Here is a 60,395-nt window from a genome sequence, read left to right as displayed (position 1 = left end):
TTACACTACTGTCTACCCATTTCTTCCATTAGTTTGTACAGGTGGAGCTTTGGGTCACTCTTCTTACAATTGGTGCAGGTGGGGCCTCTGACTCATGTGGTTGCTCTTCTTCCCAGTTGGTGCAGGATCAGGGCCTTACCTCTTCCCAGTCAATCCAGGGGGTGCCTATGGCTTTGGTGGTCACTGGTGCTGCATGAGATAGTTCACAAGAGGGCAGGAGAGGAGGCTGCTGCCTGGTCTCTGGGGCTACCACGCTCTTTCCAATTGGTGCAGGGGAGGTATGGCTCAGGTGGTCACTGGTGCAGTAGGTGATGGTTCATGGTTCGACATGGGGTGGAGAAGGGGACTGCTGCCTCCTCTCTAGAGCTGCAATGGCTGGGGGGAGGGGCATGGAATGTGCCCCTGGGACCTAGGGGCTAGAAAACTGGGCTGTCCAGTCAGAGATCAGGGCTTACCTATTCCCAATCAGTGAAGTCAGGTAGTCACAGGCGATGATTAGTGTGGCAGCAGGGGAGGATCCCCCTAAAAGTTTTGGATTAAGAGTTCATAGACTGAATAGCATCAGTCTCTCACTATCTCAAATATATTGATAAATCAGTGATAGGGGAGGGTGGGAGCTGGGTGTAGAAACATACTAACACACCAAAGAATTGGAAATAAGGGTTACTGAAAGCAACAGCAATGAGTCATCAGGTGACTTCTGTAATGCAGGAAAACACATTGGTTTCTTTCTCTATTTCCTACAGCTGTTTAAAGTAGGGCTCACACCTTCCTTATTTTAAGAGTCTTGGCTGGGGTGGCTACTAGTATAGATGGCGTGTACTCAACACATGACTCCAGTATTAAAGTCAGTTTTCCAACAGGATTCAGCTTTCTTATTAGATTATTTGGTTATTCTGAGGTTTAAGTATGTGTGAAGATTTGAGCACAGCACCTGGTATGCAGACAGCTCCAAATATCTGGCCTACAAGCATTCTTACAGAATTAGATTTCTGTTATTGTGATAAAACATTTATAAAAAGGGGCTCATGGTCTCAGAATTTCCAGTCCAGGGTCACTAGGCCTGTGTATGCACTGAACATTTTGGTAACAAAAAGCAGAGGAGGCCTATTTGACTCATGTCAGGAAGAAAGCAGAGGGAGACAAGAGGCAGTCAGGCCCCCAAAACCCCTTTCCAGGGCATGCCATCCACAAACTAACTTCCTTCCCTAGGTCCCATACTTTAATGTGTCCACAACCCCATAACGATGTAATGGGCAGGTCACCATGCCTTCAATTCAATTCAATGACCACCTGGGGGGCATTCAAGATTCAAATTACAGTACCCACCTCATCATGCTATTTCCAAACATTTAAATTAATGAAACTGTAGTGATGTGTACATTTATTTATTTATTATTTTATAAGCTGCACAGATTTGTTACTCCTCAGTCTTTTGCAAATACACAAATGCATATATACACATATGTACATGTTTGTGAAAAAGTGACTGACGACTTATTTTAAATTCAATAAACACCACTGAGTTAAAAAGCATACCATTCTATTGCAATGTAGGAACATTTTTACATAAGGCTATTGAAAGACATAATACAGCTGAAGCAGAAAAATCTTAAACCTCATCACCCCATTAACTGGTATGGGATGAAATAACTACTAATATTTACAGAGAGAAGTGGAAATCAAATACATCATCTGGTTCAAAGCGATAGACTCATCCTAAAATGGGCAACATAAGCACCAAATAAAACAATTCTGCCACTCCTCCTACAATATTCTCTTTAGTACACTGTAGCTCACTCTGACAAACCTTTGTTCAAGTCAAACTCAGTTAAGCAGATAACTGTGTGAAGGTACAGGAAGACTTCCTTCCCCAGGACTGGCTAAGCAATTCCTTTTGTACATAAAGTAAAACAGGATGAAAGACAAGTAGCCACACTGTTTTATCAACGAAAGCCAAAAGACTCAAGAACAGAATGTGTCCTTATCTACACCCACATTAACATCAACTGCTGTTGGTATAAAACTTAGGACAGGAAAAGAAAACTAATTAGGGGATGTTGGGTGGAGAGCATAGAATCAAGTTTCTCATGGTGGAAAATGTCCAGTAACAACACAACTCCCCCAAAGAACTGAAAGAAGAAATGAAGATTTGGTCCCTTCACACCAAGTGTGGCCTTATTTTGTAACTCTAGCAGTCACCCTAGGCATGGTGAGAAAAAAGGTATTTTAACATTCACAAGAAATGTCTTTCTGAACAAAAGAACTTAAACTATAGTGAAAATGGTAATTAATTTAACAACAGTAAAGTGAGTTCTGAGAATCACACAGTCATAACCTTTTCTAAGACTGTAAAATCCCCTACACACTGCACTGAACAGCAGCACTAGATGATGTCTTCTGCAACCATGGTGTCAAATATCTGGTAACATATTTGCTGTTCCGTTCCTCTTGTGACACTGTAGGACTTGATGAGGCACTCCAGCCACGGGTATGCATCTACAGACCAAGAAGGCATTTCATTCAGCCATTAAACGAAGTAATGCTGATTAATTAGATTTTTTCCCCAACCTCAGATGAAAGTGATTTAAAATTTCACAAACACTTGCCAGCAGAAGCAGTCTACTGTCTCACCCATCTTTTACTCCTCTTCTTGTACTGACAGCTTACGGGCCTCCCTTGGCTTTTCCTTGATTGACTAGAAAGAGGTGGAATCTGAACTTAGAGCGTTCATGTGACCTGCTAGGTTGGGAGCAGCTTTGGGCCTTGCCACCATGGCAGCAATGATGCCAACTCCAAGTCTGGTGGGGAACAGGGCAGGCTCATTTCTAACATCAGCAGAAAGCTCTGGTACATCTGCCAGGCATCTGGTAGGGTACTCAAGCTCACCCAGGGTAAAGGGAGAAGTTCTTGTGCATGGTTGATATAACTTACATGGTGTAATATATATATATATATATATATATTTGCCTGTATATGCCAAAAGTTACCACACCCAGAGACTTATTTCTGAAAATCTAAGCATGGTAAGTACAATAACTAACACAAATAAAAACTGAAAACAAATGTATCTGAATTAAACTTTGCTTCAAGTGAGAAAAATTTCCCATCTCTTGGAAACTGAGGTTAGAATGCAGAGACCAACTATGGAGGAAGAAATTCCGATGAGGAACAACATCTAACAGTCATATCAGCAATGGAGAAGCAGAGGGGAGACTTGTCACTGAGAACAATTACTAGAAAATCAAACATCTTAACATAATTTAGGTCTGCAGGTTCCAATAGAAAAGAATTACCAGCCATACAAGGACCTGGTGGCAGCAGCTACAATGGGCACAATTTCACATGTGCAGGAGCCAGCCAGACGAGCTGGTATCTGTACAGAACCAACTAAAGTTCACAGACTTTGCAAAATAAAAACGAAGCTCATTAATACCACAGAGGAAACTCACTGAGTCAAACAAGAGAAATACAGTTATCTGAGGACAGGTGTGTTGTGCAAACTGCATCCATTTGTTATAATTGCAGCCTCAATGTCTCTATGCTATATGTGCAAACTCATGAGTCAACTATGCTGTGAGCAAAACTGCTATGTTTTAAATATATTTCAAAACATTTTAAAACTCCTTTATTTATATTTATTTTACTTCTGCGGCTATCCCATCAAGACATGGATAAAGTTATTGCTCACACTTAGTAATTCCCCTGGACCCAGAGTTTGCCTCCTTTTACCCATAGTCTACAGATTAGATACACACTAGGTGCTTTTTCAAGAAAGTGAACAAAGCACCTTTGAAATACTGCATACCAATTTTTATTCCTGGAGGACAAATCACATTCATGATCTTTTCCAGATTCCTCTGAAGGTTGTTATCAGTGAGGACTTCTGATGCTGGGATCTGGAAAAATTTCTCCTAAAAATAATCATAAACAAAGGAAATATTCATCATCTGAAATGCTTTAATGCACAGAATTTCAGTAAGTAATTTGCTAAAATGACCTAATATATATATATATATATATATATATATATATATATATATATATATATATATATATATATAAAGGTTGTGGAATTCATAAACTAGAATTATCTAAGCTAAAACCCAATCCTCCACTTTAATTGTAAAACAGCTTTGAGATGCACATAGACACACAGGAAGATCATGTAGCAAGGCTGATGACACTTTGTGTACCCAGAAAATTAAAACCAGTGTTGAGTATGAGAGGATGCAACATTAAGAAAAATTTAGTTAATTTCTTCCCCTTCTACACTATGTTTTTAGAGAAGAGATTTTCTTGCCTTGCTAAATGTTCTATTTTGAACACATACATGGCATCTAGCAGTTGCTTAGTAAATATTCATTAAGTAAGTGATTGTATAAACTGTGCAGCCTGGAGAAAAAAATCACAACCTCAACTTGGACAACTTGGATTGTTTTCAATTTTATGTTAAATTAAAAAACCAAAGCAAACCAAACTAAAACCTTAACATCAAAACACAAACAAACAAAAAACAAAGAAAAAACTGCTTACCCTAACAAAATGTTAGTCCTCCTCTTAGCTTTTAGTATGCCATGCCTTGTGAGAGCCAGAGAACTGACTATTTACTGGAGCTTGGGTCACTACAGAAAGCCTAACAATGTCATCTGAAGTTGGGGAGTTAGCATTAGCCTGACCTCAGGAGGAGAGCAATCAGCCACATGGGCAGTCAGTTATGATAACATACCTGATGAAGTCACATCATGTTAGTGGCTCTCAACCTGTACGTCATGATTCTTGGGGGTGCTGGTGAAATGACCCTTTCACAGGAGTCACATATCAGATATTTACATTACAATTCATAACAGTAGGAAAATTACAGTTACAAAGTAGGAACAAAATAATTTTATGGTTGGAATCACCAAAAACCTCAGCATTAGGCAGTTTGAGAACCACTGGCCTAGGTCAAGCTTCCCTTGCTGCCAGAACTCCATGTATACTGTTACACACAGTGCAGAAAAATTAACAGTCTCAGCTTTACAGGGAGAGGGTGAACTTGGGAATATCAAAGCTAAGTGCAGTCTCAAGGACTTTTCAACTTACAACTACAAGTGTCAGAAATGACAGTGATCTTTGGGACTCCTGCACATCTTATGCGATAATACATATGTTTATCAAGTAACTTCATTTCCTTCTAGAACTATGGAGGCTTACAAAGTACAGTGAGGTGACGCCAGTGTGGCTCTATATCTGTTCTTTTGCCCAGCAGTGGAATTGCTGAATGATGAGGAGACTGGCTACTCAGATTTTGATTCCTCAACTTCCTAGTTTTAAAAATTTGATTTCTAATGGAAAATCCAAAGCTTTAAACCACACAGTTTTAGATTTATGCAGCTGTATTTCTTTTATATATTTTAAGTTATTTTAAATCCTTTTAAAAACAAAACACAAAGAAACTGAGTTTTAGGGTTCAAAAGGTCTCAAGTTACACTGAGGTAAAACTAAGTAGCATGAATATTAAAAAAATTTGAAATATAAATTTTAGTTAAGTATTTTTAGCAGGTCTGTTACTTACAGAATCCTTGAGGTAAGCATCCAATACTCCTGTCCCGTCATCAAAAGTGAAAGTCATAACAAACACATACTGCAGAGGAACAATGCCTAGAACTAGTGAGAGAAAAGAGCACATTATTCCACACTGCTAGACTTTCTATAAGGCAAACTCAGAAGTGTAGCTAGAGTTTTCCTGCCTGGCCCACAGTCAGGACAAATCTCTCTCACCTGCCAGTCCCACAGCAGCTCAGACCCAACCAAGTAAACACAGAGACTTATATTGCTTACAAACTGTATGACCATACCAGGCTTCTTGCTAACTGTTCTTATATCTTAAATTAATCCATTTCTATAAATCTATACCTTGCCACATGGCTTGTGGCTTACCAGCAACTTCACAAGCTGTTTGAAATGGCGGCAGCTGGCAGTGTCTCTGGCTCAGCCTTCCACTCCCCAGAATTCTTCTCCTCCTTGTCCCGCCTATACTTCCTCCTTCCTGACTACTGGTCAATCAGTGTTTTATTTACTAACCAATCAGAGCAACACATTTGCCATACAGAACATTCCACAGCACAGAAGTGCCTTATTCTAGTGTGCAAGTGCAGATAATGTTTACTGAGGGTATTGACACCGGAAAGAATGCTTTCTTCCTCAGGATTTTGTTAAACCCACACAACAGAATCCCTTTGGAACATTAGGCAGGGGTAGTTTCATGATATACGGATTTGTATCCTAATACTTGGTAGAACCATAACAAGTGATTAATAAAATGCCACTCATTATATGTTAATTATATAAAAAATGAAATTAAAAAATCACAGAATATTCTAGAAAGCAACACATAGTTCAATATTGTTAAAAGTCTGTCCCCATTTGCATTATGAGTAGAATATTCTTTATTATTAATTTTTTTCAGAGATGTCATCTAGTTGAAAGGACAAACATGCCAGTATCTGGGGTTCCATAAATGCTAGGATGAGGAAGCATGAATAAATTGGAGATACTAAACATGAGAATTTACAGTTAAGGCAAACATGCTTCATAGATGTATGGAATGTTCTATTACCTCCCATTCTCACAGACCATATTCTGGGAGGCAAGACAGAAGAAATAATTGGGACACAGACACAATATGTATATATGTGTAGTATGTAATAGCAGTAAAACAGGAACCACATTTCTGGCTTCAGAAGGGCTCAACAGTTATAATGAAGTAACCGTAAGAAGGATGAAATTAAAATCATGGAGGTTCTAAAACAGCATTGCCGAGTTTGACATGAAAAGCTCATGAGAAGTAATATGGGATCCAGAGTATGAGACAGCTGTACTACAAAACAAAGAAAAAATCACAAAAAGTACAAATACACATTTAAAAAAGGAAATTGCAGTCTAGGGGAAAGAAGCTGGGTATACATTTTCACAAAATAATTCTCACTATTTTGAGTTGCCCAAACTGAACTTACAGCTCTCAATGGCTATGAAGAGTAAACTGAGAAAACCATTGGCACAGTGGACCTTTATTGAGGAGACAAGACAGTGAGGAGAATGGAAAAGCAACAAAGGAGTGGAGACTGCCAGTTGGAAAATACAGAGTCAACAGAGGCACAACAGACATGGTGACACCCCAGAGCATTGTCCTTACAGAAGAGGAAATGGACACACACACGCAACAAACTAGTAGACACAACATGATCCCTGTTAGTAGGCAGACCAGACTTCACTATTAAGGACTTTCTAAAAGTTACATCTTACAATGTACCCTGTTCCTGGAAGCCAAAAACTGGGTGATCAGTCATATGTGCAATAAACAGACTCCTCCATGCTGATAAAAGACTCAGAGGAAGGTAACAGCTCTCTCAACACCTTGTCCAACACTAAGTATGAGTCAGAAAGATTTCCTCAGGATCTGTATTTGAGATTAATGATTAAACAAAAACAAGTGGTCAAATATTCAAATATGGTTATGATTACAATGCTTGTAAATGACTGCAAGTATTTTAAATATTTGTCCTTTTTATTACAATTTTTGTGAATAGGTTTCAGTAAAGAAAAGTTAAGCTAGTTTTACCATATATTGAAATATAAGTCAGTGAGATGACAGAATATTAAAATTTTAGGACATAAAAATCCAGCTCACCTTCTGCCACCGAGGAAGGAATCCATATTCTTTTATTAGAAATAGTACTTAGGTTTTGTATGGGTTTCAAGTTTGAACACTGTTTACAACTGAAATGAGCAAGAAAAAAATGAGAAGTATTTAAATATAATCAAAGTCATTTAATTATTATATCTTGTTTAAGTATGGACAGTTTTAGAAAGTCAGCTATTAAACAGAAGAGCACTTCACAGTCTATACTGTAATGTGCTTGTTTCAAAAGAGAATTATGATTAATTTACTACACAAAAGTAATAGAAGATACTATGTGTGTGGTGGCTTCAATGAGAATGGCCCTCAGAGGCTCATATATTTGAATGTCTGTTTCCCAGTTGGTGAAACTGTTTGGGAAGGATTCTGAGGTGTGTCACTGGGGGTGGGCTCTGAGGTTTCAAAAGGCCCAGTTAACTTTTTCTGCCTCCTACTTGTGGATCAAGAGGTGAGCTCTCAGATACCTCTCCAGCACCATGTCGGCTTGTATTGTGCCATGCTCCCTGCATTGGACTAACACTCTGAAACTGAAAGCAAGCCCTGAATTAAATGCTCACTTTCATAAGTTGCCTTGGTCACGGTGTCTCCTTAAAGTGATAGAACAGTGACTAAGACAATGGGCTTCAGAATAACTTGAAGTTGAGAACCAGGAACTGGACTTTAATTTGGCTGTTAATTTTCTTATCTGCTAAAACAAAAAGACACAAGAGAGAAGTTGCATGAGCTCATTGAATTTATGGCTCTATGAGCAATACCTAATGGTCACAGTCTTACAAAAATAGAGTAAGAATTTTTTTTTCTTAATGAACAGTGAAAACAAGTTAGATTTCAGGTAAATACTGGTGAACACATATTCAGAGGCACTGTGTATGATGCCTGAAAGTCAGTTACTGTCTGAAATATAAGAACACATGAAACAAGACAATGATTGAAAGTGGATGTCCTTTAGTACAACTCATCCAGCTATCAGTATGTTTAAGTATGAGTAATTTAATTTTATTAGGCATGATGAAATGGGCATGAGATATAGTAAGAAAATAGGCTTAGAAAATATATTTGAATAAAAATTAGAACTCAAGAGTACCTGTAATTTGTGAACTGGGAAACAGGGGTAACTGCTTTCAAGTTCACCAGTTAATCATCAAATATATAGATATTTCCTCACTAACAGTAATAATGAAAAAATAAAGTATGAAAATTATTCACTAATATTAGACAGTGATAGAGCAAGTTGGCATATAATTTTGGTCTCCTGACTTAGACTTAGGTACTCTGTACTAGGAAGGTGAGAAGAAACGAAAAGAGAGAAAAGAATGAGGGATGTTCGTGTCAGAAGCAAAGCCTAGTCTATGGACTTACTCAAAGGAGAACAACAGAACATGATGGGTTTTGATATTTCAATTAAGTGGTATATAAAACTTGCAGGACGTTTAAAGATATTAAGACACTGAGTACCTCAGAGTAATTAGCTACAAACATTCATTTTTACTTTAAGGCTTAAGTTTTTCACTCACTGTATATGAAACAAAAAAACAAAACAAAACAAAACAAAACAAAAAAAGCCATATCGTATAGCTCTGAAAATGGCAGGCCATAATTTTTAGTGAAAAAAATAAAAATTTGGGTTCATTATAAAAACAAAGAAATGCTATACACTTAGAAGGAAAGGGAGGGGTAGAGAAATGGGGCAACAAGATCTATCTAGGTTGCAGTGCAAAGCTTCTTGAAGCAAAGCATTTCCAGGGTGACTGTTTCATCAGAACTATAGGATGCTTTATTTTGCTCTCTTTCTAGGCCTGAGCCCGTAGACTCCGTGCTCTCTGACCATTTTCAGTGGCAGCAACTCTGTAAAATGTTGGATGCAGTTCTGGAACTCAGTCAGTTTGCAACTCTGACATGTCCCTTTAGCTAGCACCTAAATTCTTGTGGAAGAAATAAGTTTAGTTTGTGACTAAGAAACAAAATGTTGTAAGCCTTATATGTCACACACAGTGTACTTAAATCTCTAGAAATGTACAAGAAAAAGTGAGTATGGACACTCTAGAATTTACAACAGGGTTGCATTAATACTTTCTGAATATAACACTCAGCATACAGTTGCTTGCCCTGACAATCAGTCATCAACAGAGAGCTCTAGTTTGTTACTGTTCCCTCACATGTTGAGTGTTTCACTACACACCACCAGACTAGAAAAGATCAAAACTCAAAATGCAAAGGACCTGTACCAATCTGTATCACTGTCACACAATCACTACAGCTTGGAGACTATCTCTAAGTATCAACTGAACATAGAGTAGCTGGAAGATAAGCAATAGAGACACAGTTGTAATTCCCAGATGCCTGAGATGAACACACACCCATAGTGACACATCTTTCCTCGTATGAGGAATGGTGCTGCAAGGTCTAGGAGCTCCAGGTCCTCAGGGCCAGACCTCACAGGGATGACACTGTGAAACACGCTTGACAGTTTCGAGATTTCACAAAGCCGACCTCCTGTTAAAATAATAAAGAAACTCTTCAATAGAACACAGAGAATCAGAGCAAGATGCAGGATGTAAGTAACATGTGTGACATACCAAATGTTACAAAGAAATGTACAGAAAAGAGAGTTACAAATTTAGAAAAAAATGTAAACTTTGTATGACAAAAAAAAATATGAGCCATTACATAAGAATTAGATGGACAAATGAAATCTCTTAGAGTTGACGAATTATCATGGCTTTTCAAGGTTCCGTTCCCTGACTTAGGGATCTATGGTTGAAAGATTTTCATCCCAGTATTATGACCCAACAGTGACACCCAGAGGCCAACACAGCTTCACATAAGCAATTGGCCAATTTATTCGATCCACTCTGAGCTGATGAGATTATAGACAGGAATCCAATGTTGTAGGTAAATTCGAGTTTAATGCATAATATGAAAGTAAAATTCAGGTAGATATATGTGCTCATGTATATTTGAATCTGATATATTGTTTTGAGAAATTTAAGTTAACAGTACTTTTACTTGATAGGTACTAGGTGCCATAAGATGGGGGGAAATGTACAAAAGAATCGTTAAAAAACTCAAGTGTCTTACCTTCTATCAAAATCAGACATTCATTTGAGAGAGGGAGAATGCCATCATTTTTCACAAAATGGACAGTAACCTGCCGTCCTCCTTGACCTTCAGTGGTCCAGACTTCTGAGTCGTACAACGATGTACCTTGCAGCTTGCTCTCTGGGGCTTTAGTTGCAGCATCTTGCAAAATTTTATCCACATTTTCCTCATATGGAACTTCTTGCCTAAAATGATTGATGACAAATTATCAGCAAACAATCTAGGTATATTCTTAAAAGTTTCAAACTATTTTAGGTGAAGAGATGACTCAGAGGTTAAGAACACTTGCTACTCCTGCAAAGAACCAAAGTTCATTTCCCAGCACCCACATGGTGACTTGCAAACATTTCTAACTCCAGTTCTGAACTTTGTGGGTAATAGATAAACATATGGTGCATATGCACTCATGAACGCACCCATGTTCGTGCAGGCAAAACACTCACACAAAATAAAATAATCTAAAACAAACTTTAAATACTATTTTATATGGAGATTAAAGCAGCTACACTTGCTTAAACTAAGGATTTAAAATTTAATTAATTTCAGATTTAACAAATTTCACTCAATAGGTGTTTAATATTATATGAGTAGGTAAATCCATACCATAATCACAGACAGGTTGTATCTGTGTGGGTACACGCATGCCATGGTACATGTGCAGAGGTCAGAGGATAATCTCCTACCATGTTGGTCACAGGGACTTCACACAGATCATCAGGCTTGGCAGCAGGCATCTTCACCTGCTAACCCATTTCTTTGGTATATACCCAGTGTACAGTACAAGGTGACTTACAGTTATTCCCAGTCCCAATTTGTTGTCCTGTACAAGTAGCCATGTCTTCACCCCAGTTAATGTCATTGTCACAGGGCACCTACTTTAAAACATTACTAGCTTCATTTGTTTTTAATAATTGGTAATTCATACTTGTCTCATAAAGTACCACCTAGTAAAAATGGCATGGATTGGAATTAAAAGGCCGAAGTACTTATCCTGATTCTCTCACCAGCTGGGCATGTATCTTTGGGTGATTTTTTTTTACACTTTCTAAGATGCTTTGTCTAGAAGGACATCATAGCATAACTTTATTCTTGAAAAGCTGTATAACATTATGGTGTTAAATGAAATAAAATCTACTAATGTTTCACAAATTACCTAAAATCTTCATATATAGTTTAATCACAACTGCGAGTTTATGATCGACTTTCTTCTCAAATACTATAGTCTCAACTTTTGTAAGACAAAAAAGTATGTACACTATTCTAGAGAGATATTAACAAATAATATGCAAAAACAAATATGTGTACATCTCCAGATACATTTACATATAACAGGGCAACAGAGTGAAAGTTTGATGCATAGTGTGGTAGTTTGAAAGAAAATGGCCCCCAAAGGGAATGGCACTACTAGGAGGTGTGGCGTTATTGGAGGAAGTGTCACTGTGGGGGCCGGCTTTGAAGTCTCTTTTGCTCAAGCTTTCTTCAGTGTGACTTTCAGTTGACTTCCTGCTGCCCACAAAATGTGGCACTCTCAGCTCCAGCACTTCTGCCTGCCTGTCACCATGCTCCCTGTCATAATGATAATGAACTGAAACTCTGAAATTGTTAAGTGAGCTACCCCAATTCAGTGTTTTCCTTATAAAAGTTGCTCTGTTCATGGTGTCTCTTCACAGCAATAAAAACCCTAAGACACACACTATCCTAATGTGCATGTTTGTGCACTACCTGTATTTTCCAAAATGCCACCCTGTATTTTGAGGGACTATGGTATAGTGCATTGAAAAGATAAACAATATTTAAAACTATCTAAACATGTTTTGAGATGAATATACACTGATAAGAAAAAAAAATTCCTATATGCCTATATGTATACATTCACATAAAAACTGGTGTTTGGAATGAAGGTATAGCATTTACTTAGTTATCAAGCATGATAGGAAATCTTGACCTGTATCAAAGCTACCATACATTCAATTTCAAGCCTGAACACATCTGTTATTACTAAGAATGACTCAAAAGGATTTCCTTTGTAGCAATATAGGACTTTCCCTTTAAATCATTAGCATTCTTTTAAAATACTACAAATTAAATAATAGTTTACTCATTTCTTAGGACTTAAATCCACACACACACACGCACACACACACACACACACACACACACACACACACACACACATACACGGACATGGACATGGACATGCATATATACAAATAATAGGGCAGGAAAACTTTTTTAGTTGGAAAATACTTACAATGAATGGCATTTAGGACAAAGAAGTTTAACAGACTGGAGAAGTCTTTTGGGTTCATATGATCTCAGTTTTGCTAGGATTCGATATTGTCGAGGAACTCTTTGCTTCAAAATGGCACACAGTGATGTCTTCTCTAAACAATGGTGATCTGTAAGTGCTGTAAAGAATTTTTACATTAAATAAGAATAAATAAAGTATGGGTGTCTTAGGTATGTTCAGCATGAATTTCCCTGAAGCATAAATATACCACAAAAACAAGTTACCTCGGCTACAGCCACAGTGATTCTAGATGTGCACTTGGCCCATGGATGCAGAGCCAGGCACACACCAGGTGCTGAGTAACCGGGACAAGGGATATTTTAATTATATAGTAGCCATGTAAGGATTTCTATATGGGACTAATAGAAATTCCTACAAAATTTCTAATTTATGGGAAAAAGTAAGGTTTATTTTACCAATAAAATGAATGGTACCTGTGTAACATGTTAAATTGTTCATTTTCAATATCTTAGACAAACCTTTTCAGGCAACAGCTTATGTTCTAACTGGAATTTGATCAAGAGACATTAACAAAACATATTCACTAAATATTATCTGCCCCCCGAAGAAGTCACATGGCTCCCGGCATCTGATAAATATGTACTATCACTGTTTGGGGGCACAGGGTAAAGAGTTTCTTATATGTACAGTGTTAAACACTATATTATTTTATTAGAATTAATATAATTAATAATTATGATAGAATTTATATCATTAAGCTAAGAACATACTGAATGCTACAAACTTTATAACTTTAAACACATATTTAGCCAGGCGGTGGTGGCGCACGCCTTTAATCCCAGCACTTGGGAGGCAGAGGCAGGCGGATCTCTGTGAGTTCGAGGCCAGCCTGGTCTACCAAGTGAGTTCCAGGAAAGGCGCAAAGCTACACAGAGAAACCCTGTCTCGAAAAAACCAAAAAAAAAAAAAAAAAAAAAAAAAAAAAACCCACATATTTATACCTGTAGGATGAGGCAGGGGAATAAAAGCTAAATACAAGCACTGAGTGCTCCCATGAGGATCTACTGTCACTGTAGGTATGAAGGGATTGGTTGGGAAATGCAAAGAAGGTATCTATGTGTTGACTACTGTACCAGAAGCAGGTTTACAAAGCATGCATCTGTACTTTGGTTACTGTACTGAAAGTAGGCTTACTTGTAGCACAGAGTTGCTGACATCTTTCTAGCTCGTACAGTGAGACCAAGTCTGATTCAGAGCCTACAGGAAGAGAAAACGAAATCACATAATCTGTAGCTCTTTAAAATGTCTGTTAGAAGCTTCATGCAAGACTGAAACTATATAACACTATACAGAGAAACTGAAGAAAAATCTAAATAAATGTTGAAATGTATTTTTCCCCAATTTATTTGCAGAGTCAACATAATTCTAACAAAAATAACAGGGTTAGTTACAAAAATTGATAGGCAATGTCTCTCTTTTAGGGGAATTTAGATAATTGAGTAAGACCATGAAAGAGAAGAACATTAATGTATTTATACTACATGCCTTCAAGACATAGTAATCAAGAAACTAACAGATCAAAGAGAGCTCAGAAATCAACCCACACTTTGCTGACAAAGAAAGGAAGGCAGTTCATAAAGAATACAGTATTTTTACAAAAAATGACTTGCAACTACTAAAAATTGTTAGTAAGGGAGAGTGCACACTTCACAATACACTAATATGTGGCACATGGAAAGCCCCAAAATAAACTTCTATTTAGACCCATTTGATGTTTTGGTAGACACTTAAGCCATCTGAACATGAAAAAGAAAAATGGTGCTCTAACCATCACGCCTGATCATTCCACATCAAGTAATGAGCTACTGACACATGTTCCATCAAGATGAATCTCAGAACACAGTAAAGGAAAGAATCCCTTTGTGAGATCTGGACGTCAAAAGTCTACACATCAAAAACCAAGATGCCACCAGGTGGTGTTGGTGCACACCTATAATCCCAGCACTCGGAGGCAGAGCCAGGCAGATCTCTGTGAGTTCGAGGCCAGCCTGGTCTCCAAAGCGAGTTCCAGGAAAGACACAAAGCTACACAGAGAAACCCTGTCTCAAAAAAACCAAAAAAACCAAAACAAAACAAAAAAACCCCGAGATGCCTATGAGCAAAAACTGTATGGGTTAATTAAGATAAAACATTATATAACATCATAAAGTAAGTAATCATTATCACTCTAATTTGAAAATATAATTACATATTGAAAACTGAAATCAGCTTATTTTTGGATACAGCAAATATAAATGTTGAAGGTGTTATTTTAATGTGAATATACATGCACAACCTGTATAGACATATGAATTTTAAAAAGAGACATAGGAAAGAAAACATTCAAAAAGATAATTGTGTTTATGAAATTATGAGAAAGTAAACTGTCAGTGTTATAAACTGTCCTTACTTGAAGGTGTTAAACAGTTGTCCTCATTTTCTGATTGACAGGTATCATCTGAGGGCTGAATGGCTGCCAAATCTACAGATTCTAAAGCTCTGAAATGGAAAGATATGAAGCCAAATTGCATAAGAAAGTCAATATAACAATTTAGCTCTCTAAGTTATTCACTCAATCCAGGAGTTCATGAAATGATAAAATTTGGCAGATTCCAGTCAATGGTTTATATAGCTTTAACCAAATTGTCTGAGAACTCCAACACCCTCAAAATTAAGAGCAGAAGTCAAATACATATTGAGTAGAAGAGTCAGTCATTAGAATACTACAAAAATAATCAAACAAACTGCATAGGAATATAATGGCTAATATTCAAAGTTGAGATAATGTCGCTCAAGTTTAGATAAGTAAGCACCACCAACTAAAGACACTCCCTCTTGATGTGGACAAACTCCTCTTTTCCCCTCATAGCTCTACTTGGCAGCCCCTTTAGCCTTCCCTTCTAGCCCATCCATCTTCATTCCTTTCTGACTCCACTGACCAGCAGAAGCCCTCTCTACCAGGGATCCACAGCCATGTCACTAGGCTGACACCCAGGGAGTGGACGGACATTCTTCTTCCTGTCTTCCTCATTTTAGTCTCCCCACAATTAACTTTAGTTTCAATGCAGCCTGCCCACCACTGAAAACCCTCATCCTTGTTCACATCCCCTTGGGACTCAGGGTATTGGTGTAGACTCTGGACCCTACTAATTCTTGAGCATCACCCCTTTTAGCATTTCCTTCTAGTCCATCTCCATTCCTTTGTGACTCAATGTCAGCCAGCAGAACAGATCTCTCTCTACAAGGGATGCCACAACCTTCACATTTCACTGGGACTTAAGGATGCAACAGCTGCCATACTTGGCTAAGACACAGACTGGGCAAAAGAAATCAAAGAACAGAACATCTACCCAACATAGACAAGATCAGATATCTACACCAAGAAACACCTCAAACATCCTAACTCCAGACGCCTAGATCACAACTTAGAAACATAAACATGAACACCCAAGACCATATGCCCCCTTCAGAAGGCAGCGACTCTACTGCAATATACCCCGAGAAAAGCAATTCAGCCAAATTATAAAACCAGGACTTTAAAATAGCAATTATGAATGTTTTTAAGGATGTTAAACATGATAGGAATAAATGCCTTTAATGAAGAATTTGAAAAGGTGAACAGTTGAAATAATGAAAATAATTAAAGACACGAATCTAGAATTTAATAAAGAGAATTACTAAAGAAAAAAAACAAACTGAAATAAAACTGAAAATGAGAAACTGAGGATGTCAAAAAAAAAAGAAAAGAAAAGAAAAAAACCCTTTTAGGTAAGTTTTACCAACAGAGTACAAGACATGGGAAGAGAGAACTTCAGGTCTTGAAGACAAGGTAGAAGAAATTGACAGATAAATCAAAAAAAAAAAAAAAAAGAAAGAAAGAAAGAAAGAAAGAAAAAAATCCAAGCACAAAATATCCAGCAAACTGGCACACTATGAAAAGATCTTTTCCATGGATAATAAGAATAAATGAAGAAGAATAAAACTGGGTCAAATGCACAGAAAATATTTTCAACAAAATAATAAGAGAGATTTCCCAAATCCAAAGTGAGACATGTTTACCTAAGTACAAAAAGTATACAGAGCACCAAATACAAAGGACCATAAGAAAAACTCCCCATGATACAGAAAATCAAAACAGCAAGCCAACAGAATGAAGAAAGGATATTAAGGGATGGAAGGGAAAACGACCAAGTATCATGTAAAGATAGACCTATTAGCATAACAGTTGACTTTTCAGTGGAGACTAAAAGCCAGAAGGGCCTGGACTGAGACAATAGACGCCAGCCCAGACACCTGTACCAGCAAAACTATCAATCACAATATATGGTGAATGAAAAACATTTCAAAATAAAACACATTTAAGCAATTTCTGTGCACCAATCCAGCTCTATGGAAAGAACTAGAAGGAAAATTTCAGTCCAAAGAGAAGGTTAATTACACCCAAGAGGATAAAAGGAATAAATAACCCCAGAAGTTAGTCTAAATTGGGGAGGGGAAACTCCACACCACAATAATAAAACACCAAGTATTAATAAATACTATTTAATAACTTCCCATATTAGTGGCATCAATTCCTCAATAAGAAGACATACTAACCGACTGGATTAAAAAACAGGATCCATCTTTTTGATGCATCCAAGAAATATACCTTAACACCAAGGACAGACACCACCTCAGGCAAAAGAATGGAAAAAGGTATTCCAAGCAAATGGAATCAAGAAGTAAGCAATGGTAGTAATTTTAATACCTGACAAAATTGAATTTACACCAAAACTAAGCAGAAAAGATGGGAAGACACTACCATACTCAAAGGAAAACCTCAAGAGGATACTGTAGGCCGGGCAGTGGTGACACACCTTTAATCCCAGCACTCAGGAGGCAGAGGCAGGTGGATCTCTGTGAGTTCGAGGCCAGCCTGGTCTACAGAGTGAGTTCCAAGAAAGGCGCCAAAGCTACACAGAGAAACCCTGCCTCAACAAAACAAAACAAACAAACAAAAAGACACTGCAATTCTAAATATTTCTGCACCAAACACAAAGGTACCCATATTCATAAAAGAAACACTACTACAGCTAAAACAACATACCAACCCTCACACAGTAATAGTGCCTGACCTAAATCCCTCACTCCTCACTATTGGATGACAATAGACAGGTCATCCAGATAAAAACAGAGAAATGCTGGAGTTAAATAACATCATAAGCTCAATGGACCAAACTCAACCGACTGAACAGCATTTACAGAATGTTCCATCGCAATACTAAAGGGCATATTTTATCTTCGGCAGCCCATGGAAATTTCTCAAAAATAGACTATATATTAGGACAAAAAACAAGTCTCAACAGGTACAAGAAAACTGAAATAACACCTTGTATCCCATCTGACCACTATGGATTAAAGCTGAATATCAACATCAATAGAAAGTTTATGAATTCATGGAAACTGAACAAACTACTACTGAAAGAAAAGTGGGTCAAGGTAGAAATTAAGCGAATTAAAAACTCATACCTAAACTTATGGGACACAATGAAAGTAGTTCTAAGAGGCAAACTAAGAGCCTACATTAAAACACTGGAGAAATTTCATATTAATAATGTAAGGAAAAGCTCTAGAAAAACAAGAATACCTTTAAAAAAAGAAGAGATCAAGTTCAGAGCTAAAATCAATCTCATCCAGCTACAAACCATGCAAGCTACAATATACCAATGAAATATTGGCACAGATGTTACAGAACTAACTCACCATTTTTAAAAACTGGATTAAGAGCCACTCTATGAGATTGTACCCATACATGACACTGCTAAAGTAGACAAGAACCAAGGACTAAATAGGTCATGGGCCCTATGGGGAAAAAATATGATTATTCTGCTAAAGGAATGCAGCAATAAAATAACTACTAATGACACATCGGTATACCCATCAAGCAGATCATCACTCAATAACAACTGGACAATATGCATAGTTGAGAGGCTTTGAAGCACTGAGGCCTAAATCAAAGCCCTTCCATCAAAACTTAGAAATCTAGGCAGAAGAGGAGGCAGAAAACTCTTAAGAGCCAGAGGTGGTAGGTGACTCCAACTGAAATAGCACTTTCCAGAAACAACAGCACTGATGCACACACGACCTCGCAGAGACTATGACAGCATTCATAAGACCCACAGATGTTCAAATTACACAAAACCCCAGCACTGAGGGGGGAAACTGGACACAAAGACCCACCCCGAACCGAGAAGCTAATTATAAATGATACCTGCTGACAAAGGGAAAATCAGTTTCCCGCAATGGAGTGTCACTGAGTAGGTCAAACACTCTAGGGCAGGACGCATGCTCAGGAGGTATTTGGCCAATGCAAAAGGAACTCTATGTATTTTTGCTGATTTTGGTGCACTCTTTGCTTTGTTATTTTCTGTGTCTATTAATTTTCTTTTGGCACATGCATGTGTGTGTGTGTGTGTGTGTGTGTGTGTCTGTGTGTGTGTGTGTGTGTGTGTGTGTCTTTTGGTTTGTATTCCTGTTTGCTTTGTTGGATTTTTCTGAGAGAAAGAATATGTTGGGTGGGTAGGAAGGTGGGAAGGATCTTGGAAGAGATGGGGAAGGAGAAATGGTATAATTAAAATATATTTTATGAAAAATATCTTAATTAAGAAAAAACATTGGAAAAGTGAAATAATATGCTGATATACTGTGAGTTACAATAATATGGAACTAGCAAAATAGAAACTTAATGTTAAGAGCAATTGAAATAAGTTAAAACTAGTATGACAGTAATTTTACGCCAGTTTATGGAATGGTGTGCTTTCTCTTTGAAGATGCATGGATTCTCCCTCTACAATGTGAAAGTGTTTCTCTACATACGGTACCCACTGGAAACACACGGGAGAACTGAACTCAAAACAGTCTTTGCTATATCTCACTACCTGGACTAAGAGTCACTTTTCTTTTTCTTTTTCTTTTTTTACCGGAGCTGAGGAACGAACCCAGGGCCTTGTGCTTGCTAGGCAATACCCCTGAGCTAAATTCCCAACCCCAAGAGTCACTTTTCATTTGGCTTACATATTAAAAAATAAACAGTATGGAGATGGGTCTAAGGAGGTATATCAGTGGCTCAGTATGCCTAGACTGGTTTAGGGAGTAGATCAGTGGCCCAGTCTGCCTAGTCAGGACTAGAATCTGAGTTAAATTCTACTCAAGGCAAAGAGGAGAAACAGGAAAAAGACAAAGGCCTCACATAGCCCAGGAATTTACCTTGTAAATTAACCTAATGATGATTACATTTATATTTTCCAAACAGGGATATAAAATACTCACCTTTTCAGCTGATCTACATCAGGGTTACTTTCTGGTAAGACCCTGATCCCTCGACCATAGCTGGTCCCTCCATGAAGATGAAACTCCAGCCTTATCAGTGAAGTGATGGACTCTGAATTAACTGGTTGAAGTTTGGTATGGAGGCTATAGATTCTAAGGAAGCTTCCAATCTGAAAGATTATTTAAGAATATCATTTCAGAAAAGGGGCCTAATGAAAACAATTTCTGATATTTGAAATTTTCATAACCAACAGGAGGTAGTAACTTCAGCAACCAAGGATACCATCTAACCAGAGGTCAGTGGCTGCAGGGCAGCACTGAGCCCTAGCATCAGCTTCATGGATTCCATATCAGATTGTGTACGCAGGGGCATGCTTGTGCAGACACCAATGTGCTCCTTACACAACACAAGCAGGCCTATTCCAGAGGTCCATCAGAAAAATACACTGAAGGAATCCAAGATGTAAATAAAAATTTTTGATGGTTATTTCTGAAAAGAATTTGCTTGAATAAGTTTAAAATGAGATTAAACACGAGGAATAAAATTTTGTCACTATGAGATACTAGAAAACGTCGATCATGTAACTGCATAAAAATCACCTTTATATTTTCACAGGTCAATTGTTCTGATAGTCACAGCAATGCTTGTGCTGTAGCCTTCTGATTGTTGAGATTATATGTATGTGCCACCATTTGCTTTTCCCCATCCTACAAATTCTATGGAAATAAAAATTTTTAATAAAGCACTTGTACTTTTATCACAATCTTACAAAATATATTCTGTAAATTGAAATACAGGATTAAGCCAGAATTCTGAATTAATGATGCTAGAGTCAATATCAGCTATGTTGCTAAATTTAGTCTAAAAACAACTTTAACTAGAGAACTTAAGCTTTGTCAATGAAGATTTCAAGTGAGAAAATATAGTAGGCTATTCAAAGCTAATGACATTTAGAGCTAGTGCTGTAGTACAAGCCTCTACTACCACCTATGGGGGAAAACAGTTATTGTTTATGCCATGGGTTCAAACCCAGGCTGGGTAATCACGTTTTAACAAAAATACTGACATCTACCCAAAGGAACAAGTCACACATGTAAACTGCACTGACTTTTATGTAGACTTATAAACAAAAATGGCTGCAAACAAGGGCACTTCATTCACTTACATAAAAATAGCATTCCTGAATGCAGCAGATGAGTGAGAAGCCACCTTTCTCTTTTTTCCTACAAATCCTGCATCATTGTGGTGACATAATACAGTGGAAAAGAGGCATCGAATGGAAGGAGTGGGGAGAGGGTAGGAAGGAAGAGAGACAAGCAGCCCAAGCCAGCTTTAGCTCTGATGGGGCACAAACAGTGGAGATTAAGTCAGGGACAAAGACCCATTCTCCCAACATCACTCCTTCACTTCCAAGAGTCTTTCTTGCCAGTCCCTCTGTTTTCTGAGGACAGGAAGGCAGGAGGAGGTGTCTAATCTACTCTCCCCCAACTTCCTTTACCTGCTCTTATATCATCATTGCAGTGAGGAATATAGAGGTTTGGAAAACAGAAGGGAAATATATATTTTCTAAGAGAGATCCAAAGTGAGATACTAGAATAGTAAATAAAGCAATTTCTATTTTGCATAATTTTTGGAGTGTTTCTTACTTTTTTATTAGTAGAGCAGATTTTTGTAAGTTTGGAAGGACCAAAAAGAAGGCTGAAATTTGGGAAGAATTACATTAATAAACAGAGGCTTAACTATCAAAAACATAATTTCCTTCCTATTAACTTTTAAAGAAAATCATAGCCAGAAACTTCAGGGTTCTTCATGACATATGAAAAATTTCTCTAAAAATGAGTGTGAAAGACAAAGGCCAAGATCATTCTGCAGAGCAAAAGGTTGAGACAGCAGAGACACCAGAAGGTCCCACATGCAGTTTACTTCAGAGGAATCTGAAATAACTGCGGTAAAATCATCAGGAGGAAGTGTAAATAGTGAATGCACGGGTGTTTATTATCCTTCACCACAATGCATTATTAACAAGATTTATAAGCCAGCGAGAACTTGTCTTTTTCTGAACAGATCACAGAGAAAAGATGACAAGTTGCTATTATCAGAAATGCCTTCTGAAGACAATGTTGTATCTTGTTAAAGCTTGAGTAAATGTTATTATGAAATGTGCCTGATGCTTATTATTTGCTTAGTCTTGTCAGTAATACAGTAAGATTCTACAAGCAGAGGAATGACAAAAAAACAAAAAAAAAAGTATAGTTTAATCCCTGAAGACAAGCTTTCATGGTACCAGAAGGTGCCATGCAAGCTTCCAAAGGAGAGAAGCAACCAACAGTTCTACCCAGCTATGATGCCTCTGAACTACAACAATGACCAGCATGGCATAATAACCCTAAGTGTACAGCAGTAGCATGTATAGCTTAGTGGGAACCAACAGCTCTCTAAATGGACTTAATGCCACCTTAACAAGAGGGGAACCATGCCTGGTACTGGACATCTAGCCAACTACCCAGGGCTAGTGAAGTCATGGATCTTGGAGGAGTAGTTATCACCACTCATAAAGGAAATTTCTTTAAAATGGACAAGGATCATTTCAGAAAACAACAACCAAAATGTAGAATTGTAGAGTCTAGTCCCAATAAATACATGGACAGCACGTCTTGCAACTAAAGTTCAGGAATCATTTCAGAAGACAGGGAATAAATATTGTAAGAGCCAGAGGAACTGGAAATTTATGGTGACAATGTGTCTCCTATAAATATAAGAGAAACTAAACCCATGAAGTCTCATCACCATCACCAAGGCTGCCTAAACAACCTGAACAAAGATAATGCCAATAGATATGCTAATGTAGAAGAGAGAAAGCCCATGATGCTTCAACCCTAGACAAAAAAACTACAGGCAATGAAGGAGTGCCAAAAATGGGAGAAGTAGTCTCCAGGGACTAGCACACCAATTGGTTATCTAATATCAAATGGTCAGCAGTAAAACATACATGAAAACATGCATACAAATACATTATAATGGTCAAACAAACAGTATTTATATATTTATGAAACACACACAATCACATACACGTTAACAACAAAGAAAAAGAGGCCAAGAAGTTGAAGCACGCAAGGTATAATTACATTCTCTAATAAAAATTACAATGGAAAAAAATTATGAATGCATAAGATGGGTTCAGAGCTTTCTTTAACTTGGACACATACTTTTTATAAGCTTAAAAGCAGAAAACAAGTAAATATGAAATTAATTTCTACACTCTAAACAACAAATCGTCAACCAAAATTATATGAACAAAAATTACAAGTAAAAGGAACACAGAAACAAAACAGCATGCATCTTTCTAATCAACATCACCTTCAGGGATTTTGCCATTTGGACATGATTATCATAAACTACAACGTCTATCACCAGATTCTGTAGCCGCAGAATGTGACTTAAGTCACCTTCGAAAACAAGGTCTTGCATGCAGACTCTCCAAGAGGGAAACTTCGTCCTGGTGCCATCCCATACCTGCCATAGGGTGGTAAAGCAAAGCTTAAGAATCTTTATGCAAAAAGAGAGTCAAATTTAAAAATGAACAGATGTATGCTGGTATCTTTAATACTTTAAAACGAGATGTCCATCATTCTGTGACTGCGAAATGACTAAATATGAACTGTTGGTCATATACAAAATGTAGAAAGATATGAAGATGAAAAATCACCCTATGATCGCATACAAAACATTAACTTACTGTAGACTGACGTTTTTTTCTATTCTGTGCTCAATCATACCCTGCTCTCACCCCCACCCCCAGCTCTGGGTATGTATGACTTCTGCGTTATTACCAAAAGCAAAGATATGAGATGAAATAAAATTGTTAAAACCATGAGATTACACCTGTTTAAAACAGAAAATGCTTGGACAAATTATAACTGAAAAGCATTTGTTCAGTAACTACATAGTACAAATAAAAAACACAAAAAGTGTAATGATTTTTTAAAGATTTTTAAAAATTACTGAGTGCTGGAGAGCTGGCTCAGTAGTTGACAATGCATACTGCTCTTGCAGAAGCCATGAGTTTGGCTTCCACCACCCATGTCAAGCATCTTACAACTGCCTGTAACTCCAACCTGAGGGGATCAGACACACTCTCATGGCCTCTCCAGGCACCTGTATAAATGTGCACATTCCCATACATATACATATAATAAAAAAAATACATTCATAAACCTCTGGTAAAACATGGTGTTCTGGTTAACTTTAACTGTCAAATTGACACAGCCCCAATCATTTGAGAAGAGAGCCTCACTTAATGCCAAGATCAAACTGGCTTGTGTGCAGGGAACTATTTTGATTGTTGATGGATACAGGAGGACCCAGTCCACTGTGGGTAGCATAAGCTTGTCTACAAGTGGTATCATCCTCCATGATTTCTGCCATACTTACTGAATTTTGCATGAATTTAGAGGTAATTTGGTGTGGAATAGAAAGCTTCAAGTTCCTGACTGAGTATCTGCCCTGACTTCCTCTGGACTGTGATCTGGAAGTATAAACCAGATAAATCTTTCCCTTCCCTAGGTTACTTGTGGTCAGTGTTTTACCCCAACAACAGAAATAATACTAGAATGCATTGCTGCTGAGAAAAACTGATTATTAAAAAGGGGGGCACGGTTACTGTGGTATGATTGAAAAGGGAAATAATTATATTACTTTACATACTAACCAAGTTTAATTCAGACAGAATAATGTCTGCTTGCCTCTGTTTTTAATATTTAATTAAAAAATTATATCTGAGGCCATAAGTAATAGTGCACACCTTTAATTCCAGATACAGGCAGATCTCTGCAAGTTCGAGGCTAGCCTGGTCTATCTACACAGTTAGTTCCAGTACAGCCAGGGCTGTATAGAGAAACCATGTCTCCAAAAACAAAATTATTTCTGATACATGAGAAATTAAACACCAGAAAAAAAATTAAAACTCTATTCTCCAAAAGTAGTTAAGAGAATAATGTTGCCAAATATACTTCCAAAATCATTTTTGCTATTGTTCGAACATTTTCAGTATATAAATGAACGCATATTAATAAACAGACTATTATTAAAGTTTATTTTAACAAGTTCATGTCTGTAATTTTACTATATAGTCAGAGCCATTCTATCACACACAAATAGTTCACACAACAAGTTTTGCTGCAAGAGTACTTTTTCACACATTTAAAATTATTTCTATGAAGGAAATTTAAAAAATTAAAGTTGTTAGATGGTATGCAAAGACTTTGGACATATTTTAAAACTGTCATTAAAAAAGTTAACTTTCTTGCATTCCCCTGTCAACGCTGACTTTAAAATAATTCCTTGATCTTGTTCACACCCATCAATTCTGCAGCCTCAAGGTAGAGGAGCTGCCCAGGCTTCACCCCTAACTGAGGCGCAACTAGCAGCTGCTGGGGAGGAAGCTCAGCCACTGAGGTGAAGCATGCCCCAGAAAATGGCCCCCTCAAGCGCGTACGGGCAGTAAATGGACTTATGGGCTATTTAAATTTAAAAAAGCTAAGGACATGAAGTTGGGAGTGGGGTATTTTGTAGAGACAAGGGATAGAGGGAGATGTGGGAGGGAAATAATGACATTTTTTTGTATACAAGCATGAAATTCTCAAAGAATAAATTTAAAAAACATAATAAAGCCTTTCCCCAAGGTAAAAATTAGTTACTTGAGAGCTGGTTGGCTTATCTGAAAAAAGCTGTCTACTTACAGGGGTGCTTTAGAGAGAAAATGCACTTTTGCCTCTATCAGCTACAGGTGTCAGGCTTTAGCTCAAAATTTAAGTGTTTTTCTTAACATAATAGTCAAAAGGTGCTCTGTACACAGAGCCAGCATCTTCGTTCTTGGGCATGTTCAGAAGCTGATAAATGTCATGTGCTAATGTTACACTGGTCAGGGAACATGGGTGACTTATCTAACCGTAACTGATCATACATTGCTTTCAATTCAGTGTAGCCTTCCTTCATTCACTCACCTTAGATTAAATATTTACTTTCTCACAGCACAGTTCACATGAAGCTGCTACTTTCCATTTCGGTGTTCCTTTGAAATGTGCAGCAGTATCAGTAAGCCCCGAGTATTGTCTAAGCAAAATGACCCTCCATTGCTTGTCTGACTATTACAGGGGACAGAGAATTAAGCACGGGACCTTTGTCGAAGCAGTACTGCTGAAAAAAATCCTCTACAGTATGGCCAAACAAGGAATATGATTAAGTAACTACCTTCTGCAGGTCATTCATGGGCATTTATGTTACTGTATTCCCCCCCTCCCCCCCCCGGCTAATTTAAAAACAAGAATGACAAGAAACAGTGTTATCTATGCCCTCCCATGGGCCAGGCAGTGATGACAGGGGACAGAACTTAATTAGAATAGACCCTGATAGTAAATAGGTGACAACATAGCTGACTTTCACAAAGCAGCAGAAATACACAGGAGAGTCACTATGAGAACTCTGTGTTTCATTATTAAAATAAGAAATAAGAGCAGCATGTCACACCATTTGTAAAACAACACTGTTTTCTCTGGAGGGAAGCACAGAGAATGCAGTAGTACAGTACCAAGAATTTTAACTCAGTACAAAATAGTTTGGAAATATTCCATCAGAGTGCTGCAGCTCCTTATTGGCAGGTGGCACTAACATACAGCTTCAAGTATTTTAAATGTACCTTTAGAAGAAATGATGCTCCATCTACTTCTGCTTTGCCCAGGAGCTGACAGATCAGGTCACAGTACTGCATGGGTTGGACGTCAGAAAGCTGTAGTAAGGTGGAAGATGCTGAAAGGTGCGTGGATGCCCAAGCCCGCAAGGCTTCTACCATACTGTAGTCCTGAGCAGTGAAGTTAAAGCTTGTGCCTGAAGTGCGCAGTGTGACAGGAGACCCTATGGCGCCCTCAAGCGTCAAAGATGCAAAACCATAGGTGCTGATTGCCTGAAGTTTGTTTTTATATACTTGGATCTAAGAACGTGGGACAAAGCAGAAAACAAACAAAACAACTGATACAAAACCCAGGAACCAAAGAAACTTGAGATGTTAAGTTTTTCTAGTGGGAGAAGCAGGGTGATTCTTTACTACTTCTTACTGAATTAGTTGATGAAACAATACAACCAATGGATACTCTATCAGGGTACACAAGGATGTGAATTTTAACAAAGTAAAATTTATACTTTTTAAAACAGTAGCTAATGGTTGTCCTGATTCTACCAAACTTGAATTTTTACATTTATGTGTTCAATTTATTAAAGTACAATTTTCACTAGCGGAAAGTATAATGTGACACTTGTTTATGTGGTATAGTGAAACTTAGAACCTACAAATGTGTAAAGCAAGCACATGCAACAGGAGCTAAGTCACCCTTTCCATGAGTGTGTGGGGGCCATGTTGGAAGGACTTTCACTGTGCGCGTCTGCAGAATCATTAATGTACAACTATCAAATACATGGTGTTAGTATTTTCTTCATGAACTGGCTCTTGTTCATATAAAATGCTTCTTTTCTCTTCACAAATTTCTGGTAGTACTTCATGTCTGATAGTAAGATGTAATTATTTTATTTTCTTATTGCTTATTTTTTTTCCTACAGTTTTAGTTCCAAATTATGTCTCCATATTCAAAAGTGCACCTTGTAGGTAGCGCATGATTCTTGATAAAAATTTATCTATCTATACTTTCCTAGTAGCCAGGACATATTCACTCTAAAAATATTACAGTTACAGGTCCAGGAGCTCTGTACAGGGCCATTTCCCTTTTGACCCCCAGTCTGTGCTTTTCAACAACTGCTTCCTGTGGTTCCTTTGATATTCTTAGGATTCCATTTACTTCCCAGGGTATAAACAGCTCCTTGTGTCTCAGTGGCGCTGAATCACTATTTTCTACCACACTCCCTGCTGACCATCCCCACTGCCCTCTGCACACTCTACTACACAACAGCACTTGGTGCCACTGTCCTTTTACATGATTGCTCTGGCTTAGTCATTTATCTCAGTGAAATTACTAGGATAGAAATAACCAATAAAACTTCATATTTATTCACTCTCAAAGACTTCTGTCACTTCTTAACAAGTTTCTAGTTGGAAAGACTCCACTTTACTGAAGAATATTTTATTTAGATATTAAATTATAGGTAAATGAATTTTTATCAAAAACCAGTGCTACTGTTCTCCCACATGGAATACAGTTTCTCCATAATTGCGTGTGTGTGTGTGTGTGTGTGTGTGTGAGTGTGTGTGTGTGTGTGTGTGTGTGTGTGTGTGTGTGTGTACACATATCTCCCTTCACTTCTTATCTCCTGTACCTTAACTACATGGTAGTTACATTACTGGGTATTGTCCCGGAGGCCCATTGTGGTCTATTTATTTTTATCTAGTACTAGTTCTTCATACCTGGTAATGTATTTGGCTCTGTCTTCAATATCTAACCTATATTAACCCCTCCAGTAAACTTTTCATTTGTTGTTCCTATTAGATATTAAATTTCTATTTGTTTCTTTTTCAGATCCTATTTCTCCATTTCTAACTGATTTCTTTTTACTTATTTAAAATTTTTATTTGCTGAAAGTACTTTGCTTAATCTTTTGGGAAAAAATTACAATATCTACTGGGAAATTACTGTTTAATAGACTCTATGTCTGTGCCCCCAATGAATTCATTTGGGAAGTCCAATTGCTTTTTAAAAACTTCTTCTAAGCTCCTCTGCTTGTGTTTAGTGGTTTTTTTTTCTTTTTGATTAGACACTATAGTGAAATATTGCAAAGGTTCTAAGTATGTTATCCCCTCTTGAGGGGCAGGTTTGTTCATTTTGGCAACTTGCTAGCCGAGAGCTCCTGAAATGGACAAAAGCTTCAGTTTACGCCTTCTTAGGGTAAATTTGTAGGAAGCTCAGGGTTTCCCAAAAGCCCTTCCTCCTTAGTGGGACTCACTCTGCAAACAGCCTTCTTTGTGGAATCGTGTAGGTTTTAACAGATGTGCCCAAGAGGCCTTCCTACAGGATGACGGCCTTTGTGAGATAAGGCAAGATTTTGTGCTCTCTTACCCATATTGGACAAGGTACTTGCTACTGTTTGTGTGCAAGGCCTGCCACATGCTCCTGTGGTAGTAGCCCTGTCTGTGGACACTATGGAGCATCCAGCCTAGGTTGTTGGAACAAGGGACGTACCACCCCAATTACTAACTAGTCTTTTGTTTCCTCTGCTTCTTGCTCTGGCAGCCATGTGAAGAACAACGCCAACATCTCTACCATGAAACTGAGCCAAACTGAAGTTTTCTTTCCGAAGCTGCATCTGATAATATTTTGTCGGAGTAATAAGGCAAAAGAATACAGTGTTAACGAGGCCTCGCCAGGCTGTCCCTGCAGCACCCTGTAGCATCCCTTCTGCTGCACTTCTCCTGTTCCCTGTTCTTGTAATCCTCAACTGACCTTGCCCTGTACGTACAGCACAGCTTTTAGTCAGAAGTACGCATGGGCAAAAAGCAGACTCCCAGTACATTCTGTATAGCCTTTTCCCTCTAGTACTTTGTGTGCATGAGTCAAGTTCCTCTAGTTGAACTGAATTTTAATCTTGTCTGTCTCAGTTTACCAGGACTACACAGCTCACACTTCAGGAGTCTAAAGTCAGAAAGGGCAACAGTAAGACCCCAACTAAAATAAAATTAAATTAATCAAAAAGAAGTTACAAGGCTGTATGCCCCTATCTTTGACAAATTTTACATGGAAACTTGATAACATCAACTATATTTGGAAGTGAGAGGACAAACTGGAGCGAGTCAGAATCACAGCTTGCAATGCATGTTTCGGGAAAGACAGCAGATGATTCATTTAAATAACTGATAACTGATACCATTTACATTTCTTATCTCTTGAAATGTGCTTACTGTTTCTCTCTAAGAAGGCAGCCATATAGTTAGTACTAGATACTTTCGGAGAACAATGCAGACTTCTTGTCTAGTAAATGTAGACTGCAGAAAGTATGAACATACCTTCAACCCACGGAAACAAACAATGTCTCCAACATTATAAATGACTGGAAGGTCTTCGTAGTTCCTACTAAAGAGCATGCATGTTAACTTCACATTTGTCTGGTCCACAATTGTTACAATTGAACAATAATCTAAGAAACAAAAAATAATTAACACAAATTAAGTTATTTGAAAGCATAAAATAAGAATATGCTTATTTAAGAATGCCAAACAAATATTACTCTTCCCTATTATTGCCTTTTTAAAAAAATGTGATACCACTGCCAAATTAATCCACAAAAATTAACTTTAAGACATGTAATGAAATAAAAATAAATATTCTACACAATTTTTAGGGAAAAAAATAACTTTTTCATCACTTTAAAATGAAGAAGGTAGAAGAGCAAATCATTCCCACTAAATATCCAAAGAAATTAATCAATATAGACATTTTTAAATAAATAAATACATAAAAGTCAATAAGGAAAAAGGAAGCAATGCCATTCAAAAAGAATAACATATTCCAGAGTAAAAAAATCTGATCTAAAATATTCCTTCTGAAAATACTGACATCTGGAGGCAGTATGCCTACACTTGTTGGCTCTCAAAAAATCTAATACAGAAACAAGTGAGGCAGGAGATGGGCCCAAACAGGAAGCAAAAGCAGGATTAAGATACTTCTCAGCACTGTTCTCCAGAAACCTGGCTTCAGAAGTTACAGACCAAGCCTGAGAAAGGAAACTGCACCTAGGATATTTATACAATGAGGAGCGAAAGTGAGGCTCAGCATACATCAGTCACTTAAAAAGACGGCAAGGGCAAAAAGCCATCTGCTAGAATAGGAAGTCAGGAGATTTTCCACCAGTTTTGTAATTAATGAGAAAAAAATAACAAATCTCCTGATTTGTGGAGAATAGTACCAATACAGTCAGTGAAGCTCAGAACCATTTGATTCTCCTTGTTTTTTTTATTTTGTCCAGTGTTTGGTATGCAGACTCTGGAGACTGAGGGAGGAATAAGGGTATATGGACACTTAAAACATACTTAACAATGAAAAATTAGATTGGAACATTTGCCCTCCTATGAAGAACAAATAATGAAAAATTAAAGAAATCAGGGTAGGCAAGTTCTTAGTTGGAGCTTCTATTGCTGTGATGAAACACCATGGCTAAAAATAACTTGGAGAGGAAAGAGTTTATTTCAGCTTACGCTTCCAGATCACAGTTCATTACTGAGGGATGTCAGGGCAGGAACTGGAGGCAGGAACATGATAGGCCATGGGTGAATGGTGCTTACTGGCTTGTTCCCCAACGCTGTTTCAGCATCCTTTCTTATACAGCCCAGGGCCACCTGCCACCACCCACATTGGGCTGAATTTCCCATACGAATCCTCAATCAAGAAAACACAACTACAGACTTGCCAACAGTCAATCTGATGGAGGCATTTTCCCAATTAAGACTGCTCTCTTGGGCTGGAGAGATGGCTCAGTGGTTAAGAGTACTGGCTGCTCTTCCAGAGGTCCTGAGTTCAGTTCTCAGCAACCACATGGTGGCTCACAACCATCTGTAATGAGATCTGGTGTCCTCTTCTGGCCTTCAGGTACATATGCAGAGCACTTATACAGAAAATATAAATAAATAAAAAAATTTACAAACAAATAAAAAAAAGATTGCTCTCTTTCCAGAAACATCTAGCTTTGTGGCAAGATGGCAAAAACCAACCATCAGAGGGTGGTAATTTCCCAGATTAAAAAAAATATATATACTTATCCAGCAACGTGAAATTTCAGTGGTAAAGTGAACATAAACATCATTTATCACTTCTCTTCTTGTACTTTACTTTTATGAGTTAATTCTTTAACTAATTCTTAAATTCAAAGTATTTTTTGTACAATATATTCTGATCAGTTTTCCCTTCCCCAGCTCCTCTCAGATCCTCTCCACCTAAATCCATATCCTTTCTTTCCCTATCTCATTAGAAAACAAACAGGCAACAAAATCAAAAGCAGAATAGAACAAAACATTAGAAAAAAGAGCCAAAGAAAAAGCACAAGAAACACATACACACAGAGAAACACACATACACAGAAATACCATAAAAAAAAAAAACAAAATCAGAAAGCATAATATATAAACTGTACAAAAACAAAATAAAAGACACACACACACACACACACACAGAAAAAAAAAACCCCTCCTAAAATACCATTGAGTTCATTTTATATTTGCCATCTATTGCTGGGCATGGGGCCTACCCTTAACTACAGTTTATATACCCAGTGATACTCTACTGGAGAAAACTAATAGCTTCTGTGTTAGGGATGGGGGCTTGTGTTCATTTCCCCTCTCAGCACTGGGACTCCATCTGGCCTAGACCTGTGCATGCTGCCAGTCTCTGAATTTATATGTGCATCAGTGCTGTTGTGTCTGGAAGGCTTGGTTCCCTTGCATTCTTTCTGTCTCCTTTTCCATAGGGTTCTCAGAGCCCACAGGGGAAGAATTTGATGGAGACATTCCATTTAGGGCTAAGTGTTCCAAGGTCTCTAACTCTGTATATTGTCTCGCTGTGGATCTCTGTTTTTTTTATTTCATCTGCTGATGATGGCTGAGCAAGACACTGAACTATAAGTACAACAGAATGTTATTATGAGTCTGCTATATTCTGTTAGCAGAACAGTATTAGTTTTCTCTTCGGTCATTGCTGTAGGTTTGTTTGCCTTTCTCCTCTTATAGCATGCAAAGCACTATGAACACTAGTGAGTAAGGGTGAAGATTATATATACAGAAACATGTTCCTAAAAACATTAAACACATTTGGCCACTGTTCTGATGTAGCATTACCATCTCTGTCTTAGTTAGGTTTTTATTGCTGTGAAGAGACACTATGACCACAGCAAGTCTTAGAAAGAAAACATTTAATTCAGGGGCTCCCTTACAGTTTCAGAGGTTCAGTCAATTATCGTCATGGCAGGGAGCATGGTGGCATGCAGGTAGAGGTGGTACTGGAGCTGAGAGTCCTACATCTTGACTCAGAGGCTACAGGAAGTTAACTGACTCACTGGGTGGTATCCTGAGTATATGAAACCTCAAAGCCTGTCCCCACAGTGACACACTTCCTCCAACAAGGCCATACCCACTCCAACAAAGCCACACTTCACAACAGTGCCACTCCCTGTGAGATTATGGGGGCCAAATACATTTGGACTACCACAATCCCTAAGGTACTTACTGAAGCACTTGCAGTTTCTCAAACTGCACCATGTGCCTAACTCTGCAGCTGGGTTTTCACACACTACAAAAGCTCCTGCTGAAACTGCCCATGCTGTAACTAGAATTGAAGCCACATCTTTTCAATTTTAGCCCATTTCTTACTAATGGTGAGAGAACAAGGAATTTTCTAGTCAAACATGTGGCTGCTTTGCCAGAAACAATGGTGTACTTTGATAACTTGGCACTTTTACAAAGAATCTTCACTGAGGCTGAGAAGAGAAGCCTTGGCTACCCACATGCACACATATGTGCATGGGTACAAAGACTATATAGTGCTGCCTTCCTATCTAGATCATATCACACAACCATAAAGAGTCATGCTGATGACAGAATGACATCTTCAAGAATCCAAAAGGAAAGCAAGGGAGATATCTTGGTCAGGGAGGTGCTTGCTAAGTAATCTGGAGGACTCATGTTTAATCCCCAGAACCTAGATACAAAACAAAACAAAAATCTCAGTTATGGTGGCATTTGGTAATAGGTAACCAATCTGTGTGATTTTCCCTGGGGAAGGCTATTTCTTTGTTCTCAGCTTTCCTCGGTTGCCCATAGTTCTTTATGTATGGCTGAGGCTTCCAGGGCTTTCCCTGTCTGCTTTGGTGTGTCTCGAGTTCAGCACACATTTAGGCAGTCATGGTGCTGAGACTTGACAGGTGCAGCCTACTGGTGTGATCTACTTCATAATTATTCCCAGATTCAACAGTCTTCACATTGTCATCCATCCATAAAGAAAAGCATTATACTGTACACTGGTTAAATAAGAAAATAAGATTCCTCCCTCTTCAGGCCACTCAAGCTCATTCCTATAGATATTTGAGGACTGATTTTTTTTTTTTCCTTTTTCTATTTAAAAAGAAAGCCCCTGGGATTTTTTAAGAGTGATTGTGATATATCATCACATTGCTTTGAAGACTGTAAACTTAAGACTATTGAGCCTTGCTATCTATGGGCATAGGACATTATTTCACTTGTTTGTGTCATCTCTAATTGATCCCAGCAATATTCTGTATTGTTTGGAGTACAAGCCTTGATTTCCTTCATTCCTACATGCACTACACTATTGATGCTACTCTAAATCATACTGCTCTGTTAACCTCTGAAACTGTTCATCACTGCTATGCAGAAATACAATTAATATAATGCTAATTTTGAATCTGGGAACTTTGGTGAACCCATTTATTAGTTCTCAAAGGTACTACCTGGCATAGTATTTAGGGTTTTCTACTTATGAGACTACATTCTTTACAAACACAATTTAATTTCTTCTTTCCCAATTAGCTGCCATTGTTTTATACCCCAGCTCTCCCCAAATGGCTTTAGCTAAGACTAACACCATGGGAAATACAGCAGCAAAGCACTGGCCACACCTGACAAACTGCCCTTGTTACTGACTGGTATTAATGTTGCTGTAAGAGACTCATATGTCAAGGTAAAGTTGTGATAATTTCTTCTACACTATCGACATTGAGCTTCTGTAATGACAACCTTTGATTTTTTTTTTTTTTTTAATATTGTGTGTATGTTTCTCACAGGTATTTTCTTTGTGCTTAACATGGGGCTCAAATAATATACTTTATAATAACAGCAATCTATTCTAAGGTTGTAGACATTTAATCTCAATAACATAAAAGTAATCTTTCACTTCCCCTCCCAGTATCTTATCATCTTATCATCTCAACAAAGCCTACAGGTATGCTATAGTTATCTATTATTTCTGTTTACTTTTCATTTCTCTGCCAGACTTGAGAGTGACTGATGTGTGATCATTACAGTACTGGAGTGTTCAGTATTTGGTAACACATTTATCTTCATCAACAGATTTTATACTTCTATATGTTTTCATGTCACTTAGCACCCTTCTGAAAATTATATTTGTATTGTGTTGAAGAAGACTCTGGAATTCAAAGACCAATTCACTTCATAAATTAAAATGGCCAAAGAATACATATGAGTTTCATTAGGCAACTGAAAATCAGGATTGACAATGTTCTGAGACCTAGGTCACTGAAGGAATTGTGGCCCTGAGACCAACAATGAAGCTCTTGTCCATAAGACACTCCCAACTCTGACACCTACCGGTTCCCTTGCTTAGGTACGGAGGCTTAAAGAACTTCACAACACCACAGACATTGACAACTGTGCCATCCTTAAGTACATTCAGGGGTGTGTATGTAAAAGGTGCTACTGGGACCTAAAGAAAGAAAAGACAGCAGATTTACCAGCCAGTATTTATATTTAGAGTATTATGATAATACCTATATATTACTAAGCTTGTATCATTTCATTTTAAAAGATTTCTCCGAAAGAAAATGACTTTGGAGTGAGGGGTGATGTTGGGTCAATAATGCACAGCTTCAGAAGGATTACCACACATACCAACTAGATTTCTTGAAACAATTCTGCTGATAAACAGAAATCAACACACCAGTCTATAAAAGTTTAAACATTAATTATATTTCTTTAACAAGAAAGAACAAAAGACTCCATTGAAATAAGCTGAAGCAGTAACAGAAAGGAAATACTTTTAACTCAATGTTACAGCTCTAAGAGAATCTTCCTGATGGAGATGACTAAGTGTGGTGACATTTCTGGATACACAGAGGGCCTACCAGAGCTCTGTGCCATCCAGGACCTGAAGCTCAATTATGATATAGCAATGCTCAGCAAAACAAACAGGAAAGATCTGTGCCTGAGCGCTCAAAAGAGACCTGTATTCTACCTTAACGAGCTTATCCTTGACACTGACATGAATGGGAAAGCCAGCACAGCTTAGGAATATGAACCACTATTACTCAAAAATCCAACCAACCAAATAAACAATAAAACACTCTGAAATTATTAATTTGGCATTCCATTGAAATTAGTCACTACCTATTTATATAGCTAAGATACACTTCAGTATAAATTAATAAATGGATTTTTTTGCATAGTCATCCTCTTACAAGTTGGGTTAATATACTCTTGAATGGAAATTATCAGTGAACATTATGCATCAATTTACATAATAATTACAAATGAGCAAGTAGTTAATTTGTTTCCTTGCTGACAGTAAAGTGTGATTTCCCAAGAGGAGTCTCCAGGGGGTAGGAGGCACAGAAATCCTTCTGACCTTAAGAGACAAACTTTGTTAGGGGAAAGTTAATAGGCTAGGTAAGGGGAGTGATGAGCAAATGTGCATCATTGATAGATGGTAACATGGAAACTAAACAAAACCACAAACTTACAAGCAATTGTACATAACCTACATCAGAGATCTGCAAGCAGCCTGACAAGCTGATGTAAAAGCTGTGTCTAATATCTACAACAGGCATAGAGTATTCACAGCATCCTACTATGTGTTCAACTGATAACTGATCTCACATTCCCTCTTTCATCACAGTGCTTGCTAAGGTACGTTATTGCTCTATGACAAGTCCTAAGAGAACGAGAATGTTCCTGTCTAATAGGGGGTGACAAACAGGATGGCAAATACAGAAATTATGTATGACCAGTACAGCTATGAAATAAGATTTTATTTTCTGGCTTGAGGTATAGTGTCCTCATGAGACACAGGATGTGATCCTCCTGCCTCATTCTCTTGCATTCTGGCATGCATGTGCCACCACACTTAACCAAGAGCTATTTGTTTATTTATGTTTGTTTATTTTTGTTTTTTTGAGACAGAGTTTCTCTGTGTAGTCCTTCCTGGCTGTCCTGCAGCTCACTGTGTAGACCAAGCTGGCCTCAAACTCAGATCCACCTGTCTCTGCCTCCTAAATGCTGGGATTTAAAAGGTGTGCACTACTCTACCCAGCTACTAAGAACTACTTTTATTATTTATTTATTTACTTTTATTTTAATAGTCACACATGACAAGCCTTTATGGCATTAGACTGCATAGATCCCCTTACATATATTAAAACATATTTATGAAAAAGCTACAGGATTTATATTATTATATATGGTAATAAACTAAAGATAATCTGGTGCCGGGCAGTGGTGGCACACGCCTTTAATCCCAGCACTCGGGAGGCAGAGGCAGGCGGATCTCTCTGAGTTCGAGGCCAGCCTGGGCTACCAAGTGAGTTCCAGGAAAGGTGCAAAGCTACACAGAGAAACCCTGTCTCGAAAAAACCAAAAAAAAAAAAAAAAAAAAAAAAAAAAAAGAAAGAAAATTTAAAAAGTATTTTTTTAAAGAATGGATTTTAGTAACACATGGCCTTCTTTCACTCAGCTGTGCCTATGGGAGTCTTTCCATTGCTGCTTTAGACACCAAACTTGTATAAAACAATAAAAAATTGGTTAAAGAATTTATCACAAGTAACAAAAGTTTTCATTGGTACAATCTGTTAAGTCACAATTCAGCACATAAAAGCCTAATATAATACAAGCTGACAAAAAGCAAAAGAAAAGAATTTGCTTTTGGTTTAAACTAATAAAAACTGCAATGCCTTCATAAAGTATGAGTGTAGACCTTATGCAGATATTTTTAGATAATGCAGGCAACAAAACAATTACTAGGTAAATATAGAACTATAATACAACATCATCATACAAAAAAAGTGAAGGTATCAGTTTTCCATTGTATTGACAATAAAGTATATTTCAAGTATAAAGTAAGCTAATTTAAAATCAAAGTATAAAGTAGATCCAATGTGTGTGTACATTGTGTATCCTAAATGAAATTAAATATCATCTTACCAAAGACATTGTTTCTGTGGAAAATCCCCTTATAGATTTACCAAAAACCCTGAAAACAAAAGAGAAAAGGCTTATTTGTATGCATGCTATCTCCAATGTGATCACAGACTTTCAAATAGGGTTAACTATACATTTAACAATACTCAAATACTCTACAATGTTGCTCACAAATGTGACTCCAGCTGCAGGGGCTGACTCCCCTACCCCAACTTGGACACATACATATATATAATTATAAAAGTTCTAAGAGGTAGAAAATTGGAGTTGGTACTCAATTTTTCTCCCTGTACAGAACCACACGCAGACTTTTCCCAAGTAATACTCACCATCACAAATTTGACCATCTTCAAGCTTATTCATTATGTTTTATTATCACAGAAAGAAACCTCAAGCCATGTAAGGCCTTTTGGAATACTAAAATCATTAGGTTGACCTGCAGGCTCAACTGTGCCTCACTGAAGCTTTTACCACAGAGGCAGTTTACAACTGTGGTAGGGAAGAAAGTGAAAAAGAAGGAAATGATTATGTTCACAAAGAATAAAGTGAGAGAAAAATTCATTTCCCCTAAAAGTGCCAAATGCTTAATTTAAAAAGAACTTAAGTTTCTATCAAAAGTACCTGCAAGTAGAAATAACTGCAAACAGTGACATGAGATCTGGATGTCTATGTTTTTATAAGCCTCGTTATTAAATATGCTGAAAGGACATTTCCAACAACAAGAGACTAAATAGGGGTTGGGGATTTAGCTCAGTGGTAGAGTGCTTGCCTAGCAAGCACAAGCCCCTGGGTTGGGTCCTCAGCTCCAGAAAAAAAAAAAAAAGACAAAATAACAAGGGACTAAATATAGAATGGTCGTCACAAGGCTGAACACTCAGAAGATTAGTTTGTTAAGCACATGCTACAAGGTTCATTCAGTACTTGAATCACCCACAATGCATTTCTCTGTCACTGAGAGATACATGACTACAGGTTTATAAGAGCCTCATTTCTACATGGAGTCATTCAAAAAGCAGGAACCCATTTAATTCTTTTTTTTAATTTAAAACGTTCAACTGTTAGGGACCCAGAAAATGCTGCTCTCATGTATTCTGCTTTGGACCTCAAACTGAGAGCATTCAGGGAACAGCAGAGGGCTTTGTCTGAGGTTCCCTAACCTAATGAGAGACAAGAAGGACCAAAGGCAGAAACCCCCACTTTGCCCGTTTGGGTAACTTCATTAACCAAGCCCAGACATGGCAGAGAGGAAGAAACTAACAACCCAATGTCACAGTCAAGCACAGAGGAACTCTGTGTTATCTACTGCTTAGGTGATTTTTTTTTTCTATTTTATTGGGGTAAATAGTAAATAATTCTGAAGGGGAGAAGAGGGTATTCAAGCCTCAAACTCCAGTCCTTCTTTCAATGTGTTGTTGTTTTTTACGACTCATGTGCACTGTTAACAGTTTTATTTCCTGCTAATCTGTCTATTGTCAGTTTATTTTGGCAAATTCAATTCAATGAGAACGTTTCAAATTCCACATGTAACTTAAAAACCCAGTTAGACTAAGCAGTTCACTCAGACTTACAGAAACTGTATTCTATCCAAAACATGACAAGAGAGTAAAGGTGTACACTTATATAAACAGTCGGTTGAAAAATTTTAAATGCCATCAAGACTATGCAAGTGCTTATTACCTCTGCTTGCTATTGACAAGACTACAAATCCAGACCCTGCAATGGTGTCCAACATGGGAAAATAATTTTCCTTCAATCAGTAAATATGTATAACTCTGAACATCACAAGTGCACATTCATAGAATGTTTTAATAAATGGTAGGCACATCTATAAGTAGAGCCAGGTTTACCTAAACTTGTTTAATGCTTACTGAAGATGTGAATCAGACTACAACCTTCCTTAAGAGCCTCTATCACTTACAGATACAGGATAGTCACGGATGGCTGCAATGCCCGCTCCATGGATCGAAAGGGCACTAACTACATTGCTCAGACAATTGTATTTAGTGAGACTTCTAAAACTACCCCTCTACTTATGTAAATGAGCAGTGTGAGTGAGTGCATATAATGAGGCAGCAGATGCCATAACAGTAGTAAAAACAAAATTTAAATGAAACTAAATCTAGAGACAGCACACTGAGATAGGCTTTATCAGTAATGCAAAATCTCTAACATGTATCAATATCCAGCAGGTCAGACCTAAGAATTGATCCAGGATATTGACATAAGAACTCTATTTTAACACCAGTACAAACAGGGACTTCCCTTTCACTTTTGTTTTTAGCTATAAGGGCATTCTCCTTAATTTTCTTTCATTCTCTTTTATTTCATGTCTTTCCTGAACAGAAATGGCCAGGCTTTTATCTGTTGCATTATATTACTAACTTTATTCATTCAATTTTAGCAACAAATTCTTAAGATACCAATAAAAGCTAGGCAGTGGTGGCTCACTCCTTTAATTCCAGCACTCGGGAGGCAGAGCCAGACGGATCTCTGTGAGTTCGAGGCCAGCCTATTCTACACAGTGAGATCTAGGACAGGCACCAAAACTACACAGAGAAACCCTCTCTTGAAAAAAACAAAAAACAAATAAATAAAAGATATCAATAAAATTCCTGGGCTTCAGCCTCTTTCTACTTTTAATATGTACCATATAAAAGTCTCTTGTGCACTGGGCCTGATGCCCATTTCCAGAACTCTCCATTCACTATGGTCAGCATTTTCTCTGTCCAGGAAGGGGTCTATCACCCATCTGTAGCTATGCTATGTCTGTGAGAGATGTGATGCTATGAAACGCAAAGGAAAACAAATGAGTCTGTGGACCACAAGCACATTATTATCCGTGGGAGCACAGGACTAGAAGAGTTGTCCTCATACTATCTCTTTTGGATTAGATACTAATTACAAGTTTGTGTTTCCTTTGTAAAAATTCCGATGATGACTTGTTCATTTTCCCATAGGCATGGTGTGTCTATCTGATAAAACTCAATGGCTTAATGAAATAGACCTGGATGGTCTGAAATAATTGTGTTTGTCCTACATTATACTATACTCATTTCTTGTTTTCTTAACTAATGAATGTCTGCTCTGCAATTTCACACATGAAGTCCATAACTGTGCCTTCTATTTATTTGCTCTCTGCCCTGCCTGAACTTTACAGTCGACTTAATGGTCATTTACCAAACCCAACTACTAGAAATCCCCAAACAAACAGACAAGTTTCAATTTTCTATCAATCCTTTTTACTTAATGAATAGAGTAGATACATAGATTGCTTCAGAAAAGCAATTTATTTTAAGTATGTCTTTATGGGCCATAAACTTGTTTTTTGTCAAGACCATACTCATATCCTGGCACAGCCATATCTGATAGGAATGGCAAAAGTCATAAAGCCAGCACAGCTGCATGATAAGGACCCAGCAAAGCCATGACACTTTTGGTTTTGATCTTCACAGGTTGCACGCTTGGAGGTTTTTAATATTTATACAATTTGGGGATACTGAATTGATGGAAAACTTCTTATGAATCATTTATGCCTACTCCCAGGAGTACTGCCTCTTAGCTTCCCCTGAAAAGTCCTGAGCATACTATCCCTCCCACTTTTAGGGAAGACATCCTTATCTACATGAAGGTCTTCATTATGCCTTGGAGCTTCTGACATACATAAAAAAGCCAGAGATCTCTTTATTGGGCTCTGAGATATTCTTGAAACATCTGCCCCTGTACTTACTCAGGAACAAGATAATCAGAACAAAGTACAAGTTATATACAGGAGATTATGTGGCATACACAGCAACAAAGTTAGATTGGCTGAAGTTACATCTGCCCTACACAGGGGTTTATACAGATGGCAAAGAATGATGTAGAAAGAAAATAAAAGAATGAGGTGTCACAAACTCCCTTTCTTAGAAATACTAGCTCCCACAGAGCCACTATATCATATGACCAAGAAGCAAAAGAATGCCAGGATTAGAGACATAAATAAATTCCCTAAATTTAAAATATATAAAATGTATATATTGTATTATGGCAAAAATTGAATAATAACTGCAGCAGCATTGACCTGAGTTTTCTTGGGTCTATTGACAATTGGCATTCTGACCATTAGGAGTTAATAATATAGTGCTTGGGACATGGCAATCTGCCTGGGCTAGCTTGGAGATTTTCTTTCTGTCTAGCAGAAGTTGGATTATGGGGTTGATGAGGGAAAATGACTGTAAAAGATAACTCTGTTCAAAGATAAATATGAGACATATGAATATTAGATATTAACTAAATGATAACCATGCTATCATCTACTGCAGTTGGGCATAGGGGAAGGGACTTGGAGGGACACAAGGATCTCCCTGGGAGATTTTATGGGTGGAGTTGGGGAAGGTGGGAATGGAACAGGAAGATAATATAGGGAGAACAGAGAATGAAAAAAAAAAAGATAACTCTGTTCTATCACGATTTAATGACGATTAAACTTAGATATGTAAGAGGAAGTTAAACATGTATCTGGGGACAGAAATGATCTATGTTTTGGAAGAATATGAATCTATCATTGATTATTGAATTCCATTTAAGTAAAGAAGTACTCTGACTGCCAATCAGTCAAGCTGCATGATTTTCACAATATCCACCACCTGGCTCAATCCTTCCCTCGCCTACTCCTTGTATGAAGTGTGATGCTAATTAGTCTTTCTATGAATTGAATCCTCAGACTGAATGGACAGGTGAGATCCTGTATCCACCCACCTTATACTCCTGTCTCCACCTTCCTAGTGCTGGGATTAAAGGCATGCATCACCACTGCCAAGCTCTGTTTCTCTTTTAGATGGTCCAACCTCATGTAGCCCAGGGTGGTCTTGAACTCCTGATCTTCCTGCTTCTTCCTCCCAAGTGCTGGGATTAAAAGTGTGTGCCACTACTGTCTGGCCTCCATGGTTAACTAGTGCTTGCTCCACTCTCTGATCTCCAGACAAGCTTCATTTGTCAGAACACAAACAAAATACCATACAACAGGTATATCCTCTCTGGAACCAGTCAACCACCAGGGCTGGCCCCCAGCCATATCCTACATGATTTTTTATAATTATTTATTTCATATCTTCTCTCCTATATGACTCCAGGAAGCAATCATTAAGTCTGATTCACCACTGCATGCCTAGTGCTAGTAAGTGTCTATTCCACTGGTGGTTTTTTAATAGTTGTAGTTCATAGTCCATTCACTGCTCATGACCATCTAAAGCAATTATAGCCATTAAATGAGATGAACTGGAAGCATCTAAATACCCAAGGTACTCTTCCTAGGTTGCCAGAATTATTTGAGCAACAACAAAGAGAGAATTCTCCCTCTATGAAGGCATCTATGTAAGTTATATATTAAAATCAAACTTGTAACAAAGTTACTAAGGGGATTAGGTCAAGTTCGTTAAAGTATAAACAGAAAGGAGAGTTAGCTACTGCAACAGCCTGGATATGAGAGGAAAGGTGAAGAGCCCAAGCATGGCAAACATAGGCCCAAGCATGGCAAACATGTCGCCAATGGCTTTTACCTTTTACCCATTCCTCTGGCTGGTTAAACCATTAGAGTACAATCCTAAAGCTGGCCACCAAGGTCCATTCCCTTATCTGGCCCCTTTCTAAACTGAGGCTGACTACCAAGGTCCAGCTATCAAAGCATGTAAGTCCAGCAATCAAAAGCCCCCCTTTGGCTATCCTAATTAACATGCCCAATCAAAACAAACCAAATCATCCTTACACAGGAGTTCCCCCTTTCCCTTTATAAACTGCCATTTGCCTATAGTCTAGTCTGTCTCTTCTCTATCCAGAGGCGGTCTTTCGTTCCTCAGAGCAAATATCCCTTCCTTCTCTCCCTTGCCTTCTAGCTCCTATCTTTGTCTCTTATTTCCTGTCCTTTGCCACTCTAGGGCGAATAAATCTCCTTTGTGTTGAAAACTTGGTCTTGGGACATCTTATGCCTACTTCAAGGTTCTTTCAAAAGGAATTTCACCTATGAAAGAAATGAGAGGAGGCTTAGAGAGACACTGCAGCAAAGCTTTAGTAAAGGCAAAAGAAGCTTTACCTTATATAGACATTGTCTACACTATGATGAATGCATTATCTACTAAAATCACTCATACATGTTTGTGTCCCTGTGAAATACACATCTAAAAAGTTACCTATTTCTAGAGGACAAGTAAAAAGCTAAGCAGAAATACAGAGTATGTACACCTCATACCTTAAGGTCTAATCTTCAAAACAGTTGCTTTATTTCCATATGTTAAAGACATAACTGAGAGTTTTCCCTGAAAAGGAGAGAAAAGGTTAGTAAAGAAGACTGTTTCTAACAACATATATATATGCAAAAGTCAGAACAGAACTTAAAGCATTTGATTTTTTTTTATCTTCTGAGAAAGCTTTCAGAATACTAACAAAACACATAAAGCCACTTGGAGGTTCTGAAGAACGTTCTCACAAACTGCTACCAGGGAGTTACTGTTACGAATGTCTCTGCTGCAGCCTAAGCCCTGCAGAGATCATTGGAGTACTCAGGCGCGCGCGTGCGCGCGCGCGCGCGCGCACACACACACACACACACACACACACACACACACACGCCCTTCATATGTGCAAGTCTGGACTGATGACACCCTTGCTGCTAATAACTATGGTTGAGGATTATGGCCATCTTCAGAAAGCATGCTCATTTGCCTTTAAAAACTTGCACTGCCCTAGTCTTCTTTGAATACACTCACAGTTTACTACAAGCATGTTCTAGGTTACAATGCTAGTCTATTACCTTCATTCATCTTTAGAGAATCTTTCTCTGAATTTCACTTGGACCATCCTTTCAGGAAGTGAATATACCAAGCTCAAGTAAATATTAAGTCATCTAAGAAAAAAATCTGAGGACCTAAAAATACGTACACGCCTTTAATCCCAGCACTCAGGAGGCAGAGGCAGGCAGATCTTTGTGAGTTCAAGGCCAGCCTGGTCTACACAGCGAGATCCAGGAAAGGCACAAAGCTACACAGAGAAACCCTGTCTCAAAAAAACAAACAAACAAACAAACAAAAAATTATGGTTCATAGCTTGATTTTTTTATCCTTACTTAAGTTACAGAATAACAGTGAAGTTCATCAATTTTTCCAAGCTTTGTTTCATCTCATAATACTATCTCTTAACAAAATAAAATAAAACTTGATTTTTGAAACCCACGGCAATTTAAGAAAGAAGAAAATTCCAAATGTGAAATGAAAAACTCATATATCAGGAAAACAAGGCCAGGTCAATACACCAAGAAACAAGTACAATTTAGTCTGTGCTCCAATCTCTCGACTTAAAAAAAAAACATAATTATCTAGTCAAAAGTACAAACAGAATAAAGTATTTCCTCACAATACTTTTCTTAATTTCTTTTGGCTTTCATATTTAAATCTCTCTCACACACACACCATGGACTCTTTGTAAACATCCATAGGGGTATCTGTTTTATTTATTGAAAAAAGGTTTAAAAGTTGATGCTACATTAATACTCTTCCACATTACATTCCAGAATTTAACATAGCTATCAGAAAGGCTTCAAGTCTACTGATAAGACCATGATAAAACCATGACAATTCATAAAACAGTCACCGTAAGCCAGATGCGGTGGTGCACATCTTTAATCCCAGGCAGAGGCAGGCAGATCCCGGGCATGTTCCAAGACACCCAGAGCTATAGAGAGAGACAGTGTCTCAAAAAACAAAAACAAAAACAAAAAGCAAAACATTAAAAAAAAATTCATCACCGACTAAGGGTGTAGACAATGCAAGACTCAGAAGGAATAATGACAGCAAACAGCTGGACAACTTGCAAAATTTTAAAACTCTCCTTGACCCACTAAATTTGGAGGTCCAAGGCAATAAACTACCAGAGAACAGAGGAAACAGATTCTTTAGTGAGGCATGCTTCACCTAAAGCAAAAGGCAGACACTGCCTAGTACCTGTGAGAAAACTTACAGAATACATTTAACAGATTGTTGGGGCCAAGAACCGTCTTTAGAAAAATACAGGGCACCTAGGAGCTGCTAACCACTAACTACCGGATCAGTCATTCAGAACAAAGGCCTCACAATGTGAAGAGTGGAGAAACAGGCCTGTGAATTTTGTGAAAACCCAGTGTGGCTGGAAAAGAGAACAGAAAGAAACAAAACAAAAACCACTTCTACTCCTATTTGGAAAAGGACAGAGGAGCCAAGCCCAAGCCTACAGTTAGGTGAAGGTCAAGATGGTCCCACACAAAGATCTCTCCTATATATCGACACTTGAACTCAGGGCTTAAATGTGTATCTCCACTCATCTTGCAAGGCATGGCTAGGAATTACAGACAGTTAAGCTTCCTGACCTCACTGCCTCTCTAGTCTAGCCATTCTCCAAGGCCTTTTAACTCTAGATTTTATCTCAAGTCTGAAACAAACTATCTAGATTTAAATGTCACCTCTACCACTTATTAGCTATCTGACCTCAGGAAAAACACTTAACCCTTCTGAAATGTAGCGACCTCCAAGCATATAAATAAGGTATAAAGCACCGATGTCATAAAGTTTTGTGATAATTAAATGAGTTAATGTACACAATACCTAAGAAGCCACCAGGCGCAGAGAAAATACTCAATAAATGCTGTTTGTTATTATTAGCATTAGATTACTACTTTTTTCTACCCACCTACTCCATTGTCCCTTCTACCACTAATGAAAATCAGTTACCATCTCTTATCTGCATTATTGCCACTGCCTAACTGGGTTTTTTTCCACTTCATTTGCTATATCATATCTGTACCATATATTCTTTGTGCAGGAGGCAGAGTGGTTTAAACTTAAAGTGAGTCATGTCTTTCTCCTGCTCATATCTGGTGTGAGACTCCCACATCATTACTGTAGCATCCAAATTCCTCAGCACACACGACTATTCTCATCATCCCATAGAAAGTAAAATACGGTTACCCCGAAAGTCCCATTCATCTCCCATAATCTAACACATCAGAAACAAAAATTCTCTTATGTGCACGTATCAAAGTGCTATTGCTTCTTATTAATTAAAATTAGAGATCACCTTTAGTATGGTGACTAGATCTATTTATCTTTGTACCTCAGAAACATATTCTAGTGCATCACAAAACAATAAATGTTTGCTAAGTGAAAGCTGGAAAATCATAAATTAGCATAGAAATATTCAGTCTCAATTGTAATGGCAAAAAAACAAAACAAAAAAACACCTATTTTAAGTGCTCTCACAAAGATACTAAACATAAAATATGTGCATAGTTTCTAGGAGGAAAATGCATTCTGAGTTAACAAACTTACCTGGATATACATCTTGCTATAATCACATCCTGACTGTAGAGATCTAAAACTTAGTTTCTGTAATTTATTCAGTAGCTGAACTTCCGGTAACCCTTTGAATTCCTTTAGTAATTGAAGTGGCAACATTTCTGCTTCATAATGATGTCCAAAGAAAATTCAAATAGAACCTTCAAGCTGATACTTGCTGCTGAGAACACAAAGAGTAACATTTTATTCAAAGTATAGCTCATAATTTGCCTTAAATATCTTTGACATAATTTTGGTTTTGCTTTCTTTAATAAGTCAATTCAGTACTGGGTTGGAGGTATTAGAAGAACATCCACCTTCACGGGTTTACTGCAATTATACACAGCACACTTCTAAGGGAACTACTCTTCACTTAGCTTTTGTACTAAAAGTACTCCTAAAAGCTAGTTTTAAGATCTGTAACAGGAGATAGTGGCTCACGCCTTTAATCCTAGCACAACGAGTCAAAAGCAGGCAGATCTCTGTGAGTTCAAGGACAGCATGGTCTACATACACTATTTCAAGACAGCAAATGCTACAGAGACACTGTCTCAAAACAACAAACATCTGTGAAAGTTTCACTAACTTCGCCACGGTACGGTATTTTAAAATATACAGGCAATGGGGCGGAACTAATTTGGTTTCCGTTTTGTTAATACCCTTGGAATTTTAAAAGTTTGTGTATGTGCACTGAACCAAAAGCTTCCTCATTCCAAGAATATTAGGTGCCTCCTCCTCAAAATCGTAAATAACCGAGAAACGACAACTGATGTTAACTGTGCACCAGGTTCAATCTTTCTTCTGAAACTTCTTGCGAGGGCCACCCACTAACATCACCACTTTAATGCATGGGGACCCACGTTCCCAAACCATTGATCTGCACCTGGGCTGGTACCTGGAGCCACTCGCCTCGCCCCCTCCCCCCGCTCCGCTCCCCCCCCCCCCCAGGATGCTGAAGACAGCGGGTTAACGCCGCCGGCGAAACAGCACGCACTTTCGGCACAGTACCTCAAATATGGAACTAAACAACCCCCGTTATATCATTAAGGGACAAAACAGCCACGTCTACCCCTGAGTTCTCTCACTCACAAACCACCCGGAAACCTGGCAACCGTTTCAAACCACGCAGACGTGGTTTCCGGAGCCCGCCTGGGCACACGCATGCGCACTGCACTAGCACTCACTCGGCTGGCCGGGCTTCCCAGCGCTAACCAGATTAGGAGGCGGGGCCTCGGCCAAGCTCCTCCCAAGTCCTCACAGCCAAGCAGGTTGAGCTGTGCTCCTCTTTCCACTACCCTAGTGGACCTCTGGGGCGCTCAGGGGAAACACCACAAGCGCTAGAAGGGCTTGCTTTTCAGAGTCCTAAATCCTAAAGCCAATAAGAAACAGAGTCCAGATTCTTTTTAGTTTACTGAAGTTCTCTGAGCAGTAGCTTTTATTCACCTTCTAAGTTATGCACCCAAATTCATATTTTACAGAAGCGTAAAAAATACACAAAAATAACAATGTTATGTGGTTGTTTTTTTCGCAGTTTAGGGTTATTTATGCGATTTGGAGGCAAGTTGAACACAACAGAGAGCACTTCGTTAGCCTGAAGATTTTTCTTTCTGGACTGTATTTTTGAGTGATCAAAAATTGTCATACTTTTAGAAACTTTATAATGAATAATTTTGGGTTCTAGGAACTGAACAAAAGTGTGTATCCTTCACAAATTTTTATCATGAATATTTGGAGGAATTAGGAACCATTTGTTGGTTCAAATGCATTTTTTTTTTGTTTTGTTTTTTGTTTTGTTTTTCAAGACAGGGTTTCTGTGTGTAGTTTTGGTTCCTGTTCTGGATCTTACTCTGCAGACCAGGCTGGCCCAGAACTCACAGAGATCCGCCTGGCTCTGCCTCTCAAGTGCTAGGATTAAAGGGGTGGGCCACCACCGCCTGGCTTCAAATGCATTTTTAACAAAATAACATTTTGTATCTTTGTCAAAACATTCTCCTATTAGTTTAAATCTAATCTCATGTATTCAATATGTTCACTCATTTTGTTTTCAGCAAGTGGGAAAAATTTAGAAATCATCTTGATGAAAATGAAGGTCCATTATTCTTTTTTTAGGGTATACAATATATCGCCACAGTCCTCCTTTTTATAACTCTCAGAACAACTTCCCACGCAGTCCATTAGCAGTAAGGTCATCTCATATCAATCATTAATTAAGAACATGCCATAGATACATGCCTATAGACCAAGCTGATGGTAGCCATTCTTCAATTGAGATTCCCTGTTTTTAATGTGTCTAGGTTTATGTATCACCATCCCTGATTTCAAGCTGTAGTACAGAGCTAAAGTAGTAAAAACTACATGATATTGGTATAAGCACAGACAGGTTGATCAATGGAAAGAAACTGGAAACAACATAGATGTCCCTCACCTGAAGAAGGGATAAAAAATGTGGTAGATTTACACAAGGGAGCACTACTACTCAGCTGTTAAAATATGGCATCATGAAATTTGCAGGCAAATGAATGGAACTAGAAAATATCATCCTGAGTGAGGTAACCTGGACCTACAAAGACAAATATGATATGTACTCACTTATAAGTGGCCATTACTTGTTAAGTAAAGGATAATCATGCAGCAATCTACAGACTCAGAGAGGCTACATAACAAGAAAACTCAAGGGGATGCATGGATCTCCCTGGGAAGGAGGAATAGAATAGATTTTGTGAGTGGATTGGGGGCAGGCAGGTGGAGATGGGATCCGATTTCTCTAAGTTGATCATAGCAATTTGTAAATCGGGTGCTGCTTTACTCTGTCAGACTGGATGATATTAGTGTAATTTCTAGATATCACTCAAAGAACATGGATGTTTATAGAAAGCCAAATCTTAAATTTTGGGTTTCAAACTTTAGAACCACAAAATTACTTATAAGAACTGTCTGAAGTGGTGCAGGTATGGAGAGAATCAAGCATGGAACTAGAAATATCCAGTGAGACAGTAGTTACTCTGATATAAGTATTCACATGCTTATGTAATTTTAGGTTAAAAATATTTACAGCATATAATTTTTACTCTTCAGAGTTCTAGGAATATTTTTTATTTTGGGTTTTGGTTAACAAAAAATGGTTGGGACACCTCGAACAGCCTTGAGGTAGGGGAGGGGCTTGGACCTGCCTCTATAGAATGTACCAGGCTCTGTGGACTTCCCATGGGAGGCCTTACCTTCTTGTAGGAAGGAATGGGGGGTGGGTTGTGGGGGAAGGCTGGAGGGATGGGAGGAGGGAACAGGGGGATCTGTGATTGGTATGAAAAATGAATTAAAAATTTCATTTTTAAAAAATTTTTCTTTATTAAGAAATTTTCTACTCACTCTACATACCACCCACAGATCCCATCTCCTCTCTCCTCCCACCCCATAGCCCTCCCTCCCAAGCTATCCCATATTCTCCACATCCCCCAAATCAAGGTCTCCCATGGGGAGTCAGCAGAGCCCAACACACTGAGCCTAGGCAGGTCCAAGCTCCTCCCCACTGGCACCAAGGCTGCACAAGGCATCACACCACCCACACTGGGCTCCCAAAAAGCCTGCCCATGCACCAGGGATAGATCCCGATCCCCCTGTCTGGGTGCCCCCCCCAAACAGTTTGAACCAAACAACCATCTTCCGTATCCAGAGGGCCTAGTCCAGTCCCTTGGGGGCTCCACAGACACTAGTCTACAGTTACTGGGCTTCCACCAGTGTGGCCAGTCATCTAGAGACTTGGTCTGCCCAGTCCAGAGATGGGGCCTTAAACTTTCCCAATCCTTGCATGATGGGCTTATGAGTCTAATTTTCACTGGTGTCACAAGGGGCTGTTTTCTTGGTGAGGGAGTGGGGGAAGAGGCAGCTTTCCAGTCCCTTGGGCTCCAATGGCTGGGGGCTCAAAGTTTTAAGCATGTGGTCATTGCAGTGTGTAGCTAAGAGGGAGCTCTTGACCCAACTCGCACCCCAATCTATATGCAAAAGGAAACCTGAATTGCAGTTGACACTCAACATTCCCACAGTCACCTTGGCCAGAGCAGAGAGGAGGAAGGCCAGGTTAGGCTTACTGCCACATTTCTACTCTTGTTCAAGGTATGGTACCTATACAGCTAATTTAACAGTGTAATATGAATTTCTAGTCCTTGAAAGTTATTGTTATAAACTATTTAGGATACTAAAGAAATGCAGGGTAAAAAACAATGACATCATAAAATTTGCAGGCAAACAGATGGAACTAGATAATATCATCCTGTGTGAGGTAACCCCGACTTTGAAGGACAAACATGGTATGTACTCACTCATAAGTGGTTACTAGATGTAAAGAAAAGGATAACCAGACTGTAACTACAGCTCCAGAGAAGCTAGCTAGCAAGGAGAACCTTAAGAGGGATGCATGGATTATCCTGGAAAGGGAAAATAGATGAGATCTACATGAGTAAACTAGGGCTAGGGGGACAATAAAGTGTTGAGGACGGGGGATGAGAATATAAGGGAACTGGATGGAACAAGCCAAGCTGGAACAGAGATGGAGTGGGAGAGCAATGAATGAGATCCCATGATAGAAGGAGACATCAAGGGAAAAGGGAGAAACCATGTGCTAGGGAAGTTACTAGGAATCTACAAGGATGACCCTAACTTAGACTACTAGCAATAATGAAGAGGATGCCTGAACTGACTTATCCCAGTAATCCGATTGGTGAATACCCTAACTGTCATGATAGAGTCTTCATCCAGTATCTGATGGAAGCCAATGTAGAGATCCACAGCCAAGCACCAGGCGGAGCTCCAGGAGTCCAGTATAAGAGAGAGAAGAAAGATTCTATGAGCATGAGGTATCAAGATTTTTATGGGGTAACCTACAGAAACAACCAAACCAAGCTAGTAGGAATTCTTGAACTTTAGACTAACAGCTGTGGAGCTTCCTTGGAACTGGACTAGGTCCTCTGCATAAGTAAACAGTTGTATAGCCTTACCTGCTCTAGGAGTCCCCTGGCAGTAGAATCAGGATCCATCCCTGGTGCATGAACTGTCTTTTTGGAGCCCACTACCTATGTAGGGACACCTTACACAGCCTTGATGCAGGGAGGGAGCTTGGACCTGCCTCAATTGAATGTACTAGGCTCTGCTGACTCCCCATGGGAGGTCTTACCTTGTTGGAGGAGGGAATAGGGGGTGGGCTGGGGGGAGAAAGATAGGGGGTGGGAGGAGAGAAGAGGCGGATCTGTGGTTGGTATGTAAAATGAAAAAAAATGCAGCTTAGTATTTAGTCACCTACTACTATCAAATGTGTAGTCGTGTTAGATAAGTTTTCAAGGACAGAGATATATTCTAGATAGATCAGTGGTCTTCAAACACTTCAGAGATCTACGGAATATGACATTTGAGATGTTTTAATAACATAACTTTTTTTTAATGACAATGAAACATGCTTTCCCCTGGCAGAACCAATCTACTACAGAAAAGATGATAGGCATTGAAAAAACTGCGTATGGAGTTTGCTTCCTTTGTGGTAAAAGTTGTCCTTTAGGCAAGAAACTTCCCTTGCCTTTACTGCTGACAATATGCTGTCCAAATTGGACAAGCAGGACACAAAAGAAAGTGACTGCTAAACCTTGCCAGGACAAGGTGGGACCATCCTTCAAAAATATGCTTCACAGAAAAGTCTGTCAGATATTCTAGGCTTGCAGGCTGAAGATGGATGCTCTGATGTTGCAGAGGAACCTAGGGTGACTGTCCAGGCAGCTAGCTGTTTCTGTCATTTCTTAATTTTGGAAGTTGTTCACTCTGGACTTCCTGCTTACTCAGGTAATATCATATGCTTCTCAGGTGTCTGATGGAGTTGAAATCAGATAGTTAATTTTTATAGTTTTTATTTTTAACAAATTCAGAAAAGACACTCACAAAAGAGGTGTAAAGTTTATAAAGTTTAGAGACATAAAAAGATAGTTTTGGATTGGTAATGCAAGTTAGGATAGAAAATGAATTAGGTACAACACTTTGTAAACACCAAGATAGGATAGATAATGGAGTATTTTCTTTGAATTTGTCAAATGCTAATGGACTAGACATTGTCAATGCAATTATTGCCTGTATATACTTGTATATACTTATTGTACTTATTGCATATAGTTTTTCTGTTAGTTGAAATCCTCAATTTTTATTCAGACAAAAAGGGGGAAATATTATATGATGCTTTGTGCTCTGACAAATAAAGCTTGCTTGGAGTCAGAGGGCAGAGCTAGTCACTAGTTAACCATAGATGTCTGAAGGTCGGGACAGAGAGGAAACAGGAAGTGATAAGACAGGACAAAGACAGAATCTCTCCCCTTTTGAACTGGAAGAATGGAAAAAGTAGGAAATGATTGTGGCTGCTCCCCTGCTTCTCTGATCCCTCGGGTTTTTATCCTGATATCTGATTCCTGATTTTCATTGATAAGAGTAATTAGATTTACACATCACCAGGGTATTCATTTTCTCTCAGATTTGAGAAGAGGTGCAAGGACATGGAGTCTGTTTAGTCTTTGTGAATGTGATCCCAGAAAACATGCAGATATATATAACAGGGGCTAAGATATGTGATAAACATATCATGACATCATCAGCAAAGGTTGTTATCATTTTTGGTGAAATGAACTCTACCCTAGAAGTCAGGTTCAGAAGACAGGGATATTTAGGTGCACAGAAAATCTGGGTTATCACCTCACAATGGGGTGTCATCACAAATTAGAGAGATTTTCGCCATGACCCCTTCCATGGGACTGTCATTTTTGCATACCACCATGGTAAGGTTTATAAATTTAGGAATTTTATACAGACAATGAATGCTTCAAAATACTAAGTAGATCTTAGTATTAATTAGCAATTATTAAGTAAGGAAGTAGATAGTAGTAGTCTCAAAGGAGACTAGAGTTGAATTATTTTAGTTGTTTGGTCTCCAAGACCAGCTATATCACTCAAACCATTGTTCATTCAATTCTTTTTTTTTTTTTTAAGATTTATTTATTTATTATATATACAGTGTTCTGCCTGCATGTGTCCCCCTGCAAGCCAGAAGAGGGCACCAGATCTCATTACAGATGGTTGTGAGCCACCCTGTAGGAATTGAACTCAGGACCTCCGGAAGAGCAGTCAGTGCTCTTAACCACTGAGCCATCTCTCCAGCCCCTCATTCAATTCTTTATTGGAATTGTTGACATAGCACAAATTTGACATGGTCAAGAGTAAAAGAGTTACAGTTTATACAATGCTGTGCATGCTGTGGCTAATGCCTACCATGAAGTCATTCTTCAACAAGTAGAAAATCAGCAAATAGCAGAACTCAAAGGAATATTATATGAGTGTCAGAAGGTGAAGTATCTTACTTTCCATCATGGTTAGGGTAATGACATTTATAAATGGCACAAAACTTGCTCATATATGTTTGTCTCAGACAGGTCTCACAATTCAAAGACTTCTGTATTGAAAAGCCACTAATATGAATCTTTTTGTGAATCAATATAAGCATCAGAATAGCATTCAGTTCATGACATTTTTTGTGTGAAGATCAGTTTTTTTTGTGTGTGTGAGAATGTGCCATAACAGTTTATTAAAGGAGCTTAATATTTGAAATGTATCTGAAAACTTTATCATAGAATCCACAAGTGACAAAAGAATATGTTTCCCATGAAATAAATAAGTGTTGATCAATTTCATGGAAAACTATTTATATGATGCCTCGATTAATTATGAAAACAAACAATAAGGACATTTTCTTTCAATTTAGTTTTAATATATATATATATATATATATATATATATATATATATGTATATACTGTTTTTACATGATTTGCCTACTTGCTCTCTTCTGCTCAACAATTCCCAGGCCTCCAATTTCCTTCCAAATTCATGGCTCCTCTCTTTTAATTATTTTTTGGTGCACACAAACACATTCTCAGACACACTTTTTTAAAAAGAGCCACACTTACTTATTTGGTGTTTTGATAGCATTCATACAAGTAGTAAGTATTGAGATTGATTTCACTGTTACTCATTATTTGGTAAGCATCTATTATGACAATTTCTGCCATGAAACATTGATATGAAATATATTATTTTTTAAATTTATCTCAGCTTTATATACCTTTTAAAGCAGAATGTCGTTGTATTTTCATTCACAAGACTTGCTGAGTTACAAGACCAAGGGAAGCTTAGGGTTTTGTTCTAAGTGCTTTAGAAGACAAGTAACATTGGGGATTTCCTCTGTCAAGTTGTTACAGCTTGTGTTCTTAATTCTAAGACTAGTACTTGCATTATTAACTACAGGGGATGAAAATTTTTAGTATTAAACTTCAGCAATTTTAATTCCTTTCCATTTAAACATGAAGCTATATCTCAGAATGCTTCAGTGACAAATGATTTGGTCTACTAAGGAATCCAGTTTGACAGCTAAACACTTCAGACCACAAAGTTAACAATAGGCTTCATTACATCTTACAATATATGTTCTAACAACCTGTTGAATCAAACCTATAGTATCACAGAATCACTAGTAGAAAAAAATTTATGTTTCCTTAGTTGTAATGCCACATAGATCTTTTAAATGTTAAGAAAAATAAACAAAAATACCAAAAAATATATTATGAGAAGGAATGAAGGTTACCATTGAAATTCAGTTACCCATGATATATCTTGTATTTCACTATATATGATACATTCAATAGAACTGTCTTTTCTGGAAGATGTTAAAAATTAGAGTATATTCACAATTGCATGTTGCTTTAATTGGTGAGCATATGTAATGATGTAATGAGGCATTTCTCTTAGATGGCTTCTTTGCTGAAAAATAGGGTATTTACTAACTGTACTGGAGAGCTGGTGAACATGAAACACAGAGGAAGACCGCACACAGAGTATGATATTTGCAACAGTTTCAATTTCTCACAAGGCTTTGGATTAAATAAGGTAAAAATAAGAGGTCATTACCCTTGTTTTCTACAGAGCCACAATTACACATATCTGAGGATATGCACTTGACCACTGGAGCAACACCATTATTTTCATTTTTTTTAGTACATCTAAAATATAAAATGTTGAAGCATTGGAGTGATAGCTCAGTGGTTAAGAAGAATCACTGTTCTTGGAGAGGACCAAAGCTCAGTTCATAGCACTCCTGCCTGATGGCTCATAACTTTCTGTCAATCTAGGTCATGGGAATCAAATGCCTCTGACTTTCATGGACACTTAAACTCACATGTCAATTCACCCCATACCATAGAAACAGCTATACAAAATTACAAGTAAAATAAAAATATTTATAACTATTAAAATTTGTAACTAGGTATAATCCATGGAACTTTGTGACTCTGGGTGAAAATCTTTAGAGCTGAATCAAATATATTATATAAACTTTACCCTATCATAGACTTTCTTTCTAAATTTAAAATTTAATTAATTCTGTGAGAGTCTTATACGACATGTATTCATATTTATCCCATATGTCTTCTCTGTTCTGCCCTGCCTTCCCTCCCACCTAACTCAGTTTCCTTGCTTTTGATTTTAAATACTTTCAGAGCAATTTATGCCACTAAATATTCCTGTTAGGTTTAGTCAGTTTATAAAGAGACAATTTTTAATCTCTACAATCAAAATTTATATATAAGATGTTAAATAATTTAGTAAATATTCTTTGCTCTTAATTTTTTGGAGGTTCATAGAAAATGCTCAAATGTCTGAATTTGATATATAACAAAGGATAATAGAGGGATATGTATATCACCAACTCATGTTTCATTTATCTCAGGTTCCCACCGATACATGTAGTGTGACATGTGCTCCTGGATCCAGGAAATTTCATCAGAAACAAGAAGCAGACTGTTGCTTTGATTGTTTCGAATTTCCAGGAATTGAGGTCTACAATGAAATTGATACAAGTTTGCATGCAGAAGCAATTTCTGAAATTGAATATCTCCTTTTTTTCTAAACTGAAATCTAGAAAGGGCACATAAGGAAACTGAGAACACAAAATATGTGATTCTTAATTTGATCATTTTACTGATATCAACAATATTATTAACTCTGGAACTAATATGCACTGTCTTCCTCAAACCACACATTTTGCTGACATTATGAGAATCTCACAAGCTCCTTTTAAGCACAGCTGAAGAAATTCTAAAAGCAGTGTGATCATTGGTTAGGGCTAGCAGGCGTGGGCTACAGCTATAGCTTTTCCATTTTTGGCAAGTCTGGATAAGTCCCAAGCTTTGTACTTATTTGGTTATTACCTTTGGGGGAGGAGTTTGGCCCAAGCCTGATGTGTGCAGGAACTGAGGCCTAGTGCTTAACTGAGTTATTAGGAGCTTGTCATGGTATTTGCTTGTCCTTTTTATTCCCCTCTTAAGTAGTGCACCATCTCAAATCCTGGAGATATTTCTTTTACTTTACAGGCTTGTATTGTTGCTTTAAAACCATCAGTTGGACCATGGAGATACATTTTTGATAAACCTGACTAAGGCATTAATTATATATGGTCCACAGGTCAGAACAAAGAGTAAGGGCCCAGCTAAGGCTGATAGGAACATAGTTTACCATGGTGACCAGTTAAATTGGGATTCTCACCATCCCTCATTTTATTGTCTTTCTCATTGTCTGTCTTGCAACCTCTTTCTAAATAGGGCCATGGAATTTTTAAAAACTCCAGAATGGTTAACATAAAAACATCATTGCTCTCCTAGGGCCTTGCACAGGCCCCTTGTTGAAGGAATAATAGATCAAGACCCTTCTATTTTGGAGAACTATTTTAGCTATAGAGGAGAGTGATTCCTCTAAATGTGTAATAAATCATTCTAGAGCAGTGACATCTGCATCAGGAATAAATCTTATTGGAAAAAGTAAATGTCCTGTTTTCCTAAGACTTACATTGTTTTTCGAATTGATGGAATTTAATGTAAAGGCATATTTTGTGCATGAGGAGTACAGTTTATTTATTGGAAATATTGCCTTATGCTAACAGTAGTTACCAGAGGGAATGGTAAGTCATTTTGCGTGTGTGAAGATACAGACTAAGGGCACATGACAGACAAAGTACACAATGTGTAGTATCAGTGGCTTTGTGAACTCAATCTGCAGAGTCCACAGATCTATGCACAGCACATTTAAGGGTTGAGGAGCTAAATAATCTTAACTGTTTTATATTGCCATTTAAAATGCCCCTAGAAATCAAATATGCTTATTTCATTATTTTAAAAACCTCATGAATATGAAAGTTAATAAATAAGAATAAGTAACTTACTTATCTGCTCCCTGCACCATGAAGGGAGGTGTATGGATTGCTATAGAGCAGCCTGACCTCATTGCTCCATACAGCAACAAAAAAGACAATTTTTATTCTGGAAATCCAAAGTATTTATTGAGGTATCCTCTGATTAATATAGATAGTAAAATATTAAGTATGTCATGGTAAACTTTTAGGAAGGCTTGTTGTTAATGTTCTCCAACAGATATATCCAGATGATGGGTATACCATCACAACACACACACACACACACACACACACACACACACGCACACACACACACACACACACACACACACACACACACACACGCATTCACGCACGCACGAACGCACGCATGCACGCACGCACGCACGCACGCACATGCACACGCACAGACACACTGCCTGTAAAGACATGTCTCCTTTCTTACTCATGAGGACCTGTTGGGGATGGCTCTTGCCTGCATGTCCCTGTGCTTCTTTGTTTTCATAGATCTTGTTCTGTGAGCTTTTGTGAAGTGAAATGACACTCATATTGTGAAGGCCAGTAACCTCACTTTCAGCTACATCGTGCTTACCTCCTACACACCTTGCTTTCTCTGTTCCTTGCTCTTCATTGTGTATCCCATCATGACCACCTGCATCTGGCAATAGATCATTTTTGGAGTCTTTCACAGTAGCTGTTTCTACTGTGCTGGCCAAGACAATTACTGTGATCCTGGCCTTTAAGCTTACCACTTTATGAGGAAAGATGAGAAACTTGCTAGGAACAGGGGCATCTAAGTTTGTCATTCCTCTCTGTATCCTGGTCCAACTTGTTCTCTGTGGAATCTGGCTGGTAATGTCTCTTCCCATTATTGACACAGATACACACTCTAAATATGGGCAGATCATCATTGTTTGCTATGAAGACTCTGTCACTGAGTTCTACTTTGTCATGGGATACTTGGGCTCCTTGGCCCTGAGAGCTTCATCACAGCTTTCTTGGTCAGGAATACGCCTGACAGACTCAATGAAGCTAAATTCCTGACAGTCAGCATGTTGGTATTCTGCAGTGTCTGGGTCACCTACTCCCTGTCTACCATTACAATAAGGGGAAGGTCATAGTGGCCATTGAGATCTTATTCATCTTGGCATCCAGTGCAGGGCTTCTAGGTTGCATATTTGTCCAGAAATGTTACGTTATTTTGATAAGACCAAATTCAAATTTTCTTCAAAAGTTCAGTGAGAAATCACTTTATTAAAATTTCAATTGTTCTCAATTTTTAGATGATACTAAATATAACTCTCTCCTTTTTCCAAAGAAAAATATATTGTAGACAAAACTTTTAAGTAATATACAGTAATAATACTTACAAAATAGACAATTCTGGCCAAGGTAACACCAATCACTAAGTTATGATATATATTAGTTTCTTTTGTGAGTACCTCTTTCTTTTTGTGATGATTGTGTAGTTTGGGAGAAACTATTAGTATTTCTAGTAT

The 60,395-nt window shown here is 38.0% G+C and overlaps 1 protein-coding gene and 1 pseudogene across 7 annotated transcripts; one reads left to right on the top strand and one right to left on the bottom strand.

The window, feature by feature from the left end:
- Positions 1–1,372: 1,372 nt before the first annotated feature.
- On the bottom strand, positions 1,373–48,807 carry LOC114684972 (protection of telomeres protein 1-like). Of its 7 annotated transcripts, XM_028859525.2 has the most exons (19): positions 48,730–48,807; positions 47,635–47,821; positions 44,529–44,595; positions 38,635–38,794; positions 38,309–38,357; positions 35,705–35,819; positions 30,380–30,510; positions 27,074–27,364; positions 23,737–23,892; positions 20,379–20,548; positions 15,481–15,569; positions 14,226–14,288; positions 13,032–13,188; positions 10,760–10,965; positions 10,039–10,174; positions 7,673–7,761; positions 5,558–5,649; positions 3,809–3,914; positions 1,373–2,499 (listed from the first exon to the last, which is right to left on the bottom strand). In XM_028859525.2, exons 5-19 carry the CDS (start codon positions 38,315–38,317, stop codon positions 2,387–2,389), a joined length of 1,923 nt encoding a protein of 640 aa, XP_028715358.1. In that variant the 5' UTR covers positions 38,318–38,357; positions 38,635–38,794; positions 44,529–44,595; positions 47,635–47,821; positions 48,730–48,807; the 3' UTR covers positions 1,373–2,386. The 7 variants fall into 7 exon arrangements, 6 of the variants coding, with proteins under 6 accessions (XP_028715358.1, XP_037053835.1, XP_037053839.1 ...); XM_037197940.1 differs by lacking the exon at positions 38,635–38,794; XM_037197944.1 differs by lacking the exon at positions 38,635–38,794 and having other exon boundaries at positions 27,074–27,163.
- LOC119086448 lies at positions 43,823–60,154 on the top strand (annotated as a pseudogene).
- Positions 60,155–60,395: the final 241 nt, after the last annotated feature.

This window comes from Peromyscus leucopus, chromosome 22 (assembly GCF_004664715.2).
Source record: "Peromyscus leucopus breed LL Stock chromosome 22, UCI_PerLeu_2.1, whole genome shotgun sequence".
NCBI lineage: Eukaryota > Metazoa > Chordata > Mammalia > Rodentia > Cricetidae > Peromyscus > Peromyscus leucopus.
This window is presented reverse-complemented; position numbering and strand designations above follow the sequence as displayed.

Excerpts from the sequence above, each read along its gene's own strand:
- LOC114684972 (XM_028859525.2), bottom strand. Across the intron at positions 27,365-30,379 it reads TTTGTTTCCGTGGGTTGAAG|ATCCAAGTATATAAAAACAA; the intron begins GTATGTTCATAC and ends CCACGTTCTTAG. Across the intron at positions 3,915-5,557 it reads ATGCTTACCTCAAGGATTCT|GAGAAATTTTTCCAGATCCC; the intron begins GTAAGTAACAGA and ends GATTATTTTTAG.